Source organism: Myotis myotis, unplaced genomic scaffold (assembly GCF_014108235.1).
Source record: "Myotis myotis isolate mMyoMyo1 unplaced genomic scaffold, mMyoMyo1.p scaffold_m19_p_1, whole genome shotgun sequence".
NCBI classification, from domain to species: Eukaryota; Metazoa; Chordata; class Mammalia; order Chiroptera; family Vespertilionidae; genus Myotis; species Myotis myotis.
In genome coordinates this window covers 1047214-1118014 of record NW_023416313.1, presented here as the reverse complement: position 1 = coordinate 1118014, position 70801 = coordinate 1047214, and the positions used below count along the sequence as shown (strand labels likewise).

At 50.8% G+C, this 70801-nt stretch overlaps 3 protein-coding genes across 16 annotated transcripts in view; all 3 read right to left on the bottom strand.

Annotated features, from left to right (window-relative positions):
• FAM193A (family with sequence similarity 193 member A) overlaps positions 1-26683 on the bottom strand; it is a 116645-nt gene extending 89962 nt beyond the window's left edge. For 3 of the 5 annotated variants that reach the window (XM_036326997.1, XM_036327025.1, XM_036327003.1), the window contains exon 1: positions 26243-26683. In XM_036326997.1, coding sequence (XP_036182890.1) covers positions 26243-26470 — 228 coding nt within the window. In that variant the 5' untranslated portion in view covers positions 26471-26683. The remainder of the gene's footprint in view (positions 1-26242) is intronic. The other 2 variants (XM_036327011.1, XM_036327018.1) reach the window with 1 other exon arrangement.
• A 10788-nt stretch (positions 26684-37471) lies between these two features.
• On the bottom strand, positions 37472-67710 carry RNF4 (ring finger protein 4). Of its 10 annotated transcripts, none has more exons than XM_036326979.1 (8): positions 67514-67699; positions 55762-55915; positions 49136-49250; positions 46613-46692; positions 41060-41069; positions 40580-40739; positions 39972-40020; positions 37472-39401 (listed from the first exon to the last, which is right to left on the bottom strand). In XM_036326979.1, the coding sequence occupies exons 2-8, from the start codon at positions 55768-55770 to the stop codon at positions 39318-39320; spliced, it is 507 nt and encodes a 168-aa protein (XP_036182872.1). In that variant the 5' UTR covers positions 55771-55915; positions 67514-67699; the 3' UTR covers positions 37472-39317. The 10 variants fall into 10 exon arrangements, 8 of the variants coding, with proteins under 8 accessions (XP_036182872.1, XP_036182860.1, XP_036182867.1 ...); XM_036326967.1 differs by lacking the exon at positions 39972-40020 and adding an exon at positions 66315-66438 and having other exon boundaries at positions 67514-67693; XM_036326974.1 differs by having other exon boundaries at positions 37472-39435; positions 67514-67674.
• Positions 67711-70648: 2938 nt separating this feature from the next.
• CFAP99 (cilia and flagella associated protein 99) overlaps positions 70649-70801 on the bottom strand; it is a 17486-nt gene continuing 17333 nt past the window's right edge. Inside the window, exon 15 of the mRNA XM_036297404.1 lies at positions 70649-70801. This exon is cut by the window's right edge and continues 102 nt beyond it. Coding sequence (XP_036153297.1) covers positions 70787-70801 — 15 coding nt within the window. The 3' untranslated portion in view covers positions 70649-70786.

Sequence of the window (70801 nt, the reverse complement as noted above, 5' to 3'; positions counted from 1 at the left end):
CTGGTCAAGCCCCCCTAACTGGGGACCCTCACCCCATGGAGGTTTGGCCAGCCTGGGTGAGGGGCTGATGGCTGTTTTCAGGCTGGCCACACCCCCTTTAGGATGGGGGGTGGTCCTCACTGGGGTGCCTGGCCAGTCTGGGTGAGGGGCTGAGGGCCGTTTTCAGGCTGGCCAAGCCCACCCGGGGACGGAAGCTCTCAGCCTCTCCCTTTTTTTTTTATTCTGGGATTTATTTACCTTCTATAATTAAAATTTTGTAGCCTTGAGAGGAGCTCAGAGCCGGCCAGGGCAGGCGGGAGGGAAGCTTGGCTTCCTCTATTGCCAGGGGCAACCCACGCCTCCTGCTTGCTCCAGCTCCGTGGCTGCCGGCCGCCATCTTGGTTGGATTAATTTGCATATAGTCACTCTGATTGGCTGGTGGGCGTGGCTTAAGGCATAGCGAAGGTACAGTCAATTTGCATGTTTGTCTTTTATTGGTGTAGATCAGGGGTCCTCAAACTTTTTAAACAGGGGGCCAGTTCACTGTCCCTCAGACCGTTGGAGGGCCGGACTATTGTTTAAAAAAAACTATGAACAAATTCCTATACACACTGCACATATCTTATTTTGAAGTAAAAAAACAAAACGGGAACAAATACAATATTTGTATTTGCATGTGGCCACGGGCTGTAGTTTGAGGACCCCTGGTGTAGGTAATAAAAGAGAAACGTGTAAATTGTCTGTCCCTCTGCTATGCTCACCAGCCAATCAGGAGTGTGTATGCAAATTAACCCGACAAAGATGGCAGATTGTGCCGGAAGCCGGTCCATCCTTGCTGCTTGACACAGTCACTGCAGGAAAGAAACATCTGCACAGCATATGTTTCAGGGGACCTGGCGTATATAGCATACTGTTCTTAATATGTTTGCTCCCCTTAGCGCTGTGTGTTTTAACCAAGATCACCTCTCCGAGAAAGGTTGTTTCCCCAGGTAGGGATTTTTCCCTGAAGTCAGGGAGGGGATAAAACTCCTTAACTAAGTGCCAGGCGGGTAGTTAATCACTACAAACAATCATGCTTAAGCTACATAATCTTTACTCCCTGGAATGGAGATAAGAAACGCCCTAACCTTTGTAATAGAAATTGACAGGATTAAAATCAACTGGGATAAATACGGATGTAACAAGACAATAAACAGCAGAACTTCGCTGGAGATCCAGACCAGAACTTGGCTGGAGATCCTGGCTAGAGATCCTGGCTAGGCTGCTGATCAACTGAATACTGTCTCCGTGTCATTCCTTCTTCGCCGACTCCATCCACACCTTTGGGGACCCCTGGACCTGCTGGGGTTGGACCCCGGCATCTGGCGCCTGAACAGGGACCCTTAGGTAAGTCCCCCCGTACTTGGGACGGATAGGACTGCACCGTAGGGTGCTGCAGACCCCCCTCCCTCCCCCCCTAGAGGATAAGTAGGGTAAGCAGGTAGTTAGTACAGAACTTAGATTGACAGGATGGGTCATACTGAGTCTAAAGAAAAAAGACTCTGTATTAATCTTTTAACGCATATGCTTGCTAGCAGAGGAGTTAAGGTTACTCCCAGTCAGACAGAAAGTTTTATAGAAGACGTATGTCAATGGCTTCCTGAGGATGGAACTGTTAATTTAGAAACTTGGACTAAAGTAGGAAAGCAATTAAAGAACTATTACAGCTACCATGGATCTGAGAAGGTCCCGGCAGATATCTTTTCCCTCTGGAATTCAATTTGTGAAACCTTGGCACCAGAGGCAAAAACGGTTGAACTTTCTCAAAATTTAAATAGTCCCTCGGCTCCACCCAGAGAGGATAAATCATTATTGTCTTCAGCTCAATCTAAAAGCAATTTAGCTATGCCTACTGATCGGGAGGAGAATAAATATCATAAACATGACCATTGGTCCTTTCCAGTCAGTAGAGAGGAGAGAGGCCCTCCCATTCAAAACAGGCTCCCCAAATTAGAAAGGAAGCCCGTGGCACCTATGAGCTCCATGTCTAAATTTCAAAGGGCGATAAGAGAAGCTGAAGCTAATGGAGATCTTGAATTCTCACTCTGCTTCCCAGTTGCATATGAGAATGAGTCTGGTGGGGACGGAAACCCCACCTGGGAGCCTATACCTTACAAAGTACTTAAAGAATTAAAATTGGCCTGCTCTGAATATGGACCTCTAGCTCCTTACACACAAACCTTGGTAGAAACCCTAGCCAGTAAATGGATGACTCCTTATGATTGGTCACAGGTTTGTAAAGCCTGTCTCTCAGGAGGCGATTACTTATTATGGAAAACTGAATATGATGATCTTGCTAAGAAAGCTGTAGCCACTAGCAAAAAAACCAGAAAAGGAATAACCCTAGACATGATATTAGGAGAAGGTGATTTTAACACTGCTCAGGAGCAAATGAATATGCCCACAGAGGCACTTACCAAAGTAACCAGTTGTGCAGTAAATGCCTGGAAATCCCTACCTTATACAGCAGGAAAAACAACCACCCTTACAGAGGTTAAACAGAAGGTTGAGGAACCATATCAGGATTTCCTTTCTCGCCTCATACAGGCAGTCAAGAGAGTAATCAATAACAAAGAGGCAGCCGATATCCTAATCAAACAACTGGCTTTTGAAAATGCTAATAATACCTGTCAGGCTTTATTAAGGCCGATTCGCAGAACAGGAACTATAAATGATTTTATAAAACAGTGTGCTGATGTAAGTCCAGCATTTATACAGGGTGTAGCTATAGCTGCAGCTCTCAAAGGGGAGACATACCCTCAATATGTACAGGGTATAGGACAAGCCAGCAATAATACAGGTAATAAAAGAAATATGAACTGCTACTCTTGTGACTTATCTGGGCACTTTAGCAGAGAATGCCCAAATAAAAATAATAATACTCAGGCCAGATGGCAAGCTCCTCGACAGCCTGGAAATACATTAGGGAATAGTATTAATCCTCCAAAAACCGTTTGTCCCCGATGTCAGAAAGGATTCCATTGGGCAAAGGAATGTAGATCAAAATACCATAAAAATGGTCGGCCTTTAAACTTTACAAATAGCTCCCAAGGAGGTTATATCCCATCACCTCAATTGGGAAACTTGAGAAGGGGCCAGCCCCAGGCACCTGCAATAATAGGGGCATCAACCCTCAACCCCTTTGCAAATTTCAATCAGTCAGTGACCTCTTCAGGGCAACCCCAGGCAGTGCAGGATTGGACCTCCACTCAACCACCCATGCAGTACTAACCCCAGACTCGCCAGTAGCAGCCATTCCTACAGGAGTGTCTGGGCCGCTGCCTGAGGGAACTGTAGGTTTAATATTAGGACGGAGCTCCACCTCGTTACAGGGGATCTTAGTCATCCCAGGAGTTGTTGATGCAGACTACACAGGAGAAATACAGATTTTACTTTCCCCACCCACCACAACTATACAGATTCAGCCCAACCAGAGAATTGCCCAATTAATCCTGTTACCAATACATAAAATAGGGACAGCTGTTACCCAGGAAGCTAGAGGGGCCGGAGGCTTTGGATCTAGTGATGCAGCATTTTGGATACAAGAAATCCATGCTACTAGACCTACAAAAATTTTACAAATTCAGGGAAAACCAATTGAAGGTCTATTGGATACAGGAGCAGATGTTTCCTGCATAGCAGGGAAGGATTGGCCCTCTTCATGGCCCACGCACACCACCTCCACTTCCCTAGTAGGACTAGGCAAGGCATCTAATGTAAAAAAGAGTTCTCAGATTCTAACTTGGGCTGATGAAGATCAACATTCAGGAACATTCTGTCCCTATGTAATTACGACTATCCCCTTTACATTATGGGGAAGAGATATCTTGTCTCAAATGGGAGTTCTATTATATAGCCCCAGCGGTGTTTGATTTACTCCTGTTACAAAATATTACAAGAAAATGAGTTTAAATATTCCTCTCCTCATCATGTCCTACAACATACTCTATTTGTAATTAATATACTAAATGTAGATTCTGAGGGAAATTCCCCAATGTACAGGCATTGGAACCCTGATTTAACTAAACCTAAAGCCCTCGTCAAATGGAGAGACTTGCTTACAGGAGCCTGGAAGGGACCTGATGTACTTTTAACCCGGGGGAGAGGATATGCTTGTATATTTCCACAGGACGCAGACTCACCTGTGTGGATTCCAGACCGTCTAGTCCGACCTTATGTCTCACCGCCCGCCATCTCTGCCTCATCATAGCACACCTGACCAGTGCCCATCTGCAGCAGATGTGCAGCCCTGAGCTGGAACAATCTGTCCATTGGGAGGATCACATGTGCCTCCGTTTTGTCTTTCCACATGTCCCAGCTTTGCCCCACATCTCCTTTCCTTTTTCCTTTTTTTAAAATCTAACTACTTGTTTGCTGGTTCTTTGGCCTTTCTCCTTCTTTCCTGAACACAGCGTTTTCTAGAATCTCCCTACCCTACTGTTCCAGGAAGGGCACCTCCCTTTTATGCCGTGACTAGGGGTGTTTGGTATATGCCCCATACATGGAGTTGTCTTGTGCCAAGAGCCTAACATCCTGGGCTGAGAAAGCCCTGTTCCAGGACTCTCCTTTGTCCTGTATTGGCGCCTCTTACCCTTGTGCCAAGAGGGACCCTCTTCTTACAATCCAATTGCCCATAGCTGTTGCCTGAGCTCTCTGTTCATGCTGAGGTTGAAGCCTCATGGTGGCTGGTACCATGGATCTGTCTCTGGCCCAATGGCGTAAGCTGGGCCCTCTCTAGAGAAGAAACCTGAGTTCCCTATGATCAATGCCAGAGCCCCGCCAGCAGGCGAGGGAATCCAAAGGCAGTTGCTGGGCATGGAGGCCAGAGGGACATAGGCTATCAAGGAGACAAAACTGAACCTCACATCACCCTACTTGGCCCAGAGATGGCTGGTAGTCAACGACGGGTAAGACTCCACAGGGTGGGGCAACCTAAGACAGGCACAGTCGGGGGCCAGTAGGAGAAAACTTGGGGTGCAACAAAGGTGGGGCACAGACCCCCCTCCCCAATGGTGCAGGGGCTTGAACACTCGCCCCTTCTGAGGAAGGTCTCCTGTCCCCATGGCTGCTTCCTGCTTCCCATGCCCAGCTCAGATCGGGACCCAGGTAAAGACAGAGACTGGCTGACAGCAGCTGCCCTCTCACTGCAACAGGACTTGTTTCCCATTTCTACCTTGGACCATGGGGAAGGGGGAAGCTGAAGGAAAGGGCTGTGTCAGGATGCTGCATTCTTCCCTTTCTTCTCCCTCTTTTTTCTAAACACTTCCATGCCTTGTAGTTCTTTTGCTTTCTCTTCTTTTTCTACTACCCTCCATTTTCCATATCAGCTGGATCCAGAGGGCACAGCTTACTCCTCCTCAGACATCGACACCACCATCAACCACGGCCCTGATGGACCCTTTGATGCAGCCCTTCAACTTGCTGACGCTTCGGGAAGCCTGTCGCCAGTGACACCGCCCGCTAGCCAGACCAACAAAGACAATCAAACCAACAACTTGAGGACAGCTGAAATCCCTTGACTGAAGAGGCTGGCAACCTTCTACAGGAATGGGGCTCCTTCTGCGCTCCATCCACTATGTTTATAGCTATGCTCACTATCATTGCTTGCCACTCTTCTTCCGAGACTTAAATGGCCCAATCTGAGAGGTGGCCACTGATTTGCATGCGTGATCATTTAAAAAATAAAAAAGGGGGAATTTGCCGGAAGCCGGTCCATCCTTGCTGCTTGACACAGTCGCTGCAGGAAAGAAACATCTGCACAGCATATGTTTCAAGGGACCTGGCGTATATAGCATACTGTTCTTAATATGTTTGCTCCCCTTGGCGCTGTGTGTTTTAACCAAGATCACCTCTCCGAGAAAGGTTGTTTCCCCAGGTAGGGATTTTTCCCTGAAGTCAGGGAGGGGATGCCTCTCCTAGAAAGGTTGTTTCCCCAGGTAGGAATTTTTCCCTGAAGTCAGGGAGGGGATGAAACTCCTTAACTAAGTGCCAGGCGGGTAGTTAATCACTACAAACAATCATGCTTAAGCTACATAATCTTTACTCCCTGGAATGGAGATAAGAAACGCCCTAACCTTTGTAATAGAAATTGACAGGATTAAAATCAACTGGGATAAATACGGATGTAACAAGACAATAAACAGCAGAACTTCGCTGGAGATCCAGACCAGAACTTGGCTGGAGATCCTGGCTAGAGATCCTGGCTAGGCTGCTGATCAACTGAATACTGTCTCTGTGTCATTCCTTCTTCGCCGACTCCATCCACACCTTTGGGGACCCCTGGACCTGCTGGGGTTGGACCCCCAGCAAGATTGATTTGCATACACAGGCGCCAGGTGGAGAGCAGAGCGGGAGAGCTGGCGGAGAGTGGAGTGGCTTGGGGAACTTGGCCCCCCAACCACCAGACAGAGAGCAGAGAGGGAGAGCTGGTGGCTTGGAGGATTTGGCAGAGTGGGAGGCCATGAGATGAAGACAGAGCAGGAAGGGAAGCACCAGGAATTCTGGGAATCATAGTTCTGGTGGCAGCCCCAGCACCAGAAGCGGAAGCCCAGAGCGTGGGGAGAACCAGGAATGCTGGGAATAGTAGTTCTGGTGGCAAATGGATCTCCTAGACCAGCTGTGGGCAAACTACGGCCCGCGGGCCGGATCCGGCCCGTTTGAAATGAATAAAACTAAAAAAAAAAAAAAAGACCGTACCCTTTTATGTAATGATGTTTACTTTGAATTTATATTAGTTCACACAAACACTCCATCCATGCTTTTGTTCCGGCCCTCCGGTCCAGTTTAAGAACCCTTTGTGGCCCTCGAGTCAAAAAGTTTGCCCACCCCTGTCCTAGACCAGTGGTCGGCAAACTCATTAGTCAACAGAGCCAAATATCAACAGTACAACGACTGAAATTTCTTTTGAGAGCCAAGTTTTTTAAACTTAAACTATATAGGTAGGTACATTGTTATTAACTTAATTAGGGTACTCCTAAGGCTTAGGAAGAGCCACACTCAAGGGGCCAAAGAGCTGCATGTGGCTTGAGAGCCGCAGTTTGCCGACCACGGTCCTAGACACTTTGCTCTAGCGACTAGAGCAAAGTGAGCCTGGAGCAAGTTACTGTTGCGGTGGGGGATGGAGGGAAAGCAAAGGTGAAGACATAAGTAAAATCAGAGTGTCTAGAAAAATTAAAGGGAAGATATCCTAAAACTTCCAGGAAATCTCCACCAATAAAGCAAAGAAAAAAAAAGCCTCTAATATTCTGTGAGCAACACAGCAAACTAAGTTGGGGTCTCAGACAATTTGCTTACATGATTGCAAAGACAGACAGAAACTCCCGGATTGGAGAGGGTGCAGGTCGGGCTGAGGGACCCCCACACCCTTCAGTGCATGAATGTCGTGCACCGGGCCTCTAGTGTGAGAATAAAAAAGGCACCTTTTCTGACAAAGAACAATTTAGACACCGCCATGTTGGCTTGCAGCTCCCTGGGGGCCGCCATCTTGAAACAGCAAAGGCCAGACCCTCCCTTTCAATCAGCCAATTGCAAAAGATTGTACACCTGAGCTCCAATCAAGAGTGAGGAACAGGTCACATGGGCCAGGGATTATAAAGCCGAGCAGCCCGTCTGCTGGGTGTGCGCCCTTCCACGTAGACGTAAAGATGTTGGCCTTGCTGCCTGGCTCCTGAGTATGTTTCCTGTTCCTCCAGGACTGAATTGGGGGCTCGCCTTACTTCTTACACTTAGAGCTCCCACTTCCACCTGGGAAACACAGATGCACCCCACCTGTGGGAGCTGGACACCATCGCCCTCCTAGCAGATGGCACAAAAGCTCCCAGGCCAGGCCTGAGGGCTGAGCACTAGCCTGGCCACCCTGCCAAACCCTGCTCTAGGAAGGAGCGCCCCGCGTCCTGCGCCTGAGTAATGCACACACAGCCTTACATCTAGATGTCAGCATGGGACTTCAGCAACGAGGGAGAAAGTTTCAACTACTCCCCTCACACAAGCAGGCTGGAGGACCCGTTCTGCTGTGACTCATACCGAAAGAGTAACGGATGAGGTGACCAAGAGCATCTCTTCTTCCCCAGTTCATGGCACCATCAGGAACAGTGCAAAGGGGATGGAGGGAAAATGGCTTTTGGCTTATTTTGATGTCTGAGCATGTCATCAAAGCTTTTGAAGGAGGCTCACAGAGCTGCGCCTTCAGCTCAGAATGACTCGGAACTTGGAGCTGGAAAACCCGCGGCGGCTCCCATGAGGCCCTGCTCCCTCTCAAGTGGGAAAGCCAAGCACCGCACTCAGTCCTGCAGGGCTGGGAAGAATGAGGCGCCTTGTCCGAGGCGGCGCAGATTCACAGTCTCCACCCTAGCAGACAGCGACCAGGATTCCACAGGCTCTGCTGTCTGACCACCCAGAACCTGATCCGAAAGAACTGCTGGGCTAACCTAGTGCGGCCACAATTTCAGAAGACTGTCAACAGACAAAAGTGGAAGTCACGCTTTAAATTTCTGTTACTTCAGCCATCGCTGGAATATCTCTGATGACTGTGAATCAATCACCCAGCATCTGAGCTGGAGCGCGGCCCCACTTCCAGGCGATTCTGAACTGGATGCAGTCAGATTACACTCACCACCCCAACATGCCAGTGCTAGCGTTCTGAATCCCAGGACCACCCACAAAGGTGTGACTCTAACCAGATTCTACAGGATCTGTATATATAAAAGGATAAGTGACCATCGGACCGCCCGGTACATATGATGCGCACTGGCAATTTAAAAATAAACGTTGACTCACACATGCGCGATACATATAAAACTCTCAAACAATAAATAAATAAATAAAGCTCTCACTGGCACCAAATCACAGAATGTATCTGAAGACCAACTATTGGCACACATGCCTCTGAAGCTGAAAGAAAGCAGCATCGTCAACAGAAAATGTCTGAAGACCAACTATTGGCACAAAAGATTGCAACCTAACATAATCGAAGCTGAAGTATTAACAGGATCTGCAGAAGGAGAGACTGTTCTGATTCCAAGAACTGATTTGTCCCCGTCTGACACTGGCTTCCCATTTAGATTAATTCAGACAGTTTCCCGTGATGCCAGCATTTGCAATGACTATTAATAAATCACAAGGACAAACTCTAGACAGAGTAGGAATATTCCTACCTGAACCCATTTTCGGACATGGTCAGTTATATGCTGCTTTCTCTCAAGTTAGAAGAGCGTGTGACATTAAAGTTTAAGTTGTAAATACTTCATCACAAGGGAAAATAGTCAAGCACTCTGAAAGTGTTTTTACTCTTACTGTGGTGTATAGGGAGATATTTGAATAAGTTTAATCAATTTATCAGTCATTGTTTTTATCAATGTTGTTTTTATATGTTTTTATACCATGTCTTTGTTGTTGTTATATCATGTTGTTTATTAATCAATTTATCAATCATTGTTTTTATCAATGTTTTTATATCACGTTTTTTTATTTTTCTATCATGTTTTTGTTGTTTTTATGTCAAGTTGTTATTATTAATCACCTAGAGGCCCAATGCATGAAATTTGTGCATAGATAGGGTCGCTAAGCCTGGCTGGCAATCAGTGCCATTCTGTGGGGCAATCAGGGCCCCCCCATACCCCCCGCTGGCAACCGCCTTGGCCAGCCTGGGCCTGCAGACAGCTCCTGTGTTGAGCATCAGTGCACGTCATAGCAACTGGTTGTTCCACTGTTTGGTCGATTTGCATATTAGGCTTTTATTATATACGATTTGTATACTATTTTCATATACATTTTACTAATTTTCTTTCACGTCTGACACTTCTATTATAAAGGGCAAATAGTGATATTAAAATAATTTGTACTTTAATTTTATAATACTATATATACTATTTTGACATGTAATCTTTTGCAGTAATGTAATTACCACACAAATCTTTCTTCTAATTAATTGCTTTTCAATGTGCAAAAATCCATGCACCGAGCCACTAGTCTTCTATATATAAAAAAAGCTAAGTGTTCATGCCCCATGTTGGGCGCCAAAAAAGAGAAATAAAAGAAAAAGGCTAAGTGACTGTCTGACTGTCTGGTATGGTACGTATGATGCGCACTGACCACCAGGGGGCAGACACTCAACGCAGGAGCTGCCGAGCTGTAGTGACTTGGCAGCAGATGTTTTCTGGTGATGCACCCCGGAACCAGAGAGGAGAGAGCCTAATTCCTTGCAGGGCTGCATGATTCCACCTTCACCCGTGGGTTATGTTGTTGCTAGGGCACTGTCAGCTCCAATCTGGTTTACTGCTGAGCTGTGGTGACTTGGCAGTGGCGGTTCTCGGTGATACACCCTGGAACCAGAGAGGAAGGAGGCTGATTCTCAAGGGGCCGTGCAATTCCACATTCAGCCATGAGTTATGTTGTTGCTGGGGCACTGTGGGCCCCGAAAATAAAATATTTCTTCTAATTAATTTCCTTTCAATGTGCACGAATCCATGCACCGGGCCACTAGTATTCTACATAATCCTACCTAATCAAAAGGTAATATGCTAATTGACCCTCATGCTGTCGCAAAGATGGCGGCGCCAACAACTAATAAGGAGGGAATATGCTAATTGACTGCCATGCCCTCAAAGATGGCAGCGCCCACAGCCACAAGATGGCGATGCCCAGTCCCCTCCGCCCTGCTGCACACCTGCCTCCGGAGTCCCCCAGTCCCCTCAGCCCTCCAGCCCCCCAGGGTTGGCCCGAGATGCAGGCAAGCCTCAGATGGCATCTGCCCAGCCGCCCAGGGCTGCCTAAGACTCAGGTAACCAGGGCCAGCCGAGGTTTGTGCCCAGGGCTGCCTGAGGCTCAGATAACCAGGGCCGGCAGTGGCAGCAGCAGAGGTATGATGGGGGCGTCACCTCCCACCCTTGAGGGCTCCCGAACTGTGAGAGGGGGCAGGCCAGGCTGAATTTTCATGCACCGGGCTTCTAGTATTCTACATAACATTCAGGTCCCCTATTTTACTTTATTGAAATTTGCTAAAATTAAAAACTGAGTGTCATGGGCCTTGGCACCTGCTATCTCCTCAATCTAGAACATACTTACCCAGATGTCTGCTTTGCTTCCTCACTGCCTCTGGGCTCTGCCACCCAATAACACTGCAGCACCATGCTCACACAGCTGGCCTCATCGCTCACCACCCCTAACTTCCGGTCTCTTCCTTCTTTATTCACTGATGTATCATCAGTGCCAAGAACCATGCCAGTCACATAATAGGTTTTTGGGGGCACAGGGTGTGCAAAAAAAAATGCATATACATGGGAACAGCTGATAGCTGTTAAATGAAAATGAAATGTATTTTAATAAACTTCGCCTTTATGCCTTTATAATTATTTGAAGTGTGTGTATACATTTTTGGGGAACACCTTATACATGGCGAATGAACGAGCAATTTAGTGAAGCCAGATCTCAGCCCAGACTGAGTCTTCCTCTTGGCTCTCAAGAATAATTTAGGATGGCCCTGGCCAGTTTTGCTCAGTAGATAGAGCACCCGGCGTGGACTGAAGGATCCCAGGTTCAATTCCAGTCAAGAGCATGTACCTTGAGTGCAGGCTCGACCTCTGGCTTTGTTTGGGGTGCATGTGGTTGTTTGGGGTGCATGCAGGAAACAACCAATCAATGTGTGTTTCTCACTCACATTGATATTTCTCTCTGTCTCCCCCACTCCCTTCTACTCTCTAAAAATCAATGGAAAAATACCCTCGGATGAGGATTAACAAAGAGAATGATTTAGGATGTTCAACACCAGAATTGTCAGCATAAAAACTGGCAACAAGAACTAAGCTCACACCTGCATGATTATGTTGAAACTAGAGGCCCGATGCATGCACCGGTGGGGTCCCTCAGTCTGGCCTGCAGGGATCGGGCCAAAACCAGCTCTCTGACATCCCCCGAGAGGTCCCAGATTGTGAGAGGGCGGTTCTTGGGTGACACACTCTGGGATCAGGCTCCCTCCTCTCTGGTTCCAGGTGTATCACCCGAGAACCGGCACTGCCAAGTGACTGCAACTTGGCAGCTCCTGAGTTAAGCGTCTGCCCCCTGGTGGTCAGTGCGTGTCATAGCTACTGGCCAGTCGGTCAGCTGGTCACTTAAGCTTTTATATATACAGAGGACTAGTGGCCCAGTGCATGAAATTCGTACACATTAAAAGGGAATTAATTAGAGGAAATATTTTAATATTGCTATTTGCCCTTTCTCTATAATAGAAGTGTCAGAGATGAAAGAAAATTAGTAAAATGTATAGAAAATCTCCCTCATGTCAGAATCTGGGGCGTGCCGCGGGACCCAGAGTCAAGTCCCCACCCACCCACGCCTTGAAATCACACGAGACCCAGACCCAGCCGGCCCCACCCCTGTCAAGCCACGCAGGGCAGGGAGCACAGCCTCAGGTCCCCCGGCTGGGCGCCAGGTGGGGGACGCGGCCTCAGGTCCCCTCACCCCAGTGCTGGGGTGGGGAGGGGCAGGGCGCGTCCTCAGGTCCCCCGGCCCCGGCATGAGGGCACAACAACCATTTGCATATTAGCTCTTTATTATATAGGATATGACTGAATAACTACCTTTGGACCTCTTCTGTATTACTGCTAAATAAAATCCAATTTTTAGAAAATTTTATTCCATCACTGTCAGCAACAAAATCCATTAGTTTCTCAACCCCACACACAGGTTTCTGATCAGCTAGCTAGCTCTTCACAAGAGTCTGGATGAGTAAGCTCACGAGTGCTTCAATAGATAACTAGGACAGTATGAAACAACTGTGTTAGCTTCTGGAGTGGCCTAAAGTCTTAGTCCGGCTCAATCCTGAGATTCTGTGCCACAGGAACAGGAAGGAAGCAATGTGAACAGACCCTCTGTATTGCACCAGGGAGCCAAGCTGGCCGAGCTATTATCTTTCTTAAATGTATGTACAGTTCATGTTGATTTTAATATTTAATATTAGAAATGTTTGGGGTCTTTATTTAGAAGTTTGGTGTTTTGTAAGCAGGAATATTCTGAGATGACATCTGCACTCGCTCTTCTACGGCACCTTGTCTGCCAGGCTCTGGCTGCGAGAGGCTCTCATCCTCCCAGCTCTAAGCTTCCTCCGTCTTATTGGAAGAAAGCACTTGTCCCTTTTTCCAAAGCGAATCCTACACTCCAGGGGTTCCTAGCTGATAGATCTTACTGAGTCTGTTAACCCATGGAAACTCACTGCAAAATTTATGTGACCACGTTATCTCAAAGTCTTTTCAAAACCTCTCTTTTCTCTCTGGGTCTCAAATCTTTCCCCCTTCATCAAGTTATTTTCCTTAGCCTTTGAATTCTGAGTTTCCCATCTTCACTTCCCTCAGTCTTTTTCTTGACCGGGCTTAACCACCTAAGGTATCTTTCTATCTGACTTTTTCCTACCCTCTGTCACCACATGACTTAAAAGTCTGCCTAATCAGACTGGTTAATACTGGCTGCTTCTCCTGCCTTCCCCCTCAATCCTATTTTACTCCCTCACCCAGCTCATCTTCCCTCTAATCCACCCTCCCAGAGGTCAGTGAGTGATCATCTCCCTACCAAGTCCTGTGGTTATTTTCAGTCCTGATACCTTTGAGCCAATTGCATATATACACCTTTCTGGAACTCTCTTGCCTTTCTTTCTATGTGACTGTTCTGGGTCTTCTGATTCTGGCATTGCTCTTGGCTTGGTGAGCTCACTTCTTCCTACACTTAGACACTCACCTTGCTGCAGGTGATTCTATGTCAGTTCATCCTCTCAAGGTCAGACTTACACTTGATATGCTCACCTATGCTGGTGGAGGCTGCTGGCGACAGCTGGACACTGCAGTGGCCGTCAGTAAGTCCTAACATGCGGTTGCTGCCCTAGCGTGACAGTTGAGGCCTTGTTTCCCCTCACCTGTGGCAAGGTAACTCAGCTTGTCCATGTTTAGACTAAACTCTTCTTTTTATGTTACAAACCCGTGCTTAGGTATTGCTGATTTGTTTGCTAGCTAACTTATCAAAATACGTTTTTTCTAGAGATCTCAGGCCAGCTGCATGTGGCTGTGCCCTGAACAGGCTCCTGTTGTCAGGTCAGGTTTTGTGAGGGGACCCTGGAGCTCTTCTCCGACTTGTTGACTGTCACTTCTTTGGGCACACACTCTCAGAGACTGCCCATCACCCTGCCGGTCTCTAAGGGTGGTGTGCCGTCGCGGCATGTGTCCGTCCTTACATTTTCCAATAAGGCCCCACACTGTACAGACGTGTCGCCTAGGGATCCTGACAAGCACTGGCATTTGATCTGGACCCAGTTGTGAATCTGACATGACTCCTGAGCATTTGTTCACAAGCAGGGTGTTTAGCGCGGCGTGTGTGGCTCAGTGGTTGATCGTTGACCTATGAACCAGGAGGTCACGGTTCAATTCCCAGTCAGGGTACATTCCTGGGTTTCGGGCTTGATGCCCAGTAGAGGGCATGCAGGAGGCAGCCGATCAATGATTCTCTCTCATCATTGATGTTTCTATTTCTCTCTCCCTCTCCCTTCCTCTATGAAGTCAATAAAAATATATTTTTCAAAAAATATATTTAAAAAAGTAAGATGATTATTTTCCAGCCTGTTTATTCCAGTTCAGGGTCATGGCTGGCCAGAGTCTATCCTGGCAGCTCAGGGCACAAGGCGGAACCCCACCCTGGACAGGATATCCTTCCATCGAAAGGGCGCCCACACTCACACCGAGACAATGTGGACATGCCATCCACCTCATGGGCACAGGGTTGGGATGTGGGAGGACACGGAAGGACCCAGAGAAGATCCACATGGACATGGGAGAACATGCACACTCCACACAGACAGGCCAGGCCAGGAATCCATTACTTTTCCACAAACATTGTAACTGAACGACATTGAAGAAAACGTCGTTATTCAAAGACTGCTGTGCTGGCGCGGCGTCTGTAAACGGGCCAGCAGAGGCCAGCGCGGCTCCGTTTGTGGAGAGGCCTTCAACTGCAACGGCTGGCTGACAGAGCCACCTTCCTATCGTTCTCGTTTAAAACTGAGATTTAACTGACGTATCATTCTTTTAAAGGGAGGGAGAACATGGACAGTAGCTTCAATTTAAGCCAGTTTATGCCTTTAAAAACAGAAAACAACGTTATAAGCATGATCAAGAATTCCCTGATGGCCCGGCCAGAGGGGCTCAATTGGTCGAGTGTTGTCTTGTGCAACCAAAATGTTGCCAATTCGATTCCCAGTCAGGGCACATACCTGGGTTGTGGGTTCAATCTCTGGTTGGAGCACGTATGAAAGGCAACATATGGATGTTTCTCACATTGATGTCTCTCTGTCTCTCTCTCCTTCCCAGCTCCCTTGCCTCCACCCCTTCCTCTCTCTAAGCATGTCCTCAGGTGAGGATAAAAAAAACCACTCACTTACGGAATTTCTTTATCGGAGACAACCACACAGCTTTGGCGAGGGAGTGGTAACTTCTCCAAGCTGTCCTGACCATCAGCAAGGGGTGCATCTGCACTGACAGGTCACCCCGCAGTAGCCTCTAAAGAGGGGCTAAGCTCTCAGCAGGAACTTGCAGAGAATGTCTGTCTACTCTGTTGGGCTACTTGCACCGCAGATGGATAATTACCAAGTATTTCTAGAGAAAATAATTAGACGGCAGCAAACTATTAAGTAACTAGTAATTTTACTGAATTTTAGCATAAATATAAAATTACTATCACTTTAAACGTGAATATCAAATAGCTTTTGTAGGACTTCCTTGAGGAAAATAAAAATTAATCTTCCCATTTCAAAGATGAGTCAACTAAAAAGAGTAAAAATTTAAATTTTGGGCCACTAAATGCAATGCGGTGTCTTAGATTTGATCCTGGAATAGAAATAGGATATCAATGGAAAATTTAGTGAAAACCAAATTAAGTCTGTAGTTAATAATATTGCAGCAATCTTAATTTCTTAGTTTTGACAAATATACCAAAGTTACATAAGATAGCAACATTAGGGAAAGGTGGCTCAAGGGAATATGGGACCTGTCTATATTAACTTAGCAACTTTTCTGTAAGCCTAAAATTATTCAAAAATAAAGAGCTCTGACCGGTTTGGATCAGTGGATAGAGCGTCGGCCTGTGAACTGAGGGGTCCCAGGTTCGATTCTAGTCAGGGGCATGTACCTTGGTTGTGGGCACAGTCCCAATGGGAGGTGTGCAGGAGGCAGCTGATCAATGTTTCTCTCTCATCGATGTTTCTGGCTCTCTATCCCTCTCCCTTCCTCTCTGTGGAAAATCAATAAAATATATTTAAATAAATAAATAAAATAAATGAAGAATTATTTAAAATAAAATTTTATTTTTAATAAACTCCTAAGCCATAATAAAGTCCCCAAATTTCTCATTCATTTTCTAGATGTAACTAATATTGTATTCAAAATAGTCAAAAAAAAAAAATGTTCTGTGCATTCTACAAATATATGTAAAAAGTAATTTTCAGCCCTGACTGGTTTGGCTCAGTGGATAGAGCGTCAGCCTGCGGAGTGAAGGGTCCTGGGTTCGATTCCAGTCAAGGGCATGTACCTTGGTTGCGGGCACATCCCCAGTAGGGGGTGTGTAAGAGGCAGCTGATCGATGTTTCTCTCTCATCGATGTTTCTAACTCTTTATCCCTCTCCCTTCTTCTCTGTAAAAAATCAATAAAATATATATTTTTTTAAAAAAAGTAATTTTCACAGAAAACATGGTAATTCAATGTCACAAACATTTTGGAATTACTCTAAGATCATTGAGAAACTAAAATCGATTTCTACAGTAAAAAAATAAATGCAGCCCTGACCGGTTTGGCTCAGTGGATAGAGCGTTGTCCTGTGGACTGAAGGGTCCCAGGTTCGATTCCGGTCAAGGGCATGTACCTTGGTTGCAGGCACATCCCCAATGGGGGGTGTGCAGGAGGCAGCTGGTCGATGTTTCTCTCTCATCGATGTTTCTAACTCTCTATCCCTCTCCCTTCCTCTCTGTAAAAAAATCAATAAAATACATTAAAGAAAAATAAAAAAATAAAAAATAAATGTGTTGTAGGGTTGCCTGTGGTGTTCCTTAATTATAAGCTACAAGTTATTCAATTTCCACTCATGTTGGTTAAACTTTAGTTCTCTAAAGCAAAAACAGCTTGCGTCTCCACACTAGTGCACGCCAGCAAACCAGTTCAGAGCCTCTAGGTCAAAAAGTCCCATAAGGAGAGCTCTACAATGCAAAGAAGCACCCCGTACTAGTTCCAATTAGAAATTCGATTAGTAATTCAGCCAGGCTAGTAAGTATATTTCATAGATTCATCATGTAAAAATATAAATATAATGATTAATGAAAATTAACCAAGCAGATGTCTATTAAGAAACCCACTTCAAATAAAATTATGTAGATGGGTTAAAAGTAAAAGGATAGAAAAAGATGTGCCATGCATATACTAATTAAAAGAAAGCTGGAATGGTTGTTCCTATCAGATGAAGTAAATTTCAGAGCTAAGAAAATTACCAGAAATAACAGGGACATAAAAATGACAAAAGAAGTCAATTCACCAAGATGACATACAATCTTAAATAGATATGTACCAAACAACAGAACTTCCAAATACACGAAGCAAAATCTAAACCTGTAAGGAGAAAACAAGAAACCGACACCTTTAGTCAGAGACTTCACACTCCTTTCTCAGCACTGGACAGAACTGGCACACAAAAATCAGCAAGACAGAGAACTACAAACATCACCACCAAGCTGAGTCTGATATTCAGAAAGCATTCCACTCAATAAACATATTGTAAGCGCACAGTAATATTCGCCATGATAAATCATAATATTTCAAATGTTTTAAAGAAATAAAATCACACAAAGCATGTTCTCTGACCATATTGGAATTGGACTGGAACTCGATAACAGAATGATAACAGAAAATTAAATAACATACTTCTAAATAACCCATGAGTCAAAACGGAGATTCAAGGGAAATTAGCTAAATGAAACAAAGTACAACAAACCAAGATTTGTGTGATGCCACTAAAGTATGGCTTAGAGGGAAGTTTATAGCACTGAATATGTATATTAGGAAAGAAATATAGTATCAAATCAATAATCCAAGCTTCTCCCTTAAGAAATTAGAAAAAAAATCAAAATAAATCCAAAGCAAGCAATAATGCAAAGGTAAAAAAAAAAAAAATCAAATCCATGAAATCATAACCAAAAAAACAAGAGGAAAAAAATAATCAATAAAACAAAATGCTGGTTCTTTGAAAAGATTAAAAACATGAGGAAACTCTGGCAAGACTGGCAGTAAAAAAAATAAAAAATAAGACAAGCTACCAACATGATGAATAAAAGAAGGGACACCTCCCCCCAAGTTAAAAAGATAATTTAAGGACCACCATAGACAACTCTACACACACAAATTCAACAACTTAGATGAAATGGACAATTATTTGAAAACCACAAACTACTAAAAATAGAAACAATTCCTAATTTACTTTATGAAGCCAGCATCATACTGATATCCAAACTAAACAAGAACATAAGAAACTGCTGACATATATCTCATGAAAACAGGTGCAATAATGCTCAACAAAGTATCCGTCAACTGAATCCAGCTATTTAGAAAGAGCAATATACCATAACCAAGGGGGGTTTTTATTCTAGGAATGCAAAGATGGTTCAATATCCAAAAATCAATAATATAATCTACCATAGTAACAGTGTAAAGATGAAAGATAATATGATCATATCAATGAATTAAAAAAGCATTTGACAAAATCCAACATCCATTAACAAAACTGCCAGCAAACTAAAAATAGAAAAGAACTTCGTTACCCCAACAACGGGTAGCTACAAAAAGTCTACAGCAGGCATCATACTTCAGGATGAAAGACGGAATATTTCCCCTAAAATCAGGAACAAGGAAACTGTACTAAAGCCTAGTCAGTATAACAAACAAGAAAAAAATCACGCCGAAACCGGTTTGGCTCAGTGGATAGAGCGTTGGCCTGCGGACTGAAAGGTCCCAGGTTCGATTCCGGTCAAGGGCATGTACCTGGGTTGCGGGCATATCCCCAGCGGGGGATGTGCAGGAGGCAGCTGATCGATGTTTCTCTCTCATCAATGTTTCTAACTATCTCTCTCCCTTCCTCTCTGTAAAAAATCAATAAAATATATTTAAAAAAAAAAAAAAAGAAAGAAAAAGAAAAAAATCACTATTCACAGACAATATGATTGTCTACAAAGAAATCCAAATGAATCCACACCCCACCCCCAGGATTTATGATTTTAGCAAGATAAAGGGAGCCCTAACTGGTTTGGCTCAGTGGATAGAGCGTCAGCCTGCGGACTGAAAGGTCCCAGGTTCGATTCCGGTCAAGGGCATGTGCCTTGGTTGCGGGCACATCCCCAGTAGGGGGTGTGCAGGAGGCAGCTGATCAATGTTTCTCTCTCATCAATGTTTCTAACTCTCTATCCCTCTCCCTTCCTCTCTGTAAGAAATCAATAAAACATATTTTATTTATTTATTTATTTATTTTAAATATATTTTATTGACTTTTTACAGAGAGGAAGGGAGAGAGACAGAGAGTTAGAAACATCGATGAGAGAGAAACATCGATCAGCTGCCTCCTGCACATCTCCTACTGGGGATATGCCCGCAACCCAGGTACACGCCCTTGACCGGAATCGAACCTGGGACCTTTCAGTCCGCAGGCCGATGCTCTATCCACTGAGCCAAACCGGTTTCGGCAATAAAACATATTTTAAAAAAAGATAAAGTAATAGGAGGTGAACACACAAAATTATATTCCTATATACTAGCCATAAATAATGGAAACTTGAAAAAACACCATTTACAAAAGTTGAAAAAAAAAAGGAAATACTTATGTATAAACCTAACAAAACATGGACAGGATCTGTATGCTGAAAATTACAAAACACTGATGAAAGTAATCAAAGATGTCAAATATATCTCAATTAAAAAAGAAATCTAAGCCCTGGCCAGTATGCTCAGTGGTTGGAGCATTGGCCCTCACACTGAAGTGTCACAGGTTCAATTCCTTGTCAAGGGCATGTACCTGGGTTGCAGATTCAATCCCTGGCCCTGGCCAGGGTCCCTGCGGGAGGCAACCAATTGATGTGTCTTTGTGACATCAATGTTTCTCTCACTCTCCCTCCTCTACCTCCATCCTCCCTCCCATTCTCTCTAAAAATCAATGGGAAAAATATCCTCAGGTGAGGATTAACAATAAAATACACTGAAGATGACTAGGTACATACCACATTCATGGAGTGGAAGTCAACAAAGTAAATATATGTCAATTTTCCACCAAATTGATCTATACATTTAAGGCTATTCCAATTAAATCCCAGAATTATTAGTAGTAGATATAGGCAAGCTGATTCTAAAATGTATGGGAAAGCAAAACAATAAATAGCCAAAACAATGTTTTTAAGTTGGAGGAATCACCTTGTCCAAACTTAAGACTTCTAGTAATTAAGACAGTATGGTATGGGCAATGGGATAGTTCCACAGATCAATGGAACAGAATAGAGAGTTCAGAAATAACCCACACAAATACAGCGATCTGATTTTTTACAAAGGTGAAAAGTCAGTTTAATGGATAAAGGATATTCTTTCAACAAATGGGTTTGGAACAACATGACATCCATATATTTTTTTAAAAAGATCCCTACCTGAATCTGATACTTTACACAAAATTAATTCAAAATGAATCACAGATCTAGGGACATAGAAAGGGAATGGACTCACTATTCTTGGTGGGGAAAGGGGTGTGGGAGATGCGGGAAGAGACTGGACAAAAATTGTGCACCTAGGGATGAGGACAGTGGGGGGGTAAGGGCAGAGGGTGGGGTGGGAACTGGGTGGAGGGGAGCTATAGGGGGAAAAAAAGAGGAACAAATGTAATAATCTGAACAATAAAGATTTACTCAAAAAAAAAAATCACAGATCTAAATGTAAAACTATTAAATTTTTAGAAGAAGACATAACCTGAGGTTTTATAAAACAAGAGTTCTTAACATGATACCAAAAAGTATGATCCATAAAAGAAAAAACTGGTAAGTTGAACTTCAAAATTAATGTTTTTCTTTGCAAAAACAGTTAACAAGATAAAAGATAAGTTATGAACTGGAAGAACTGTTTCAATTCCCATATCTGACAAAGGATTTGTGTCCAGAATTATAAAGAACTCTCAAAATGAAAAAGAAAACCACCTGATTTAAAATAAGGAAAGCCTGGCCCGGCCGGACTGACTCAGGCGGCTGAGCGTCGTCCTGTGCGCCAGAAGGTGGTCTGTTCGATGACCGTCAGGGCACACACATGAGTGGCGGTTTTGACGCCCAGTGGCGTAAGGAAGGCAACTGATGTTTCTCTCTCCCCCGCCCCCCACTTTCTCTCTCGAAGCATGTCTTCCAGTAGGATTTCCTTTTTAAATAAACCAAGTCTTGAATAAACACTTTGTCCTAGAAGATACAAGAATGTCAAATAACCAAATAAACACATGAAAAGTGTTCACTATCAGTAGTAATAAATAGGGAAATACAAATTGAAACCACAATGCCTCTGCACACCTATTCATCCATTAAACTGGTTACATAAAAACTACTGCCGACGTCAAGTGCTACAAGGATGCCGAGAAGCCAGAACTCACGCGTGGCCGGTGGAAGTCACAATGGTAAGTCGCTCTGGAGAACCACTCCGAGGTTTCTTACGTTTCCACACAACAGAGCTCCCACTGCCGGGTAGACACCACCGAGAAATGAAAATTCACTTTCACACAAAGACTTGTGCACAGATGTTTATAAGACCTGGTTACTATCACCAAAATGTGGAGAGAACCCCAATGACCACCACAGGAGAATGGATACACTGTGGTATATTTACACGGCAGAATACTACTCAGCAGTAAAAAGGAACACACCACTGATGCATGCAACAAATGAACCACAAAGTGACTATGCTGTGTGAAATAAACCAGCCTCGAAAAATTACACACCCAAGACTCCATTTATATGACTGCTCTAAAAGGCAAAACCATAGTAACAAAGTACCAGCTGGCAAGAACTTAGGGGTGGGAAGAGTGTAAAGGTTCAGGGAGCATGAGGTGCCCACGCTGCTCTGTATCCTGTCTGTGGTAGTGGATACATAAATCCATGTACGTGTCTAAATCCAAAGAACTGTACACTTTCAAATACCAATGCTATTACATGTTCCTTTTTTAATTAGCAGACAATAAAACCATTTAAAAAATTGTCTGACAGCATAAAGTCAAACTAAGTGTATACCTAGCTACTCCACTCTGGACTGAAACAGGTACTCATGCCCACCACAGGCCACGTACAGGACTGTGCATATCAGCTTGATTCGTGTCCGCCTTAAAATAAGCAACCTAAACACCCATCCATGCTAGGACGGATAAGCTGTGAATACCCACACAGCGGACAACGGCACCATGAAGAACAACGGTGACTGCTCCATCAGTAACACGGACACGTTTCGGATGGAATGTGAAGCCACACAGCATCGGCACAGGGGACTTCTACATGAAATTTGAAAACAGGCGAAACGTGAGAATAATGGTGCAAAGTCTTTATTGAGGGGAGCAAGGGGGGATTCTAGGCACTAGGACTCGTCTATGTCCTGAGACAGTGGTTATATGGGTACAGATACAACACTGAGTCACAGACGTGCTCCACAGCTGTACAAATTACTGATCTCAGTTAAAGCACATGCGGTTCTCTTCTAGCTCTTTCTCTGACCTACTCCCAGATCACTAAGGCAAATATGAACTGGAGTTAGGACTGAACCTCGTTTTCTCATGGGAGCAATTTCTACAACACAGAAAAGGCCTCTAAGTGCACCCCAAGATCCATGACGGCACCATAGAATACACTGTTTGATGGCTTTAAACATTATTAACATTATCTCCATCTTGCCACCTTTTCAGCAGTGAAAAAGAACCCGTGTTATTACAAATGCCCCCTACACTACCACGTTTCTCTGACTTCAAAACTTTAATATTGCTATTTTAAAATGTACTTCGATCCCTACCCCAAATGGCTTCCTTTTATAAATCTCTAACAGCATTACAAAAATAGCCCTTAATTCCTATTTGAATCCTCCATGAGTGTAAAGTGTATGTAATTTGATATTCCAACAGCTAGTGGCATGAGACAATTACCATAATAGAAAAATTCTGACTTTTATAAATATGTATATCACTTAATTTTGCACACCCATTCAGAAAATAATTCTGATGGTCTAAATATTTTCATAAAATACCTATATGTTTAACTGTTAAAACACAGAAATAGCCAAATTAGTTTTATTTGAAAAAGAAAAAATTTTGGTAATACCAGTTTGTGAAAGCATCATTCCCTTTTTTGCTAAGTAATATTCACTGTAGAAAAACCTTAAAGCTTGAGTCTTTTTATTTTTTAATTTTTTAAAATTGATTTCAGAGAGGAAGGGAGAGGGAGAGACGAGATAGAAACATCAATGATGATCGGCTGCCTCCCGCACGCCCCCCCGCCCCCCCGCCCCCAGGGATCGAGCGGGCAACCCCGGCATGTGCCCTTGGCCGGAATCAAACCCAGGACCCTTTAGTTCACAGGTCTACGCTCTGTCCACCGAGCCAAACCAGCTAGGGTTAAAGCTTGAGCGAGCGTGTGCGCGCACACACACACACACACACACACACACACACAGGTATTTACAAAAATGGGTCCAGCCCAGCTGGTGTGGTTCAGTGGTTCAGCATCAAACCATTCACCAGGAGGTGACAGGTTTGATTCCCAGTCAGGGCACATGCCTGGGTTTCAGGCTTGATCCCCAGGAGGGGGCATGCAGGAGGCAACTGTTCCATGCCCCCCTCTCTCTCTCCCTCTCCCCAAAATCAATAAAAACACATTTAAAAAAAAATTGGTCCAGCCCTGGCCGGTTTTGATCAGTGGTTAGAGCATCGGCCTGCTGACAGAAGGGTTAGATTCCCAGTCAAGGGCATGTACTTGGGTTGCAGGCTCTCCCTGGCACCAGGCTGTATGTGGCGCATGCAGGAGGCAACCAATTGATGTTTCTCTCTCACACAGATATTCCTCTCTCTCCCCCTCCCTGGCACTCTCTCTAAAAATCAGCGGAAAAAATATCCTTGGATAAGGATAAAAAAAAAAAATGGGTCCATAAACTTTTATATTTTGTAAGCTGCTTTCTTCACTTAATACAGCATGAATACTATAAAAATCACATTTTAAAAGAGAAATGCAAAATAGTAACATATATTCATGATATCCTTCATCCACCAACTTTCCATTTGGGGGACACCTACCACACAGGCTGTTCGCACAGGCCTTGTCATGACCCATGACCATGGTTTTTTTTAACTAATTTGAGAGAAAGAGGGAGAGGGAAAGAGAGAAACATCAATGTGAGAGAGAAACATTGATCCCCTTAGTGGGGATCCAGCCAGCAACCTGGCATGTGCCCTGACTGGAATCAAACCTGGGACCTTCTGGTGCATGGACAGTACTCAGACAACTGAGCCACACGGGCCAAGACCCATGTTCTTGGCTTCTAGCCGTGCTGCTTCCCCATTCCGCAGGTGGGGAAGGCGTGATCAGTGTCACCCTGCAGCGAGTCCCCAGGCAAGTCCCGCACGGCCTCCTGAACAGTCAGGACCCTGCACTCAGCCAGCACCGGGCGCCATGGGCGCCGGGTAGCGCCTTCCCTGCGATCACCTGTTTACCTCCCTCGGGTGGTGACCCCAGGAGCTGGTGCCACATCACCTACAGAGGCAGCGAGGCTGACACCCGCCTGGGGACAGATCCCTCCCAGTGTGCGCTCCCAGCTTTGTCTCCCTGCTTATGTCATCGCCCCCCTTTCTCTGTAGAAGCCGCCATGTGCCCTCCTCGGGTCCAACACTCAGCGCTGCGCCCTGCACACAGGCGGGGGGCTGAGACCCCTGAGAAGAGCCAGCGCTGGCGCTCTCTCCTCCTAGGAACCTGCCTGTGACCTGCGTGGGATGAAGAGCAGGACCCGGGAGCCAGCGCCTGCCCGGGACGCAGATGACTGAGCTGAGCTCCATGCTGCCAAGCAAAGGGAACCATGAAACCCGGGCATCGGGATCTCCGCGGCACCGCCAACCTGCCTCTATTGAATCCATGAAATGGGTTCTAGCTCACGGCCAGCACCAGCCAGCGTGACCCCATCTTCGCGGAGGATGTCCACGGGCAGATGCTCCCCGCCCCCAGCAGCAGCCAGCACGGCGCGGAGCCTGCAGCCTGGAACCCAACACCGGCGCTCACCTGACCCCAAGAACGACAGCCGTCTGCTCTCCGGGTCCCAGGACAAGGGCAACCGCTGGAGAAGGCGAGTCCAGGGTCCGGCCCAGGGTCCTGGCCAAGCGCGACCATGTCACCTACAGACGCCCAGCAGCTGCGCTGCCCTCGCCGCAGGGACCCGCACTGTGGCCGGACTCGCCGCACGCATCCCTCCCCGTGCCTCCCGGGCCCCGGTCTGGGCCGCTCCCCTCACGGCCGTTCCGGCACAATATTCTGCATCTTCCGTCAACCGATTTCTGTCTCACCCTTTGGCGCACAGACACCCCGGAAGGAGCCCTTGAATCGCGAATGTCTTTGAAACGACAGCTCTAACAACTTCGGAGAAAACCCATTGTTTCTGGAAACGGCTGCGCCGACGGCGGGCCTCCGCCGGAGCCGGCCTCCTGCGGGGCTGGCCCCGGAGCCGCCGCGGCCGGAGAGTCACCTGTCACCGCTCCGCCCCGACCCGAGCGGGAGCCGCACCCACCGGAGCCCGGGAACTCCGCCGCGCAGGCTGCGGGCCGCGCCGCCCGGGAGGCTGTCAGGTGGCTCCCCAACGCCCCCCCGGAGCAGGAGGACGGCCGCCCCAGGGCCTCGCCGGACCGTGGCCGCGGCCGGCAGGAGGGCCTGGCCACGCGACCCCCAGCCCCGACCGGCGGCGGGTCCCGCGCGCCCCTGACGCTGAGGCTCGCGCGGCTGCACGCGAGCGATCTCCAGGGCGAGCCCCGCGCGCCGAGGCGGCACCACCCCCGGGGCCGTGACAGCCGCGCGCAGGTGGGCAGCGCGGCGGCGCCGCGCCCGGAAGATGCCGGGCCCGCGGGAGGGTGTCACGAGCCGCCGCCCGTTACCCGCGGGAGCGGCCCCGCGCCCTCCCCGCCCCCGCCGCTTACCTCGAAGTAGCCTCCGGGGGCGGCGCCGCCCGCGCCCGCGCTGAGGGGCCCGTTGGCCACCGCCGCGCCGCCCGGGGTCGCCAGGCCCGCGGCCTGGGTGCCGCGCAGCGCCGCCGCCGGGCTGGCCTTGCCGCCGCTCGCGCCGCCGTGGCCCCCGCCCGAGCCGCCGCCGCCGCCCCGCTTGTTCTTCCGGCGCTTGGCCCCTCGCTTAGTGTCGGCCGGGCTCATGGCGGGCGGCAGGCGGGGAGGGCGGGGAGGCTGTGGCGGCGGCGGAGCGCTGCGGCCGGCCGAGGGCGGGGGACGCTGCGCGGGGTCGAGTCCGGGCGGGCGGGCAGAGCCGGGCGGGCGGGAGCTGCCGGGTGGCCGCAGGGCGGGAGAAACGGCGAGTCCACCGGGCCCGGCGCCGCCGCTGACCAGAGTTAGAGTCCAATATGGCGGACACAAGGGGAAAGGGATCCCAGTTTACGTCGGGGGAGGGGGAAGGAGCGGCGGGGAGGGGGTGGGGTGTGGGCGCCCTCCCCCTCCCGCCTTACTCCGCCCTCTTGAGCGCCGCTGCCCCTCGGCCTTGCACGCCCCCTCCCGCCGTTAACGTCAGCCGGAGCGCAGGGGACGCCGGGAGTTGGAGTCCCCGCGTCCGCGCGGCCCCTGAGGGCGCCCGGAGGGAAAACTACTCCTCCCGGCAGGCCGTGTTCTGTCCAGAGCGCCGACGCCGCGAGGGACTGAAGTGAGGGAGCGGGATGCGACGCCAACGTCGCCGCCGCGATCCCTGCCTCCCGGCCCCGCCCGCGCCGCGCGGCCTCCTGGGAGTTGTAGTTGGGCGGAGGGGCTGGGCCGGCGCGAGGCCGGGTCCCCAACGGTGAGAGAACTACCGGGCTGGAAGAGAGGAGTTCCGCCTCTTGACAGGCACCGCGACTTCCCCGCGCTCTCCTGCCGGCCGACTTGGGGCCTCAGGCCGAAGGGCCCCCCGGGATGCTCGAGGCCAGCAGCCCCGGCTCTGTCCAGCCGGGAATGGCCCGGTGACCTTGGGCCAGCCGCTGGCCTGAATGCAGGTGACTCCGTGGGGACGATAGTAGCCCCCCCCGCGGGCCTGGTGGGATTCCGGAGGGCGCCTGAAAGCGCTCGGAGCTGCTGCCCCGAGAGCCCCCAACCGCCGTGCTCGACTGACGCCACAGAGGCCGAGGCGCGCAAAACCGCCTTTGGCTGCGAACCCCCGCACCCTTCCCGGCTGGCCCGCCCAGCACCCGTCCGCCGTTGTCCAGCGCGCTAGGTGTCTGGAGACCCTGCAGGGTCCCGGGAGGGCCCGCCGTCCCTCAGGCCTCGCATTCACCCAGCGCCCAGGCCACGAGCCCGGCCAGACCCTCTATCTGGACCCTCCTTCCAGGGGCGCCTGGCCCACCGTCACAAGCCCAGGTACATCTCTGCGCTTAGACCCAGACAAGAGGGGACCCTGCGCTCTAAAGGGTCCCACTTATCCAACAACCGAGACACAGAAGACGTTTCCCCTCCTTGGTTCCCTGAGCAGTCGCAGGCCCCAGGTGCAGCAGAGCTTGGCACTGGGTGTTGGGGGAGGGGCCCCATTTGCACCCTTTCCTGGGCCCTACAGCCTTTAGCTCTGAGCCTGCCAAGGCCTCGCCGTCCCCCTGGCCCCAGTTGCACCCACAGTCTTCCAGCCCTCCGGCCCATCCTTCCTGCCATAACCAGAATGAGCTAATGTGTATGATCAAATCAACCCTCTGCTTGAAACCCTGCAGACTCCACCTTGTCGGCTGAGCAAAGGCCCCTCCCCCTCCCCGGCGGTTGTGTCTGACCCTGCCTGGCACTCCAGCCCTCCTCTAGGTGGACAATGTCTTGGGCGTCCCCACCCCACACAGGTTGGGTCAGACACTCCCTTCTCCTTGGCATTGGATTGGGATTCTGGGTGTCCACCAGTATCCCCAGAAAAGAGAGGTCTCGGGGGACCAGGGGAGAGCATGGGAGTGACTGCCTCCCAAGCAAGGGCTGTGTACATACCAATCCAGGATTTGCTGGGTGAATGAATGACATAATAATGACCATTTGTCAAGCCACTATGCACCAGCCATTCTGCCTGCTGCTGTGCCATCTCATCCACTCTTGAGATAGCACCATTAGCCTACATTATGGATGAGAAATTGAAATTCATATATGTTAAGGGATTTGCCCAAAGTAAACAGATAGTCAGAGGCCTGGCCCAGATTCCAACTCAGGTATGGCTCAAGTGATACAATGAGTTCCTCTGGGGTCTGGGGGTCTCCTGCCTCCTCCTTCCCTCAGTCCCTCAGACCCCCTCTCCCTGTTGCCGCTGCTGATCACCTGCCATGTTCTGTGCTGCCCCCCGGTGGTCAGTGCACGTCATAGCGAGTGGTCGAACTCCCAAGGGGACAATTTGCATATTAGCCTTTATTATATAGGAGGATACTGCTGGGATCCATGGAGGGTTTTAAGCAGAAAGTGTCATGATAGGATGTGTGTATGTGTGTGTGTGTGTGTGTGTGTGTGTGTGTATATTTTTTTAATCCTCACCTGAGGATATTTTTCCACTGATTTTTTAGAGAGAGTGGAAGAGAGAAGGTAAGACAACCCCCTGATCAGCCCTGCTCTGTGCGTGACGGGGTGGCGCCCCAACCTCCCCATCAACCATGCCTTGAGTGTGACAGGGGGCGGCGCCCCAACCCCCCAATTGGCCCTACCCTGAGTGTGACTGAGGGTGGCATCACAACCTCCTGATCGGCCCTGCTCTGTGCATGACAGGGGGGAGCTCCCCAACCCCCTAATCAGCCCTGCTGTGTGTGACAGGGGGGAGCTCCCCAACCCCCTGATCGGCCCTGCTCTGTGTGTGACAGGGTACGGAGCCCCAACCCCTGATGGGCCCATCTCTGTGCATGACAGGGGCAGCGCCCCAACCCCCTGATCGGCCGGCTCTGTATGTGACAGGGGTGGCACCACACAGGGGTGGCACCACAACCCACTGACCCGCCCTGCTCTGTGCATGACAGAGGGTGGCGCCGCAACCTCCCCATCAACCCTGCCTTGAGTGTGACAGGGGACGGTGCCCCAACCCCCCAATCGGCCCTACCCTGAGCGTGACAGAGGGTGGCATAGCAACCTCCCGATCCACCCTGCTCTGTGCATGACAGGGGCGGCGCCCCAACTCCCCAATCGGCCCTGCTCTGAGCCCGACCAGGGGCTGCAGGGCAGGCACCTAGGGATTGGGCTTGCCCTCTGCCACCCGGAAGTGGGCCTAAGCCAGCAGGTCGTTATCTCCCAAGGGGTCCCAGACTGTGAGAGGGCACAGGCCGGGCTGAGGGACCCCCCCACCCCCCCGAGTGCACAAATTTTTGTGCACCGGGCCTCTAGTCCTATATAATAAAAGGCTAATATGCAAATTGACCAAACAGCAGAACCTCCAGTCTCTATGATGTGCACTGACCACCAGGGGGCAGATGCTCAACACAGGAGCTGTCCCCTGGTGGTCAGTGCACCAGAAGTTGGGCTCACAAGAAGGTGCAAGCTGGGCTGAGGGAGCCCCCCGTAGCCTCCTCCCCCCCAACCCCCCCGCACCGGGCCTCTAGTTTAACCATATCAGCTATACGGATGATTTATGAAAAAATAGGTTAAGGGAATTGGAGAGCAACTAAAGACAAAGTTGGGGGGTCCAGTTTTTAGCGTGCTTTCAGTTCTCAGGGTACTGGACTGAGTAGTAGGGCAGAGGGCACTCCAGGGGACACTTTTGAGGCTGGAGACAAAGAAGTAGAGATTTGGGGCTAGGATCCCAGTGAGATGGGATGAGTAAGGCCCTGAGCCTGAAAGTTTCTCCTTCGAGTCATTGCCACATTCTCAAACTGTAGGCAGGAAACTAGGAGACACTTTCTAGAAAGACCCCAGAGAGCAGAGCCATTTCAGCTGGCTGAGAAGACAAGGGTCACAGACCAGGACTGGCCAGGGGGAGCCCTTCATGGTATCACGAAAGTGGAAGTGAAGCACTGTGAGACAGCACCTCACCGACACAACCCCACCTTGCCCAGCTTCCCGCGGCGGGCCACGGCGAGAGCCGCGCTCTGTGCACCTGGCGGAGGAGGAGGCCACCTGGAGCCTCTCCCCTCGTTTATGCTGAAGTCCAGCTCTCAACTGAAACTTCCGAGGCGTGGCAAGGCAGAGCCATTGGACTGAAAATAAAAACAAAAGGTGACAAAAACAAACCCATAGGCGAGTCATATATTGGAGTTAGAAGGCAAGGACTGTATACTAGTAATAGCTGCAATGAACATGTTCAAGAAAATAGAGAAAAAAAGAGATGAAAGGATGGGGCATTTCACTTGAGAATTGAGCTGTTTAAGAAAATTAATTGGGGGGGGGGGTAAGAGATCAACCAAAGGACTTGTATGCATGCATATAAGCATAACCAATGGACATAAGACACTGGGGGGTAGGGGAGGGCGGGGGAATGTCAAGGAGGGGGGAAGGAGACATATGTAATACTCTTTGTAATACTTTAAGCAATAAAACAAAATTTTTAAAAAAAAGAAAATTAATTAGGCCCTAGCCGGTTTGGCTCAGTGGATAGAAAGTCAGCCTGCGGACTAAAGGATCCCAGGTTCAATTCTGGCCAAGGGCACATGCCTGGGTTGCAGGCTCAATCCCCCTCAGTAGAGGGCGTGCAGGAGGCAGCCAATCGATGATTCTCTCTCATCATCGAGTCTCTCATCAGTCATTCAGTCTCTCTTCCTCTCTGAAATCAATAAAAATATATATATATAAAAAATAAAGATGGTGTATGAAACTACATTAAAAAAAAGATAATTAGAATTCAGAAATAAAATAACGAAAATTAACAATTCAATAGAGTTTAACAGATTGAACACAGCATGAGAGGATTGATTAATTGGAAGATAATCCAATATAAAACATCCTAGCCTGGCTGGTGTGGCTCAGTGGTTGGGCATCAACCTATGAACCAGGTCATGGTTCAATTCCCAGACAGTGCACATGCCTGGGTTGCAGGTTCAATTCCTAGTAGGGGGCGTGCAGGAGACAGCCCATCAATGATTCTCCTCATTGATGTTTCTATCTTCTCTCCCTCTCCCTTCCTCTCTCTGAAATCAACAAAATCTATTTTTAAAAAATCTTAATGTTTTCGCCGAAACCGGTTTGGCTCAGTGGATAGAGCGTCGGCCTGTGGACTGAGGGGTCCCAGGTTCGATTCCGGTCAAGGGCATGTACCTGGGTTGCGGGCATATCCCCAGTGGGAGATGTGCAGGAGGCAGCTGATCGATGTTTCTCTCTCATCGATGTTTCTAACTCTCTATCTCTCTCCCTTCCTCTCTGTAAAAAATCAATAAAATATATTAAAAAAAAAAATCTTAATGTTTTATTTAATATATTCAAAACACCATGACTTAAACATGTAATCAATATAAATTATATTAAAATTAACCTTATGCTTTTTTTCATGTCAAGTCGTCAGCATCCTGTGTATATTATACCTCCAGATTCTCTTCATTTGGATTCACCATGTTTCTTTTTTTAATTTATATTTTTATTGATTTTTAGAGAGAGAAGGGAGAGGGAGAAACATTGATGTGAGAGTATCAATCTGCTGCCATCTGTATTCCCCCTACTGGGTACTGAGCCCACAATCCAGACATGTGCCCTGACAGGGAATTGAACCTGCCACCTCCTGGTGCATGGGTTGACGCTCAGCTACTGTGCCACACTCCCGGAGCATGGATTCATCATGTTTCAAGTGTTGGAGCCCCAAGTGACTCATGGCAACCATATTAGGCAACAACTGGTAAGTTTTTGCTGCCCTGGCCAGTGTGGCTCAGTTGGTTGGAGCATCATCCCATGCACCAAAGGTAACGGGTTCCATTCCCAGTCAGGGTACATACCCAAGTTGCATGTTTGATCCCTGGTTGGGGCGTGTATGGAATGCAATCAATTGATGTTTCTCTCTCTCTCTCATATCAATGAAAACATATCCTTGGGTGAGGATTAAACAAACAATGAAGATAAAATGGCATTTTCGGATTAACAAAAATAGTGAGCATTAACTGCCAATAAGAATTCACTAAAAGAAATTCTTCTTTGGGCAGAAGAAACATTATTCCAGATGGGAATGAAGAAAGGAATAAAGACCAAACACATACTTGTCCTATCATGTCTGTCTAGTTTAAGTTAGCATCATGTTATCAAGGCTCATCCATGTTTTATCAGAATGTCTTTTTTGCTTATTTCCTTTTTGATGATAGCCTTCCTAATGTGTGTGAAGTGGTATCTCTTTGTGGTTCCGGTTTATATTTCACTCATAATTGACGATGCTGAGTTACTTTCATGTGCCTATTGGCCATTTGTATATCTTCTTGGGAGAATTATCTATTTCAGTCTTTTGCCACTTTTTAAATTTTGTCTGATTTGTTTTGTTGGTCTTGAACTTTCAAAGCACTATATATATTGTGGTTATTAGTCCCTTATCAGATAGCTGGCTTGCAAATATTTTCCCCTATTCTATGGGTTGGTTCTCTTTTCACTGTCTTGATAGTGCTTTGATGCCTAAGTTTTTCATTTTAATGAAGTAGAACTTATTTTTCCTTTTGTTGCCTTGTTTTTGGTGTCATATTTAAGAAACCATTGGGAACAGTGTGTGGAATCGCGGAGGGAAGGCAAGGGGAGGGTGGGTGGGTGGGAGGTGATCAACCAAGACCTTGTATGCATATATGTAACCCATGGACAGACAATAGGGTGGTGAAGGCCTGGGGCGGGGAGGCTGGCTGGAGGGGGTCACTGGGGGGAAAAGGAGTACATATGCAATACTTCCAATAATAAAGATTTAAAAAAAAAAACATTGGTATATCCAAGGTCAGGAATATTTGCCTGTTTTCTCCTAAGAAATCTAGTTTTGACTCTTAAATCTAGGTTTTTGATCCATTTTGCCTATGGCTTAAAGACCCAACTTCACTTTTTAAAATATATCTTTATTGAATTGAAAGGGAGAGGGAGAGAAACATCAATGATGAGAATCATTGATCAGCTGCCTTCTGCACACCCCCCACTGGGGATCAATCCCACAATGCTGGCATGTGCCCTGACTGGGAATCCAACCGTGACTTCCTGGTTCATAGGTCAACGCTCAACCACTGAGCTATGCTGGCCGGGCCCAACTTCATTCTCATACATGTGCATATCCAGTTTTCCAAGCACCATTTGTTGGAGAGAACTTTCTTTCCCCATTGGGTGGTCTTAAAGCCCTTGTGGAAATCATGTGACCATGGAGGTGAGGGTTTATTCCTGGGCTCTCACTCCCATTCCATTGGGGTGGAGGCCTGTCTGTTCATCCTCAGGCTACCACCACAGTTTTTATTCTTTGTTGATTTCAGAGAGGGAGAGGGAGAGGGAGGGAGAGGGAGAGGTAGAAACATCAACCATGAGAAAGAACCACTGATCGGCTGCCTCTTGCACACTGGGGATTGAGCCTGCAACCCAGGCATGTGCCCCAACCGGGAATTGAACTGTGACCTCCTGGTTCAACCACTGAGCCACATCAGCCGGGCTTTCTCATATTATTGATAGTGTATAAAAATACACTTGATTTGTAAGTTTGTATCCTGCAACTGTGCTGAACTCCTTTGCAGGCTCTAACAGCTGTATGTGTGTACTGTGGGTTCTTCAGAGTTTTACATATAAAACCATGTCTTCTACAAACAGATGCTTTTCTTTTTTCCTTCACAATCTGGATGCCTCTTACTTCTGCCTCATTGCTCTGGTTAGAGCAGCCGTGGGCAAACTAAGGACTGCGGGCCAGATCCGGCAGTTTGAAATGAATAAAACTAAAAAAAAAAAAAAGACCGTACCCTTTTATGTAATGATGTTTACTTTGAATTTATATTAGTTCACATAAACACTCCATCCATGCTTTTGTTCCGGTCCTCCCGCCCTGGGTTAGAGACTGCAGTGCTATTATGAATAGAAATGATAAAGGTGAGCCTCTGGGTCTTGTTCCTGACCTTCGGGGAAAAAGCTTGCATTCTTTCACCTTCGAGCACATTAGCTACAGGCTTTACATAAATGGCCTTTATTATGTTGAGGTACTTTCCTTTGATCCTTGGTCTGTTTTTATCATGAAAATTTGATTTTATCAAATGCTCTTTTTGCATCAGCTGTGATGGTCATGTTTCCCCTCCACACACTACTCAGGCAGCGTGCTGGGTGGGCTTTCAGAGGCTGGGCCCTTCCTGCATCTCTGGGAGAAAGCCCTTGTGGTCCCGGTGTGTAACCCTCTTACTGCTGCTGAATTCGGGGCTAGCAGTGTGCTGAGGGTTTCTGCCTCAGTGTTCACAAGACATGACTCTGCACTTTTCTCTCCCTGGAGTTGTGTGTGGCTTCAGTATCAAGATAACACTGACCTCACAGAATGAGTTAGGAAGTGTTCTCCTGTCATCTCGACATTTTTGGAAGAATGTGGGAAAGAGTAGTGTTCCTTCTTTTCTACGTTTGGTAAGGTTTCCCAGTGAAGCCACCTGGTCGTTGGCTCTCATTGCTTGGGGTTTTTAGTCGTTTAAATATCACTTATTGCAGGTCTGCTCATTTTCTATTTGCCCTGGAGTCAGCTTTTGTAGTTTGCTTCTAGGAATTTGTCCATTTCACCTAGATTACCCAATTTGTTGGCATACAGGTATTCATAGTAGTCTTTTTAAACCTTCCTTATTTCTGCAAAGTTTAATTATGTGCTCTTTCACTGGTTTTAATAATTTGAGTCTTCTATTCTTCGTCAATTTAGCAACTTCTGTTGTCCTTGATTTTCCATAGTTTCTTATCCTCAGTATCATTTATCCCTGCTTTAATCTGTGTTACTTCCTTCTGCTGGCTCTGGGTTTGGTTTACTCTCTTTTTCTGGTTCCTTGGGCACACAATTGGAAAGCTGACTTAATCTGCTTTGATGTAGACATTTACAACTGTAACACCCCCGGCACTGGTCTCACTGCATCCCATACACTTCGGTACATTGCATTCTCGTTTCATTCTTCTCAAGGTATTTTCTACTTTCCTTTGTGATTTCTTCTCTGATCCACTGGTTGTTTGACTTTTCCCAGATGCTTACACCCTAAGACTCAGTCATTTCACACTGAAATATATGCCCACTAGCTAGCTATGTGAGCAAACTGCACCAGAAGAGACAGACACAACGTCCGCTTTTGGCTATTAGCCAAAACACATAATGACCGAGAGCATAAACAGAGGCGTATTCATTAATGAATACTACACAGGAAGGAAGACGAACAACTGCACATGAAGAAATCAAGGGCACCCACCTCCAGAAAACACAAGTGATCCACCTGCTTCACGTTCAGAGGCAGAATGACATTCTACAGTCAGGCTGTGTGTTCTTCCAATTAAACTGTAAGGAGTAATTTCTGTAAAACTCACATTAGCAGTGACTCGGGGGAGAAGGTCGAGGGTACTGGCCAGGGAGAGGGGCTCCAGGTGCTGGCAGTGGTGTTTCTGGCTGCAGTTGGTTGTCTGCTGGGCATTTGCTTCATGGTACTTCATTAAGATGCACTTTTGAGATAATCCAATGAGTTGTGTGTGTGTTATACTTCGCAGTATAGACGGTAAATATATATATTGGCCCTGAGTTGGTAACATTAAACACCTCCTAAAAGCAAAGACCAACACTTTCCAGAGGAATCCACCCTCAACCCAGGCCTCAAGGACTCTCCAGTCTACCAGGTTACAGGCGTACAGAGGGAGGAAAGCTCACAGAGCGTAAGGAAGTCCTCAGTGATGAGGAAACTTCAGAACTGGACCAGACTCGGATGCTGGACTTGACAGAACACGAAACTGAGACGTTTCTAACAACCATCCTATCTAATAAAGAGGGAATATGCTAATTGACTTCCCTGCCCTCAAAGATGGCGATGCCCACAGCCAATAAGGAGGGAATATGCTAACTGACCGTCATGCCTCAAAGATAGCGGCGCCCAGTCCCCTTAGCCCTGCCAGGGCGGCAGGCACACTGCAAGGCCAGGCCTGCCCCCAGGTGGGCCCAGCCACTCTGCGTGCCTGCCTCTTGAGTCTCCCCAGTTCCCTCAGCCCCGCAGCGGCCCAGGGCCGCCCAAGGCTCAGGTAACTAGTGCCACCGAGGCTTACACTGCCGGCAGTGGCAGCAGCAGAGGTGTGATGAGGCACCACCTTCCCCTGATCACCGGGTTGCCTCCTGCCCCTGAGGGCTCCCAGACTGTGAGAGGGGGCAGGCCAGGCTGAGGGACTCCCTCCTCCAGTGTGTGAATTTTCATGCATCGGGCTTCTAGTTACAAATAAAAGAAGCCCTGGTCAGTTGCTCAGTGGTTTCAGTGCCAGCCCCAGGACAGAAGGGTTGCAGGTTTGATTGCTGGTCAAGGGCATGTACTTCGGTTGCAGGTTTGCATCCCAGCCCCCCAGTTGGGGTGCGTGTAGGAGGCAACCAGTCAATCTCTCCCCGCCACGCCCCCCCCCCCCCACCTCTTCCCTTTCACGCTTTCTCAAAAATCAATGGAAAAAATATCCTTGGGTGAGGATTAAAAATAAAAGGCATAAATTAACATTAGTGATAAAAAGATGCTGTAGAGATTAACTATATTTTATGAAACCTTTTATGCCAAAAACTTGTAAAGAGACGAGATGTATGAATCCTCTGAAACCTGTAACTTAACAGAACTGATTTTAAAAACTGTGAACAGTTCTTGCCCTGGCCGGTTTGGCTCAGTGGATAGAGCGTCGGCCTGTGGACTGAGGGGTCCCAGGTTCGATTCCAGTCAAGGGCATGTACCTTGGTTGCGGGCACATCCCCAGTGGGGGGTGTGCATGAGGCAGCTGGTCGATGTTTCTCTCTCCTCAATGTTTCTAACTTTCTATCCCTCTCCCTTCCTCTCTGTAAAGAAATAAATGGCATATATTAAAAAAAAAACACAAAAAAACCTGTGAACAGTTCTCAAGTATTTTTTAAAAAATCAAATCGGCACATCACACCCACATGGAGGGCAAGTTGCGTGTCTGCATGCCCACTGGCCAAACTGCAGCGAGCCTGACCCCACTTCTGGGCTAAAGCGTCGGCTCGACTAGGGTCCAGGGTTGGACTGTGCAGCCAGACAAGCAACTTCCTCGCACACACAGGTGCAAATCACACACCTTGGGCAAAAGGAGAATTGGTCCCAAAGAGCAAAGGAATGCACAAGAAGCTACCTGGTTCAAATTCCTGGTTTTATTTCCATCTGTAACACCAGCAGAGGTCCGAAACAGACTGACATTATGGGTAAAGTTTAAAACGTAACAAAGAAAGATTTGGATTATGTACACTGAGAAGGAGGGGTTTTCATATCGACCTTTTCCTATTTTGTAGTTTCTGACAGTAGAAACTTAACACCCCCACAATTTAATGTAGAAGCACAGCTTTCATGATCAATCGTTTGTCCTAAAATGTAAAGCAGGGCTTGGGCTGCGTGGTCATCCCGGCTCCTGGAGGCTGTAATGTCAGGTCACAGGAGACGCTCCCATGCAGCCCGGAAGAAACGCGATGGCAACCACGTCCAGTCGGAGGGCAGACACGGCACAGCCCCCGTGGGAACCATGTCCTGCCTCCTCACCTCCAAGTAGAACATTATTCCTTTCATTCAAACTGACTAATTGGAAGTGAGCCAAACAGCTACAAAGGCAGAATGAAGAATAAAACTTTCACAGAAGAGGGACACTCCTTCAGCCCCGTTAAAGTGAACTGTGCCAAGTCCCTGCTCCTTCCAGGGAACTGAAGGCCAGTTATTGCTGCAAAGCTAGGGCCTTGCCCCCGGCTGATGCTCCACATGCAGAGGCTGCTGTCTGGCTTGAGGCCTGTGGGGAGGTTGGGCAGGCTGGCACTCCCGTCACCCCTCAGCCCTGTGCATTAGGAGCAGTGCTGCCACCTGGAAACCAGAGGCTCCTACGCCTGCAGAGTGGGCAGGGGGTGTTATCTGCCCCTTGGTGAGGAGAGGCTACCAAACTTTGCCAACCAGAACTGCAGAGGGCCACAGTCCAGATGGCCAGAGGACCAGCTTCTGAAATGGTGGGTTGGTGGGGTGGTGAGAAGGCCAAGGCAGGACCCAGCTCGTCAGGTGGGCCACGCTCTGAGACACGGGGTGGCTGCGGCTTGGGCAACAGCTGGACATGGGCTGATAAGGCCACAAATACTGCACCGCCTTCCGGTGTCCATACTTGAGGAGACCGTGGGCAGCGGGGACTGAGGACCAGCGGGCATATGGTGACGAGGACGGATTTTATCAGAAAGGAGTGGACACCGAGTACAGGCCTGCCCTGTGTACTGTGCCTGGCCCGCGCCAGGAGGGGAATTCTGGGGCCTGGTCAGTTCCTGAGAACGGGGTGACAGAACAGGGCGGGGCCTAAGGGACACTCACGGTGCTGCGTCTCCTGGGCTGCGAGGAGGCGGCGGTGGATGGGCTTTATTGCACGTTTCATCCTCAGAGGCCTGGGCATGGCCCTGCAGAAATCCCTGCCTGTCACTGCTAAGGTCGGGAAGGAGCCCAGTGGTTGGTCCTCCGGGGCTGTCGGCTCGGTCACTGTGCGGGCAGAGGCCGGGTGAGGTAGCATGCCCGCAGGAGCTGGGTGGACTGGCTCACGCCCTGACCAGGGCTGGCTCCCCAACAACACTGTGGGGGAAGCTGCGCACACCTCCTGCGCGGGGGAGCTTCTTGGCAAACGTGCAGTCCCGGAGAGGCTGGAACCTGCTTCTCAACTCGAAGGCGCTCAGCTCCTCGCCTGCCCTGGAACCAGGCTGCCAGGGGAGCAGGCCGCACCCGGCCGGCAGGGCTGTGGCTCTGGCTGAGGCATCAAGCTGGAGGTAACGAGAGGACCTCAGAGGGCTGGAAAGAAGGAGCAGTCTACATATCAGGCCTTGGTTTAAAAGTCTTTTGAGCTCAGGAAATTGGAGGCAGAGAACCCACGAAGGCCGCATGAGCCCGCGGGGATGTCACTGTCCGTCCTTCTCCGAGGCAGCTCGCAGCGCATCAGATGTAAATGGGGTGATAGCGTTTGTGGCTCATCTTCTTCCTGCAGGTCGGGCAAGTGTTCGCGTTCTTGAGGGAATCTCGGAGGCACTGGCTGCAGAAGACGTGGCCACACTCTGTAGAGACAATGACACGCCCATTCTGCACAATCTAGAAAACAAAAAGGAACACCTTCACGTGTGTCTGTCCCAGAGCAGCAGCTCCCAGGGAGTCCCACTGCCACCACCTGGGCAGTGATGGGCGAGGGAAGAGCAGGCACAGGGGGGCAGGGCAATGGGCTGCAGAACTTTGGACACCTGGCAGCCAGGCTCCCGGCAGCAGCCCAAGGGGGACCCGGGCACCAGAACCCACAGGCCTGGAAAGGTCAGGGTTGCTGTGTGGGCACAGGTGGGGCCGTGCGCAGGCTCAGGGGCCACAGTGAACACGGGGCCTTCTGCCTGGGCCAGGACAGGGAAAACACAGACTGCCTCAGCTGCACAGGCGGCGCAGGAACACAGGGGCCAGAGTGGAAGGCTGTAGGCCCACACATTGGCACATTCTCCCTGCACTCACATGTATGACGAGCCATGTGCCAGTCCAGGTAGGACTGAAGGAAGACTTCAAATCCCACCTAATGGGAGGGTCCTCGCTCATCTCTCTCACTGAAGTATGGAAGCTGAGCAGGAGGTCACAGCTGGTGTGCTTACCTCTGAGTATCCATCCATGCAGATCGGACAACTGACCGTGCCAGAGGGCCTAGAACACAGTGCCTCATGTCAGTGCCAAGCAAACGCCAACATCGGATTCTTCGCGCCAGGGGACATCCTGTGTGCAGACTTTCCCTCCAAGAGCCTCCTCTGACCCTGCCTTAGTGAGGGCCCGGGACTCACAGGAGGACTGGCCACCCCAAGGGGTTAATGGGGCCACAAGAAAAGGGGAGAGGAGAAGGTGCAGACAACCTGAGTCACCGTGTCCACCCCACACCCCCTCTGCCCCTTCACCCCCTGCCTGGGGTAGGGCCTGCACCTAGCACCCCGGCCTGCTGGTGCCCGGCAAGCCCTGGTCATGGTGGAACAGCTGGGCCCTGGTCTCAATAGTGTTATCTCCAGGCAGCCGCCAGGCAGGTGTTCAACAGCTCTGCTGGGCCACCGGCTCAGAGCACTGGCTGAAGGCCCAGTGTTTCCAACAATCCTCCCCCGACAGCACACTGGGAAACGGAGGGGGTGAGGATCCCACTCCAGGTCCCAGAGGCTTCCTGGTGTGAGAGCCTGGCCCCAAGATGGCAGCAGCAGTGAGCGGGTGGGCATGCAGGTACCTGAGCCCCGGCGATGTCTCTTCCCTGGAGTTTCTGGGAGTGTGCGTGGTCACATACACGTCCCTGTCCCTGCTCAGCTCCTCGTCATCGCTGCTCACCACACAGCTGTCAGCGTGGTCCTGGCGCTGCCTCCTAGTGTTCCTCCTGGGCCGCCTCCTTTCTAAGACAGGGGCCCCGCACTCAGGATAGGGGCCTCCCGCCCACCGCCCACCGCCCACCACCCACCACCTGCCTTCTGGCCAGGGAAAGGCCAGTCTCAGACCCCAGAGACTCTGCTGCCACACCCAGGAGGTCCTGCCCAGCCCGAGGAGGCCACCCCCTGTCTTGCCAGGAGAAGCCCATCCCTGCTATGATGGCAAGTGCCGAGCTGTGGGCCTGGCCCAGGCGAGCAGCCAATCCGAACGCAGCATCCTTGCAGGTGCCCTCCCACTGGCCGTGTCAGCTGTCCATCCAACCCAACGAAAAAAGGAAACCACTCACCATCAACGATCTTTTAAAAAGGAGAGAAAAGAGAAAGACACAATCAGTTTGACATAAAACATTGTGTTGTCTGAATGCACAAATGATCACTTCGAAGCATTTATTTGAAATGCAAAATCCCCAGGGGACCAGCACCCTGCCCTGGGGTCTGCCCCCCTGCAGCTGCCGCAGGAAATCTGGGGGAGCTGCTGGCCACGTGACCCAGGAAGTGACTTTACCCTGAGCGGTGTTGTGAGGACTAAGGGAGACAAGGCTACGGCCGCTGGGCACCAGGGACATGGAGCCCAGGACTAGCTCCACACGCTCGCCAACGACAACTCTGACTCCACGTGGCCACTGCCAAGGACGGGGACATTACGGATAAGGGTGTGCGGTGCCTAACACACTGTGAAAAGAAGGAACTCCCAGACAAAAGCAAGCAGGCGAGGGGACTGATGCACGTGCACACACCAAAGACCCACTGGACCCAGGGAACGTGACCGAGACCTGGACGAGCCCCTGCCTGAAGGCTCAGCCTGACATCCAGACCGTTCTGCACCGACGGTTTCCAGCCAGCTCACAACCCTCAGGGCCAGCCACGAGTCTGCGGGACAGCAGCAGACCCACTCCCCCAGCGCCATGGGCTGGGCGACTTCCTTCGGGACAGCCCTGCGGCCTCTCCTCACGGACCTGGCTGGCAGCTCCCACGCAGGGTTCCAGGCTGAGATGCTGGAGTTATTTCTGGAGACCTGCTCCTCCAGCCGTTTCACGTGAAGCGCCTGCTCCCACAAATAAACCCTTCTCTGCTTTGAGACAACAGGAGTGGACTCGGGGTTCTAGCCTGACCCCTGACCGGCACAGCCATCCATCCCAGGAAGCAGCAGCATGAAGCCCACATGTGGGGCTTTGGAAACCCTCCCCCAGGAGGCTTCAGAGTGACGACCAAACTGGGAGATAGCCCTCACTACGGGGCCACATTTCCTGGGACACAGGGTGGCTGGCAGAGGTACTGTCCCCATGAGTCTAGAAGAGGCCACAGGAGGACCACCATCGGGGTGAGTGCACGGGGAGGGACAGGATGCCCCGGCTCCCGGCAGTGTGCGGGGAATTGGTCCCCACAGACCTGGCACACAGCAGGGCCTCCACACTTAACGACCAGAGAGCCTCCCTCTCCGGGTGACAGACTGTCCCCGTTTTCAACAGGAAAACAGCTCAGAGAGGGGGCAGAAAAGGATGGTACCCCAGCCTGGCCTCGCGGCGCCACGCCCTCCCTGCGCCCCTGCTACCTCCTACCTTCTTCCACCCAGCGGCTGCACCACATCCTTCCGGAACCCTGGAGGCGGGACTGCCCACTCTGGGTGCCCTCCTCCGGGAGCACATGCTTGCAGGGCAGGGGACAGGCCGGGGAAGGGCACGGGCTTCAGACATGTGAGCTGGAGGAGCAAAGCTACGGGACAGGGACAGCAAAGCTCTGGAGCCTGTCCTATGGCCGAGAGGCCTTTACGGAACAAACACCACTTGCCCTGGCCAGGTAGCTCAGTTGGTTAGAGTGTCAAGGTTGAGGGTTCGATCCCCAGTCAGGGTACAAGAATCAGTCAATGAATTGATAAATAACTGGAACAAACAGACGTTTCTCTCTCTAAAATCAATCAATAAAAAACCAAACAGCCCTCACTGGTTTGGCTCAGTGGTTAGGGCATTGGCTTGCGAACTGAAGGGTACCAGGTTTGATCCCCAGTAGGGGCTGTACAGGAGGCAGCAGATGAATGATTCTCTCTCATCGATGTTTCTCTCTCTCCCTTCCTCTCTAAAATTAATAAAAAAAACCCACACAAAACACACAAAAAAAACCCCACACAAAGTAGCTGTCATAATTTAAAAAGCAACAAAAAAGACAAATACCAAACTTAAACAACAGCCATTCAGTCTCCCGGCCTCAACAGCAGGCAGAAGTAAGGGAGCTGGTCCAGACCAGCAGCCTGGCTTCTCTCCGTGCCACAGACTAGCCACAGGCCAGAGCGTTCAGGATGGAGACACCTGGCGCTTTCCCCCCGGGCACACTGACCCAGGCATCCCAAGCTTCTGAAGCATAGGTGAGCCTCAGAACACCTGTGAGGGCCGACACCGTCACAGGCTCCTGGTGAGTGGAAGACAAGACCTTCTCTTAGGAGACAAATGCCTAGCATCCCAGGGGCCTCCTAGGGCTGAAGCAATATCCTGGGTGAACAACAGGGCAGGGCAGCATGGCAGGACCACTGGGGTCCTCTGAACCAGCTGACCCCGGAAATACTAAGGATGCTGCTCCCCAACCCAGAGCTCAGAGTTACCTGCTTTAGACGACCTGGTCCCACTGGAGAACACGGCCATACCCAACCATCACCCAAGGCCACCAAAGGTGCTCTTTCCACCCAGCAATTGCACCCTCCCGCCCCCCGCAGTGACAGACACGGTGCGATGACAGATGCTGTTCCTGTGGCAGCGCCAGGAGAACTGCAGAGCAGCCAGGCAACGTGTCCCTGTGTGCGACGGTGTCCCTGATGCCTGGCTGCTTCTTTCTTCACCAGGACTCAGGTTCACTCGCTTTCACTGTGTCCCTCGCAGCCCTCTACTCCTAGACAGATGGACAGGGCTCTGTCCCAGCCCGCAGGAGCCATGGGGAAGCAGATCCTCTCAATAGTCTCATAAACGAAAAGCCAGGTGGGGTACAGACAGCGCGACTCATCTGCGCCCAGGAAAAGACCACATGAAGATTCCGGGAAACCAAGCGGGCTTTCAATGAACCAGTCTCTTTCTAGCCTGGACCACGGTGGCCAGAGCAGACCTGGCCCAGTGCATGCTGGGGGAGCCAGGAGGAAAGCAGAGGAGGGAAGCACACGGGAGGGGTGTCAATAAGCAAAGGCTAGTGTTCACCCATCTTCCCACTGAAAACAACAAACAAGATAGGACACATCTTAAAATAAAGAGCTATCAAGAAAAAGGTATTAGGTCCAAAGTAAAGGGAATATGATAATCTAGATGAGAAAACAACAACAACAAAAACAGCCCAGCAATCTCCCGAGACCCTGCAGCGTCCTTGGGAAAGCCTCCCAGCAAAGCCAGGACCCGCAGGAGCTGTGGCCAGTCAGTGCAGTGCCCACGCGGGCGGCGGCAGAGTCTCAGTCAATGGCCAAGGGCCGACAGGCAGGACGTCTCTGCGGACCAGTCATGTAAAGAATGAGTAATAAAAACAAAAGAGAGGGAAGTTAAAAAATACAAATTTTTTGTATTTAATTTGGAAGTTAAAAAATACAAATTTGAAAAATACACTAAACTGAATGTAAGATACCAATAACAAAAGCTGTAGGATACAGCTAAAGAAAATATTATCTTAAATGCATTTACCGGAAAAGAAACAATCAAAATTATTAGCTTAGAAAAACAGCAAAATAAACTAAAAAAAAAAAATCAATGAATAAAAACAAACTTACAAGAGAAAGGGTCCATAAAGCTAAAAGTTGGTTCTCTGAAAGATCTAATTAAGCTCTGGTGATACTAATCTAAAAAGACAGAAAACACAGCTAGTATCAGAAATGAAAAAGAGACATCTCTACAGATCCCACAGAAATAAGACATTACGAATGCAAATAAAAGTGAAAATTTTAGGTAAAATTGACAAATTCCTAAAAAATAATTACCCAAACTCATAACTTAGGGTTAGGTATTATCACTGTAGAGTTCTATCAAACATTCAGCAAAGAAATAATTCCACTGGGCAAAGTCTTCTGGAGAACAGACAAAAAAGGGGGGGGGCTAACTCACTTTATAGAGTTACCAATATTGTGATACCGGAACTCTATAAGCAATGTGTATAAAAGAAAAATTACAAGCCAATCTTAAAAATAGTTGCAAAAATAACAGTATAAAACATTAGCAAACTGAATCTATCAATATTCAAAATGATAATTTCATGACCACAATGTTGAACCGGTTTAAGACTAGAAACCAATGTTAATTCTCCACTTCAATGTATGAAAGGGAGAAAAAATATCATTAGACGGAGTTGTTAAAATTAAAATGCAGCACTGAATCCCCAGATGAAACCTGCAGCCTACAGGAAACCGATGAATACCTCCGATCTGATAATGGGTATAAACAAACAAACAAATACCCAACAAGAGGTCTTATTAATGGTGAGACTTTGAAAGGATTCTTTCAGATTTGGAATGAGAAAAGAATGTCACCATTTTCACTTAGATAAAAAATAAAACAGAACTTTAAAACACCATTTTTTGCCGAGGCCAGTGTGGCTCAGTTGATTGTAGCATCGTTTTGTATACGGAAAGGTTGCTGGTTGGATTCCCAGTCAGGAAATGTAGGGAAGGCAATCAATTGATGTTCTCTCTCCCTCCCTCTCCCCCCTCAAATCAGTAAGCATAACATTGGATGAGGATTAAAAACAAACAGAAAAACTCCACACCATTTTCTTTTCTTTTTTAAAAATATGTTTGTACTGATTTCAGAGAGAGAGGGAGAAAGAAACATCAATGATGAGAGGGAATCACTGATCGGCTCCCTCCCACACGCCCCCTACTGAGGATAGAGCCCGCAATCCGGGTATGTGCCCTTGACTGGAATCGAACCCGGGACCCTTCAGTCTGCAGGCCGACGCTCTATCCACTGAGCCAAACCAGCTAGGGCGGCGTGCCAGCATTTTGAAAAACCCTAACTTAACTCTGGTGCCGTGTAACGTAGTAATTTTTTGATATTTGCAACCATAGTAAAACAAAGATGTATATTTTTGATATTTATTTTATACATTTAAATGCCATTTAACAAAGAAAAATCAACCAAAAAAATGAGTTCACGTGTCACCTCTGACATGCGTGTCATAGGTTCACCATCACTGGTGTAGATGGTAGGCTCCCTGTAACCAAAGGTGCTAAAGAGGTGTCCTGGAGAGACAAGCCGCCCAGGACGCTGACCAGACCCCCATGCGTCTCACCATCCCAGGTCTCTTCCCTCAAGGGCCACAGAGTCCAGACCTGATGCCACAGGAAGGGGACACCAGCAGCCTCCCAGGCTAACCCGTCCCTGGAGTCACACACAACCAAGGCACCAGGTGGCAATTCCAGGTACCCAAATCCTCCAAGCCAGCTTCTCTGAGAACCAAGAAAGGATTCCTGCTCACCAGCCGGGAGGTATACACTGGTATTTGTGGGCACCACCCCAGGTGCCAGGCACTCAAGGCCAGCATCTCTTAGTCCTCACAACACCCTACTGCTCCAGACGACAGGTCCCACTCTACGAACAAAGTGAACGAGGCTCAGTCACTCACTTGGGGTCACATAGCTGGTACAGTGTAGAGTCAGGGACTAAGGAGAGAGGGCCTCTCGGAGCTTGCCCCCAAGGGCTTTTGTGCCACTGAGGGAAGGTCAGGGGCACACAGGTTTTCCCTCCACACGCAACAAAGCCACAAGCAACTTCCCTGAAACATCTATGTTGGGACATCACTGAGTTTCTTCCGCATAAACCTAACCGGTGGCCAAGGCCTGTAGACCTCGTGCTGCCAGGGCCCGACAACAGCGCAAGGCTTACCACTACAGAGTCGTTGTGCGTCAGGTCGACGACCACGGGCTCCAAAGACTCACAGGTGAGGTCCACTATTTCATCTCCAGCTTCAAAACAAAGCATTTTAACAAACATTAGGAGGAAAGGAAAAAGCATACACTCTCGCTTCGTTAATGACAACAGAGCTCGGGCTTTTAGCAACCCCCGAAGTACAGCAGGCAGAGCGTTAGGACCAGCCCTCTGCAGGGCTGACAGCCAAGGAACGCCCTTCTAGCACTTGGCTGAGTGACAGCAGAGGGCTTCTACCAGCACCCCACCGGGGATGGGATGTCTGTGCTCACGCACCTCGTCCCGTGGCCTCACACCGCCGCCCAGCCTGACCTCTGTGCCCTCACCTGCTCCCTCACAGGGGAGAGGCAGTGACTGACAGGTAGGGACCAGGCATGGGCGGCTCAGGGCCTTTCTCTTTGGGATGCATGAGTCTGAAACCTCTGCTCTCCACAGCAGGGAAGCAGGTGGCTGCCACCTGCCCAGACCTCAAGTCATACTTAGCTCAGCACTTCAGTGGCTATTATTTTTAATCCTCACCTGAAGATAATTTTTCAATTGCTTTTTAGAGAATGGAAGGGAATGGGGGGAGAGAGAGAGAGGGAGGGGGGCTAGAGAGAGAGAGAGAGGGAGGGAGTGAGTGAGAGAGGGGGAGGGAGGGAGAGAGTGAGAGAGAGGAACATTAATGTGGGAGAGACACATCAGTCAGTTGCACCCTGCACTCGCCCCAACCAGGGCTAGGAATGGAATCTGCAACCCAGGTATGTGCCCTCAACCAGGAAATCAAGCTGCTCCCCTTCAGTGCTGGAGCTGACACTCTAACCACTGAGCAAACCGGCCAGGACCATCAGTAATGTTTTAATGGGCCCTGGAACCCCAACAGCCAAATGGGTCAGGTCTGGCCTGCAGCTTGCCTTTGAGCCCTGGGGCCCACTGAAGTGTCCACATGAACATGGGACAACATGGGAAAGAGCGGGTGTCCAGCATCTCCTGGCATGTATGTCCGCATGAAGGGCAGAGCACAATCCAGTCCTATACGCTGAAAGACATACCCGTTTTCCTCTGTTATTAACTTTACAAAGTATGAGGGTAGAATTTTTAAAAACAGCATTTGTTTAAATTTGGGGGCAGTGACTTGTAACATATTTAGCATGTTCAAAATGTTTTATTTTCTTGTGTTAAAAGTTTCAGAGGAATAAAAATCACACTGTATCAGAGATGTCCAATGTAATTTGTACAAAATGACCTTGTTCTTTTTGAAATCATCCACGTACTAACACACCATAATTCACAGAGCCATTCATTCTCTTGCCGGTGGACCCCATTTTGGACTCTTACAAATAAGGCGACCCTCCCATGGCAGCTAGTGCTCAGCCCTGCACAGGGGCGCGACCACCTGCTCCCAGCCGCCTGGGAGACCCAAGGAGCAGCCCCTGCACCAGCCTCCCCTAACGGAGGGCAGGTGCAGATTCCAGGTAGCCAGATTTGGGGCAGTGGGCGGGGTGGACCAGGGCCTCAGGCTCCAGGCTCTTTGAGATTCACGGTTCTGAGTGACCTACTGCTCTGGAGGGCCCACAAAATGTATCTCAGACCAACTGCTTCTCTTTAGAGTCAGTTCTCAGGCATCTATGATAATAAAAGCGTAATATGCTCATTAGACTAGACGTCCTTCCGGATGAAGCTGGGGCTGTGAGGGCCGAGGCAGAGGCGGCCGCCATGGCGGGCTCTAGTCACAGTTACAACAACAGCCTTAGTGTTGCAGAGTGCAGGGTCATGGTTTGCCACCTGCACTTCCCTGGGCAGGCAGCCTGGCCACACGCCTGCCTTCGTGGACAATTTTGTCTTAATGAAAAGGAGGAGGAAAGCCGAGTTCTTCACAAGGCCACGCACACTGGAGACAGGTTTTTAAATAGTGAAGGTGGGCCCTAACCGGTTTGGCTCAGTGGATTGAGCATCGGCCTGGGCCTGTGGACTGAAGGATCCCAGGTTCGATTCCGGTAAAAGGACTGGGGGTGTGCAGGAGGCAGCTGATCAATGTTTCTCTCTATCCCTCTCCCTTCCTCTCTGTAAAAAAAAAAAAAAAAATCAAATCAATAAATCAATAAATAAATAAATAGTGAAGGTGGGCCACTCCCTGAAGGTTGACTGGCAGCCCAGCCAAGCTAAGTGGCCGTTGGAGACCCGTGGAGGTCCTAGGGCACCCAAGGGCAACTCCACTCCCTTCAGCAGCAAGTTGTAAGGCAGGTGAGTCTGAGACTGTGTGGTCCTAGAGCGACACTGCGCTAAGCCCACCTGTACAGCTTGGTCACCTGATTGACTCATTTCAGCCACATGACAACCTTGTGGAGCAGGTGTGCCATTCCCATTTCAGAGGAGGAAAGGGAGGCCCCATGGCTGGTAGGTGGCAGTGCTGGCACCGACTGGCTGCGGCGGGGCTGGCCACCCACACCCACGCGTGCTGCACCATGCCAACGCCCCGTGGGTAGTGTCCCGGGAGCTTACCGCTTTCTACGAGCTCTATGGGTTCTGTTTCCAAGGCCATCACCGGGGTGGGGGCTGCTTCCCGAGCTCGCTTCTGGGCTTGTCTGGAATTTGCTGCCCCTCCTCGACGCTTCCTCTGGGGAGGGACAGGGAGAGACAGTCACATGAGCTCCTGACTGACGGGATTTCAGCAAGACAAACAAGACAAATCAAAAAAGTCAACAAAAAGGAAGGAAGAGTAGAAGGCAGGGAGGGAGCCGACCTGAGGTTGGGGTACTTTCAAAACACGAGATTCTCGACACTGAACGTTTAGATAGAAATCACTCAGAACAGAGAATGAATACAAATTCTTTAAGTAGAGCTCACTCCATCAAACCATCATCTGTCAAAATCACATGACAGCCCTGGCTGGTTTGGCTCAGTGGAAAGAGCGCCAGCCTGTGGACTGAAGGGTCCCGGGTTCGATCCCCAGTAGGGAACGTGCAGGAGACAGCCGATCCATCATCCTCTCTCATCACTGGTGTTTCTATATCTCTCTCCCTCTCCCCCTCCCTTTCTCTCTGAAATCAATAAAAATACATTTAAAAAATAAAATTAAAAACATAAAATAAAAAGCACATGACACACAACTCAACCGAATCCTCTGGTCCAGGTGGGATTGGGCCGGGAGCCCTTTTTTTGTTTTCTTCTTCATTAATTTCAGAGAGGGAGAGGGAGAGAAACATCAATTGGTTGCCTCCCAAACAGGCCCCTGCCGGGGACTGAACCTACAACCTGGGTAATGTGCCCTGACCAGGAATCAAATCCATCACTGCTTAGTATACAGCAAGCACGTTAAATTCAAAGGCTAACATGGGCCAAATAAACAAGGTTTGAGTTTATGTGGGCCACAAAAAAAAGCTTTAATTTTCATAGAAACGTAGGTTTATTTTGATAGACATGCTGAATTCAAAGGGCTGAAATAAATGAGTCATTGTTAACATAAATAGACTATTTTAATAAAAATTAATGTTTTTTCTTGAACATTATATTACCAGACACGGAATAACTGCACAAATTAATAAGCGTCACGCAAATAAACCTATTTTTCTTTTTCTCCGAAAGTGAAGCATTTCCTGCGGCACACACCAAACAAGTCCGTCCAAGACTAATGACATGGCAATCGCTGCTAAAATATTCGCTGCTAGTATTAGTGGAGAGAAATGGTGTGCCTGCGTGTAAAGCACGTAAGGGAAATGAATGCAACACTATTATAGTAATCAGTCATTAGCGAACATTGTAATTCGTTATTAATAACTAGAGACCCGTTGCACGAAAATTTGTGCAAGAGTAGGCCTTGCACCCAGGACCCCTGGCAGCTTCCCCTAGGTTGGGCCCTTGCTTTGTCAGGAAGGATGCCTGGAATGACGTCAGGTCTATCCAGTCTAATAAGCATATTACCCTTTTATTAGTGTGTATATGTATGTGTGTGTGTGTGTGTGTGTGTGTGTGTGTGTATACACATATATTTCAGAGTGAAAGGGAGAAGAGGGAGAGAGAAACATCAATGATAGAGAATCATGGATCGGCAGCCTCCTGCATGCCCCCCACTGGGGATCGAGCCTGCAACCCGGGCATAGCAGTCACTTTTAGAACGTTGTATTGCTTCTAGAAGAAACCCCGTGCCATCTTCCCCATCTAGCTGCCTGCCCCACCCAGCCATCTGCACACTGCTGTTTCAGACATTTCATGGGAACGGGACCATACACAATGGGCGTTTTGTGACCGGCTGCCTCACTTGGGTGTATACCTCGGAGTGGTGGCTTGCAGGGTCCTATGTGACTGATATTAGTCATTTGAGGAGCGGCCGCACCATTTCCATTCCGACAGCAGTGTGTGAGGGCTCGGATTTGTCCACATCCTCGCCAACACTTGCTATCATCTAACTTTTGGTTCTAGCCTACAAGGTGACCTCGGGGTCCTGCTGAAGCATTTCTCTCTCTCTCTCTCTCTCTCTCTCTCTCTCTCTCTCTCTCTCTCTCTCTCTCAGTGGTTCTCAACCTTCCCAATGCCACGACCCTTTCATACAGTTCATGTTGTGGTGACCCCCAACCATAAAATTATTTTCGTTGCTACTTCATAACTAACTTTGCTGCTGTTATGAATCGTAATGTAAATATCTGATATGCAGGATGTATTTTCATTGTTACAAATTGAACATAATTAAAGCATAGTGATTAATCACAAAAACAATATGTAATTATATATGTGTTTTCCGATGGTGTTAGGTGACCCCTGTGAAAGGGTCGTTCGACCCCCAAAGGGGTCGCGACCCACAGGTTGAGAACCGCTGCTCTAGAGCAACAATCTATGCTTTTCATTTCAGTTTTAAAAATGGACATTGCGCCAAAACCGGTTTGGCTCAGTGGATAGAGCGTCGGCCTGCGAACTGAAAGGTCCCAGGTTCGATTCCAGTCAAGGGCATGTACCTGGGTTGCGGCACATCCCCAGTAGGAGATGTGCAGAAGGCAGCTGATCGATGTTTCTCTCTCATTGATGTTTCTAACTCTCTATCCCTCTCCCTTCCTCTCTGTAAAAAATCAATAAAATATATATATTTTTTAAAAAAAGGACATTGTTTAAAATGTCTGCTGAAACATCCTTATTGGTAAGTTCTCGCTACTCAGGATCCACTGTGACACAGCTTGCAGGGGCTAAGTCTGTCCCAGGCCAACCTCACCCTCCCACCCCCCTGCCTGCTCCTGTCTGGTACTGGGGAGGCCCTGAGGAGGATGTTGGGGGAACCAGCCAACCCTCTGCGGGGTTGGCCACAGGCTGCATTGGGCTTTGGGAGCCAAGGGAGGAAGAGTGAGGTTCAGGAGCAGCTTTGGGGCTGTGCCTGTCACGGTGACTGCGCTGCTCCCTGCAGGCCAAGGTGAGCGGTGCATGAGAGCCACCTTCTCTGAATGAAGCCCTTGGAGCTGAGGAGCTCCACTGCGCCCACCGTCCTGGCTTCTGAGCCTCAGAAGGCAAAGATCCGATCAGCAAAAATGAAAACTTTAAAGAGGTGACGTGGGCTCCACCTCAGAGTGACTCAGACATGGTTCACGGTCCCACGTGGGAATGCAGACAGCAGTGGGTGTGGGCAGCATGGCCCTCTGGCAGGGCCTGAGTGCAGGGAGGAGCCTGACCTTCGTTGGGAGAGAAAGTCCACTGGGCTGAAGGCTCCCTCTTCAAACACTGATCGCTGGTCACGGTCTGACCCCCAACTCCCATCCATGGGGCAAAGGGCGCCAGGTGAGGCCTCTTCCTGTCCATCCCCACGGACCAGTTGGCTCTCCTGAGTCTGTGGGGGCAGATTGTGGGGCTCCTCGCTGGGCAGCACAGCCACAGCTACAGCCATGAGGCCAGGCTCTGGGCTCGGAGCTAGGGTCCCCAGTGCCGCAGCCCCAATCTGCAGCTCCCCTGGACCACAGCGGACCACAGCCCCCCTGATCCACAGGCCCCTGATCTGAAGCTCTCTGATCCACAGCCCCCTGTTCAGTGACTCTGGGCTCATTGTGAATGTGTCATTATTCCAGGCCTGAAGGTGTGCTGGCTGCTAGGGGGCTGGCGGTGCTGGGAGCCTGCAACTGCTCAGATCTCTGCTGTGCGTCTGGGCTAATTAGCATATTTCTCTATTTTACACACACACACACACACACACACACTAGAGGCCCGGTGCACAAAAATTTGTGCACTCGTGGGGACAGGGGGTCCCTCAGCCTGGCCTCTGCCCTCTCGCAGTCTGGGACCCCTCAATGGATGACCACCTGCTGGCTTAGGCCCGCTCCCAGGGGGACTGGGCCTAAGATGGCAATCAGACATCCCTCTGGCAGCCCGGCAGCCCTCGGGGGATGTCCGCTTGCCAGTGGGGAGCAGGCCTAAACTGCAGTCGGACATCCTTAGTGCTGCTGAGGAGGCAGGAGAGGCTCCCACCACCACCACCACCACCACCACCACCACCACCGCCTGGTTGGCAGTTAATTTGCATATCTCGCTGATTAGCCAATGGGAAGGGTAGCGAAGTTACGGTTAATTACCATGTTTCTCTATAATTAGGTAGGATATATATATACACACACACACACACACACACACACACATATGTATGATTACGTATAAGTGGGTATTGTAAAAATTCAGTTATAAAATTATTAAAACGTTTCTTACATACCATTATATTGGCTGGGCTGCAAAAATATTTGCTGTGGGCCGCATGCAGCCTGTGGGCCTGGAGTTTGACATGCTTGGTCTACAGGAGGATGCTCACACTTCACACCTCACAAGACTGGGTCACCACCCAGGGCCAGGAAGCCCTTCTTTAACCAAGTGACAGACCCACCTTGTTTGCATTTCTATTGGCCTCATTGAGCCCTTTTTGTTTTTAGCCCCAAGACCTTCCGTTTCCCCAGGTTCTATCCACTGTGGAAAGCAGGTCTTCCTTTCAGAAATCTGGCCTCTAACCATCAGAAGTGGTTTTCCCCTCCACCCTCAACTCAAAGAAAGGGAGTTTTCTAAGCCTGTCCCCAGGGTTGCCTGAGAGCCACGACTCCAGACTCTGCCTGGCCTTCCTTCCACGCCCCCGGCACTTCCACCTGGCCAGCCTGAAAGGCAAGTGGACCAGCACCCCCTGCAGCCTTCCTCAAATGCGACAGAGCCTCCCGCACAAGCCTGTCGCCTTGCCATCCCCATATGGTCCGCCCTGTTCACACCTCACAGCTGCACCTGTTATGCTTCCCAGTGACTGATTTGGCAGCTCCTTCCCTACTGAGCCTGACCTCCTTCGCCAGCAGCAGCCTGGCAGAGCTGCCACAAGACTTGGTGACATGACGAAAGGCCATTACCACCCCAGCTGCTCCATGCTGCCCTGGCATTGTCTCGGGCCTGGGGAAGGACTGTTCACTGCTGGGGAGACCCGCACAGGGCCCCAGAGCACCCCAGCCCAGCCTTAGTAGGCAAGAGAGAAGCCCGATTCTGCGTCTAGACAACTCCTCTGTCACATGGCCACTTGAGGAGCTGGGTTTAGCGACTTCCTATGGATGGAGGGGCAGGGACCACCCGGGGCCAGAGGAAGCGGCAGCAGCTCAGGTCTCCAGTGAGGAGTGGCCTGTCCGAGGGCCACCCAGCTGGTGAGGCTGCTGCCCACTCATGGCTTCCCCAGCAGCCTCCAGGTGACCGAGGACTCCTGCACCTTTACCCCATTCTCCTGCAGGTGGCCTTGCATCTGCCTGTCTCGGAAAAGGACCAGATCTTTCTGAGTAGACACGCTGCACAGACCCTCACGCCCACTGCAGCCCATGTGGTTTCTGATCACCACTAAGTGAGTGAAGAGGCAGCCACAGCCCTGGCCTAAGTCCAGGTGCTGGACCTGACCACCCCATCATGGGCACTGTAGCAATGTGCCCCCAATACCACCCTCCTCCCCCACAGACCTCCACAGCAATCCCCTTTCCTGGCTGCCCCCTCAGCCCCTCCATGCCTTTAACCTGGCCTTGTCCCCAGCCTGGACTACCCGTCCCTCCCTGCCTTCACCCAACCGATTCTTACAGCTTTCAGAGACCTACTCAAATGTCCCCTCCATCGCAGGGACATGCCTCCTGTGCCCAGCTTGACTGTCCGGGACCCTCCTGCAAGTACACTCCCCCGGGGCAGGGAGGACGTGCTGTTCGGTCAGGGCCCAGAAGAGAAACTGTAGAACGTATGCTAGGACTTTGCACCCTCGCCCTTCTCTGCCCTCCTGCCCCTCATCACAGCTCCCTCCTTCCTGCGGGCAGAACCCAAAGGGTCCACAGTTCTCAGGTAAACATGACCGCCTAGCTCTCTCCCATCCGGACGATACTTAACTGCACACACGCTCCTACACACTACACTGCTGCCTGTCCAGACCCCCGAGCAGAGAGTGGGCTCAGAGGGGAGGTACCAGCTCAGGACTGTGCTTCCCTGCGTGGTCAGGAGGATGGGGGTGGGGGTGGGGGCAGTGAATGGAAACGGAAACCTTTCTATTATCGTTCACCCAGGAGCCACTGGAGCAACCTCACCCTGCCCCACCCCCACCCCCACCCCCAGCACCTCTGACCCTGCAAGGAAAGCAAGGCTGTTTCACATCTGGTCCACCTGATGGGAGTTCAGTATCTCACTGAACAGCTGTCTTGAGTTAGATCATTGGATCAACCCTGTTGGTAGGGAGTGAAGGTGGGGAGGACGACCTTCGGGCAGCCTTCCCTGGAGTCAAGGGGCTCCTGGTGATGCCAAGGCAGAGCTGCTGCTGCACCCGAGAACAGCTCACAGCACAGTTATGACGACGCACCCACTTTGGCCGCCGAGTAAGAGAGCTCTAAGGATTCTTACCACCACGCTCACATTGGACCCAGAACGACACAGGGAAGGAACTGAAGGGAAGGTGGAAACTGAGCTGTGAAAGGTTACCTAAGCCAGAGCCTAACATTCTAGGATGGACAGCTGCCCTGCAGGCACGGACTTCCCAACCCTCAGCCTCCCTTCAGAAGGCCACGCAGACCCTGGCCGACTAGACAGCATGTCGCTCTCACTCCCGAAGGTCCTGACCTGGGCTCCTCAGAAGCACCTCGCTGTGCCATCGGAACAAGTTCCGAGGTGGGAGAACTCACCGTGCTCATGGTGCTTCCCGGCTGCACCCGCAGAGAAGGAAGTGACTGAGCCAAGGCCTGCAGGGACGTCCAGCGTTCTCAGCCACTCATGCCTGCTGCTCACTCATCCTCTGGCTGCCACGGCATTCGGGGCCACACAGATGTCCTCCAAGTCCTGAAGAGCAAACACATCAAGCTGATCGACACTGCCACCTGCGTGGTCACCTCCACGGTGCCACTGGTCACAGGTCCTTTCTGCCGGCGGGGCCTTTGCTGAACACTCTGCAACGTGCCCTTCAGCCCACATCCCGCTCAGGAAACGAGCTCTCCTGTGGATGCAGGACCACTGACTCCAGAGCCTGTCACCCTGCCCTCGTCCTGGTGCTGAGAGCCCTGTGATAGCTACTGGGAAAAGAGGAGAATCCACTGCCTCACGTGGCCTCACCGACCCTTTTGCAATGGGAAGGACAGAGTTCCCAGGCTGCAGCCGAGCCCAGGGCCCCTGGCTCTTCCCGTGACGTCACTGCCTGCGTCCTCTGGAGGAGACGAGAGCCACCCCCTGACTCACCCTGTGGCCAAGGGAGAGTGAAGGACCAAGAGTGTGAATGGGGAGCCCAGGAGGAGGTTCCGGGAAGGGCAGAGAAAGGAGATGCAGAGGCTGCCGGAGAAGGAGGGGCCCTGGGTTTCACTGGGAGGTGGCAGCTAACCACAGCCCAGTCAGTGTCAGGGAGGCAGTGGCTAAAGGAGCAGCAGGGAAGCAAAACCCTGGAGCCTGGAGTGAAAGCAAGGAGGCGGCTCTGGTCACCCGTCCCCGGTGACTATGGGCTGGAGCCGGCACAGGCTCACCTGAGGCCGTGTCACACCAGGCTCTGGTCAGCAGGTCTGGGATGAGCTCGCAACGTGCATTTCAGACAGGTTCCTAACAGTGCTGCCGGCGCTGCTCCAGCGGCCACCTCCCAACTGACCTCCCGGCGCAGTGCCCTCCCCTACGCTAAAGCACACACCGATCACAACGACCTTTGCCTGGTCCGTCAAGTCCTCATTCCTAAGCATGGCCTGTGGAGAAAGGCCGGCCTTGCAGCCAGGCGCCTCCACGCCCTCCCTGTGGCCATGGGTGAGGCACTGACCTCTGTGCCCGGTTTCCTCACCCACAAGGCAGGACAGCACCACTCCACGCTGTGTGGGGACCACAGGCCCAGTGCAGAGCGTGGGCAGTGGGGTGCACACTTTAAAGGCTGTGGGCTGACCCCGCCGCCGCCTTCCCCAGCAACCCCACTGCACAGCTCCCCTTTCCTCAAGCCCTTAGGGGTGCTGTGTAGCCAATGGGCTGCAGCCCCACCTCGCTCACTGGCCAGGAGGGCGCCTGCCCTCATGCAGCAACCAACTCAGCCACCAGCTCCAGTGCTCTTGCTGTGGCACGCGCTCCGCGAGACGCAGGACAAGGAGGCCGCGGTCTGTCCCTGCGCAGCTGGCCTTTCTCTCGCACCCGGTGGCTGCACCCTGCATGCCTGCACCTAGCACCTCTTTACCTGTCTGCCCCCGTGGGGTTTGGAGGGACAGCTCTTCACTGTGTCACTCTCTGTAGACTTACTGGCAGGCCTCAGGTGGGGGCACACCCTGGGCCACGTGTGCTCCCCCCGAGAATGGCACAAGTTCTTCCCAAAGCAGCACCTCACCTGGTGAGCCCCCACCTTAGCCTGGTCTGCACAGACAGGGGAGGCGCCCCAACAGCTCCAAAAGACTCACAAGACCTGCCCCAATTCCCCAAGTCCAACACATTTATGTTCCTGAGCAAGAAGTGTCTTGCATCTGCAGGTACACCCACAACGGAGCTTTCTTTGGGGAAAAGCCATCTACACCAGTGGTGTCTCAGAATTGAGAAGATGGCTTTAATTTGAGATTGCCATGTGGTTGTTACAGGTGTCTTGTGCTGTGCCCGAGGTGCCCCCACTGCGTGGCCTGCACACCCCCCTTGCCCTCCGAAACCAGCCTCCTGCATCCCAGCAACCCCAGCGAGACTGCTTTCCAGGAGTTTCCTCACTCTCTATCCTCTCGCCGTCCCAGGTCCCAGGCCCAAGGCCCCAAGGTCAGGCATTCTATCCCAAACCTGTTCTTTTGGGGATAGCAAGGGCCAGTGGCCGGAGGACAGAGGAAGCTGGGAAGATGGCCTTCGGGAAACCTACCCAGGGGCTGGGTCGCACCGGGTGTAGGGGAAGCAGGGTCTCCCCAGCAGACCAGGTGGGAACGAGGAAGGTGTGGGTGGGTGGGCAGAGGCTAACTCCCCACACCGTGCCGCGCCATCCTGACTCTAGGTGGCTCCCTGCGCACTCACTCTCCTGAGGGAGCTGGTGTGCAGACACAAGGGGCCCTCATCGTGTTGACTTAGAGGCTATGGTCGTGGGAAAGGTAGCCTTCACCACCTACAAAGGCTCCTGGGTCACGCAGGTGAGAGGCCATCGGAATCATGAAACTACCGTTTGCCAGGCACCGCACTCTGCACACAGGTCTCATGTCATCCCTTATCACCGAGGAGGCGGCTCCCAGAGGCCCCCATTTCACACACAAGGAAGCTAAGGATGATCAGGGCAAGGAACTTACCCAAGGCCCACAGACAGGACACGAGAACCTGATTTAAAACAGGGCGTCCTGACACCAGAACCCACTCTAAATAGAGCCCATGACAGAATCAGCTGTATCCACGAACCTGACCCAGGGGAGGGCGACAAGACACAGGTGCTGAGGGCAGGCAGTTCCCAAGGCCGCGGAAAGGCTCAGGGGAGAACCGGGTGCAGGTAGAGATCACAGCATGTGTGAAATCCGGGGAGTCAGGTAGAGAAAAGAGAATATAAAGAGAATAAGAAGTCAGAAACGAAGCCTGGACCCTGGAGATCCCAGCAGGAGGAAGCAGGAGAAAGGGCTGGTACAAGGGCTAGAATGAGGCCAGAGCGGCCCCAGGGAGCGGATCACTGAGCCTTATGCAGGTACAGGCCCAAGCCAGGCTGCCTGGAGGAAGTGACTCAAAAAGATCAGGCCCCAAATGAAGGGGTTACTCCAGAAACAAAGCGGGTCGAGGGGCACACAGAGCACAGAAGATGCCCCAGACAAGGACTGCCCTGTGCGGTGGGTCAGAGAACCCAGGACGGAAGGTAACACGGGCTCACCTCCTAAGCCACACGTCAAGGGGGGCAATCAAGGGCTTTAGACAGAGGCCACATTCAGAGATCCTGTCACCTGTGCTCCGAGGGCCGATGGAGACTGAACAAGTCAGACCCCAGACCAGTAAGGAGACTTAGAGCAACCCAGGCAGGACAAGACTGTGGGCAGTGAGTGAAGGAACAGAGGTGACTAACTGGATGGCGGCAGGGCGGGTTGTTTGAGGCTGATGTTTTCTGTGTTCTTACCATTTTAAAAAATGTGTTTTTCTTTATTTCAGAGAGAAAGGGAGAGGGAGAGAGAAACATCGATGATGAAAGAGAATCGACTGGCTGCCTCCTGCACACCCCACCCTGGGGATCGAGTCTGCAATCCGGGCAAGTGCCCTGACTGGGAATCGAGCCATGACCTCCGGTTCATAGGTCCAACGTTCAACCACTGAGTCGTGCCAGCTAGGTTGTTCTTACCGATTTAATGGTCCACTCAACCATCCGGTTATTGTGAGGTGACACTGCGCAATGTGACACTGGCACTCAGGGATGTGCATGACGGACACGGGGACATGATTATTACATCATGGTAGCGGCAGACTGGGGCAGGCAAGAAGCAGGAAGCGCTGCGACTGGAACCGAATTGTTATTGCATCTTACACCACTGTTTTCCGGTGCCCCCCACCCACGAAGGCATGTGAGCCCTCACACCATGCCAGGGTGGCCCCCGAAAACCCGGGCTAACTCCCCGCACTGTGCCACAGGTGCCAAGCAATCCTGACTCTGGGTGGCTCCCTGGGCACTCACTATCCTGAGGGCGCCGGTGTGCAGACACAAGGGGCCCTCATCGTGTTGACTTAGAAGGTGGCTGAGCAGTCCCCGTGCATTTGGATGAGGTGGCTGGGCAACCTCCTTATGCGGTGTGGTGCAGTGATAGCAGGGAAAATGCGTAGGCACTATCTAGATCAGTGGTCGCCAACCGGTGGTCCGTGGACCACTGGTGGTCCGTGAGGTCTGAGAGGTTGGTGACCGCTAGACTAGATCACATCTCCCCTTTTAAACCATAAACACAGAATCATTCCCATGTTATATTATGCACTTCCAAAAATGGAATTTCAAAAGTAGGATTACAGATGTGTGTTACAAAGCAACAATATTTTGCCTTGGCTGTATGGCTCAGCTGGTTTGAGTGTTGTCCCTACACCCAAAGGTCATGGGTTTGATCCCTGGTTGGGGCATGTAGGGGAGGCAACCGACCATGTTTCTCTCTCTCCCTTCCTTTCTACAAATCAATTTAAAAAATATTTTCTTGCATGAGGATTGAAAAAAAAAAAGGAAGAATCTTTTAAAGACTGTTCTGTGTATACCCAAGTATCCTTGGCAATGGACCAGTGCATTACAAGTTGCAATAACTTTCATCGCAAAGCTTCTGAAATGGAACTTTATGACATGCTCACATCACAACCAGGCCTTGGTACTAAGAAAAACAGGAGCCTCTGGAGTGTTACACAAAGACGCGTAGCAAACAGCCAGCACCGTGCAGCCGGCAGTCTGCGCCATGGAGCCTTGCATACATACATACTTGACCTCCGTGCCTCAGCTTCGCCACCTTTCACGTGGGAAACGCCCCTTCCCCTGCAGCTGTCCTATGGGACAGAAGTGCCCAGTATGGCTCTGAGCACCCGGAGGCTCCATCAGCTGATTCATTCAATGACTATGCACAGGGTCAGCCTGCTCCAGAAAGAGGAGTGAACGCGGCAGACAAGAAGCAATATTCTAAGGGGAAAGACCATCAGTATTAGGTAAAGACTGCGTATTGTGCCAGAAGGGCCAGAAGTCATGGCTCTTCTGACAAGTGTAAGAGCAAAGCGAGCTTTCCACCCCAGGAGGAACTGGGACAAGTGTTGCTAGCTCTTCTCCCAGGCACTTATTCCTAAAGGAGGCCCAGCAGCCTCACCCTCTGCCCTCCCCTCGGGGACCAGACAAATGGATGTGGCAAAACCAGGAAGCAGCAGACAGTGCTTGGACAGACAGTAAGCGGGTCCTTCGTCAGTTTGCCTGATGACCCGAGGAAGTCCCAGAGGCAGGGGCCTCACCCCGCACAGTGCCTGCACACAGGGAATCCTCCTTCCCCCGCGCAGGACCATCAAGGACTGCCTTCTCTTTCACTAGAGGACAGACCAGCTTCCCCGGGACAGAGATGCTCGACTTCTGTGATGCAGGCCTCGAGAAAAAGAATGAGCTTTAGCTTCTGAAAAACCTATGAAAAAGGTTAGTACCAACGAAAAGATTCTTCAGCCTTAAACAGAAATTCCTGATACATGCTGAAGACATTACACTCAGTGAAGCAACACACAAAAGGACAAATACTGCATAATTCCTCTTATGTGAGGTACTGAGAGCCACCAATCCAAAGACAGAAAGTAGAATGGGCCAGGCCGGTGTGGCTCAGTGTTTGAGTGTGACCTATGAACCAGGAGATCACGGTTCCATTCCTGGTCAGGGCACATGCCTGGGGAGGTGGGGGGGCGTGCAGGAGGCAGCCAAACAATGATCCTTTCTCACCATTAATGCTGCTATCTCTCTCTCTCCCTCTTCCTTCCTCTCTGAAATCAATAATAATAAAAAAATACGCACACACACATTTTTTTAAAGAAAGAATGGTGAGAGAAACCAAGATGGCGGCATAGGTAAACATCGGAATTGCTGCCTCACACAACCACTTCAAAAATACAAAAGACAAAACGGACATCATCCAGAACCACAGGAAGGCTGGCTGAGTGGAAATTCTACAACTAGAAGGAAAGAGAAAAGCACACTGAGACTCGGAGGAGCTGCGGAAGTAAAGTGCAGAGGAACGGAGGCGCATGTGGAAAGGGCTGGCAACTGAGGACGCGGCTGTCTTTTTGGAAGGCAGCTATGCTCACCACTATACCACCAATGCTCGGCTGTCTTTTTGAATCAGGAGGGAGTCTCAAGCTCCCGACTGCTCTGAACTCCAGTTCTGGGCGAGTCTCTGGGGACCCAGACTCATACGGGGAGAAACTGGACTGTCTGGCAGAACTTGGAACTCGAGGGCAGCTTTCCCTCAGAGGTGCTTGCAGCGATTACTGGGACACTGAGACACTGGGCCCCTTAGGGATCAGCCACAGCTGCTTGCTCCGCCCTTTGATTCCCTGAGACCCGGCCCCACCCAGGCTGCGGCAGAGGCTTTTGCATATGAATGCCCTGGTCCTTTGCAACCTGAAAATTACCTAACAAATTGCAGCTGGGCCAGACAGACCCAGAACTTCCAAGAGAAGGCCCAAGGCCCCACAGCAGCTTGCATTGCTTCACAGCTGGGCCTCATCTGGGCACCTCCAAACCCCAAACAATGAAGGGGAATCTGCAGATCTCTCCATAGCTCCTGCTGGGTAGCCTCAGGCAGAGGCTAAATTAGCACCTCCTTAGAGATCCGAGAGCCAGTGTACCCAGTGGTGAGAGTGGGACCATCCAGATTACAACTCCTCAGATCCATAAGGGACACACTCAGGGGGCACACTCAGTGAGCACCAAAGCCCCAATGAAGCAAGTCTTGCCCCAGGAGGGGTGTCTCCAGCACAGAAGTTCTCCCACTGCAGACACAGCTGATTCTCACAGCCAATTGGCCTGGAGGTCAATTCCTCCCAGTGATCCTATAACAATCAAGGCTTAACTACAACAAGACTGTGCACAAAGCCCACAAGGGGGTACACCAAGAGTGTCCACCTCAGGTAATTGTGGAGGCGGAGCCACTGGGCCCTATAGGACACCTAGCACAGAAAGCCACTCTATCAACACAGGGAAGCATAAAAAATGCGGAGACAAAGAAACAGGTCACAAATGACAGAAATGGAGGAAAGCAAACTACTGGATATAGAGTTAAAAACCACACTTCTAAACCACACTTCTAAATTCTTTTCAAGAATTTTCTAGAAACTGCTGATAAATTTAGTGAGACCCTCAAGAAATCTAGTGAGACCCTTGAGGTTATGAAAAAGGACCAACTTGCCGAAACCGGTTTGGCTCAGTGGATAGAGCGTCGGCCTGTGGACTGAAAGGTCCCGAGTTCGATTCCGGTCAAGGGCAAGTGCCTGGGTTGCGGGCACATCCCCACTGGGAGATGTGCAGGAGGCAGCTAATTGATGTTTTTCTCTCATCGATGTTTCTAAATCTCTATCTCTCTCCCTTCCTCTCTGTAAAAAAAATCAATAAAATATATTTAAAAAAAAAGAAAAAGAAAAGGACCAACTGGAAATTAAGCATACACTGACTGAAATAAAGAATATTATACAGAGTTCCAACAGCAGACTAGAGGACCCCAAGAATCAAGTCAAAGATTTGAAATACGACGAAGCAAAAAACACCTAACTGGAAAAACAAAAAGAAAAAAAGAATCCAAAAATATGAAGATAGTGTAAGGAGCCGCTGGGACAACTTCAAACGTACCAACATCCAAATTATGGGGGTGCCAGAAGAGAGAGAGCAAGATATTGAAAACCTATTTGAATAATGACAGAAAACTTCCCCTACCTGGTGAAAGAAAGACTTACAAGTCCAGGAAGCACAGAGAACCCCAAACAAAAGGAAGCCAAAGAGGACCACACCAAGACACATCATAATTAAAATGCCAAGAGCAAAAGACAAAGAGAGAATCTTAAAAGCAGCAAGAGAAAGAAAGTCAGTTACCTACAAGGACGTACCCATACGACTGTCAGCTGATTTCTCAACAGAAACTTTGCAGGCCAGAAGGGAGTGATGAATGCCAAGAAACTACAACCAAGATTACTTTATCCAGCAAAGCTATCATTCAGAATTGAAGGTCAGATAAAGAGCTTCACAGGTAAGAAAAAGCCAAAGGAGTTCATCACCACCAAACCAGTATTATATGAAATGCTGAAAGGTATCCTTTAAGAGGAAGAAGAAAAAGGTAAAGATACAAATTATGAACAACAAATACATATCTATCAACAAGTGAATCTAAAAATCAAGTGAATAAATAATCTGATGAACAGAATAAACTGGTGATTATAACAGAATCAGGGGCATAGAAAGGGAGTGGACTGACTATTCTCGAGGGGTGTGGGGGTGCGGGAAGAGACTGGACAAAAATTGTGCACCTATGGATGAGGACAGTGGGGGGGGGGGGGCGAGGGTAAGGGCAGAGGGTGGGTTGGGAACTGGGTGGAAGGGAGCTATGGGGGGAAAAAAGAGGAACACCTATAATAATCTGAACAATAAAGATTTAATTTAAAAGAAAGAAGGAAGGAAAGAAAGGGGGGAGGGAGGGAGGGAAGGAAGGGAGGTGGGTGGGTAGGTAGGTGACAGCCAGGGGCTGGGGTTATGTTTGGTGAATACGGAGCTGGGTCTGGGAAGGATAAAACAAGTCCTAGAGATGAATGGTGGTGAGGGTTTCACAACAACGTGAATGTACTTAATGCCACTGAACACCTAAAAGTGCTTCAAATGGTCTGCTTCATGTTGTGTATTTTTTTACCAAAACAAAACTAAAAATAACTTCACCTAATATTCCTTTTCTAGGCATTTTAAATAGGTTTAGTCAAGGATTCAGAAATGCTCTGCAGTGGGCACAGCCCTGGAAACATCTGGAAGGTGTTGCCTGGAGTGGGATCGTCGGCCTCCCGTGTCCGAGAGCCCAGGACTCACACACAGACACTGCCCCAGCAACCGGGCTCCTCCTCTTCTCAGAGCAGCCGCCCGTACAAGTGTCTCTACAGCTTCCCAGGCAGGACTACGGAGAACCCCCTCCCATGCCAGGCTGACCCTCTGGTCAACGAACCCTGCAGCCCCGCCTGATGCGGTTGTAGCAGTGACTGGTTTGGAGGATCTTCAACAAGTGGAAGCCATGGTAAAAGCTGGCAGGTGAGAAGCAGACCACCTGGTCCCACAACTACTTCTCCGTAGAAGGGTTTCTCTGGGTCACCACAGAAGCCAAGCGGGGTGGCTTCTCCACCTCTCTGACCCCAACTTTTCGTGTTCTTTCAGCCATGGTGGCCTGGGATCTAGGGGACTGGTGACACAAATAAGGCAATTCCTGGGGGCCATGTGCAAGGGTGATATCATGGAACCTAAGAGGCCAGTGGGGCAAATCACCCTCAGGTACTGAGCCACTACGTCCCCCTCTTTCTCGGGTCAAGACCACTTTCACCATAAAACTCAAGAAGGGAGGCAGGCGTACCGGGCCTGTATGGATGGCATCCGAGTCCCGGTCTGTGAGATGAGAAAGCCAGCCGGGAAGCTTGCTGCTTTCTACTGAATCCTGGACCTGGATGGGTGGTGTGTGTGGAAGGAATCTAGGCCCAGGCCCTGGAGGTGGGTGGGGAGGGGGAAGGCTGGTCACAGGCTCACAAATTAGATTCAGCTGAGCAGCGCAGGGGGAACCCCTCATTCGGATCCGGTGGCGGGGCTGGTCTCTCCCTTCTCTCCCCAGGCAGGTGCAGTGGGCTGGTTAACCAACAGATGCAAGCTCTGTAGGGCTGGCCAAGCCCAGGCCAGAGGCACTAATCTTGGCGGTGGGATCCCACATCTGGGCCAGTAAGCAACAGCAGATGAAGGCATAGATGCGAGTCACATCTCAATCATGTTCTATAGGAGACACCTTATCCTCCAGATTCCTAACTTGGGAACCGTGCAAGATGCAGACAATGGAACAGTGCAGGACACACCAAGCCGTTTTCATCCAGCACACGAGCCAATCACCGGTGCACGAGATGGACTTGCTAACAGAAGAGCCAGTGAGGAACTGCCCTGGCCCAGCTACTCTTCTCTCTCGCTGGTCCTGAGGCCGCTAGTCTCGCCCACCTCTGTGCCATGCTTAGCAAGGTGACTTTTCTGAAACAACCCTGTTACTTCCTGCAGACAACTCAGTTTAGTGGCTTCCCATTTGACCCGAAGGTAAATTCTGAATTCCTCCACAGGTGAGCACACAAAGATCTCCTGTGACCCCCTCTACCCCCGCCCCAGTCCCAGCTCTCCAACAGTCTAGTCCAGCGGTTCTCAACCTGTGGGTCGCGACCCTTTGGCGGTCGAATGACCTTTTCACAGGGTCGCCTAAGACCATCCTGCATATCAGGTATTTACATTACGGTTCATAACAGTAGCAACATTACAGTTACGAAGTAGCAACAAAAATAATTTTATGGTTGGGTCACAACACGAGGAACTGTATTTAAAGGGCCAGAAGGTTGAGAACCGCTGGGTCTGTATTGCAATCTCAGGCAGTTCCTCTCCTCCCCTCCACCCTCGCTGCTCGCCCCCAGGGCCGGGCCAGGCTTCTCCTGTTCACTGCTACACCCTGAGCAGAAAGCGCGTCGCACGGCAGACCCCAACCACGCGCTGACTTATAACATTAAGGAATGCGATCCCTCAAGGAGCGAAAATAAATCTTCCGACCAGAGCTGGGAGCTCAAGTCCAGGCCACACAAAAAGACGACGATGCATCTTCCCTCTGAAGTGTTCCCGCCTCACATGAAACCCACAGATGAACGGGAGCCCATGCGTCCCCGCATCCATTTAACTAAAAGACAAGAAAAAGAAAAATGAGAACATGCCCCTCACTGTCCGCCTTTCGCCACCAGCCGGCCCCACACCCCTGCTTCCGGGCCGCGAAGGCCTGGTCCTGCCGGCAGGGACGCGAGGCGCTGGTTCGCTCCGCCGGCAGCCGGGGGCCGCGTGACCTTGGGCGGCGGGAGCCGAGTGCAGGCCGAGACCCAAGGCGGGCTCCGGGGACGGAACCAAGGTGGGCCCGGGGGTGTCGACGGGCGCGGACGCGGATCAGACAAAAGCCACCCCCCTCCCCCCCCCAGCAAGTCGGCTGCCGCGGGCTCCGGGCGGCTCGGGGGCCGGGGCGCTCTCCCCCCTCCCTCCACGGGTCGCAGGGGTCCCTCACCGAGCACGACGTTCCGGGCCCCGCGCCGCGGCGTGGGACCCCGACTCCGCTCCGACACCTGTCTGCCGGCACCCAGGGGGCGGGCCTCCGCCCGAGCGGTCACGGGCTCCACCCCCGACCGGAAGACGAGGACTCCCTGAGCTCAGGCCCCAGCGGGGCGCCCCCAACCTTGCAGCCCGGAGGAGGCCCCGCCACGAGGTCCAGGCGGGCTCGCAGGCCCACTGCTGTGGGGACCGGCGCGAACACACAAAGGCGGCGGCGTCAGCAGGAACAAAAACCTGGCCCCGTCCCCCCCGAGGCCCACCGCCCTGCGCCCGGGGCCGCCGCCCTGCCCGACTCTCCGGGTGACCTTGGGAGCGTCCCTCCACCCCCCACCCCAGCCTCAGTTTCCCCGATTATGCTACTAACCGAGCGCAGCAGGCCGCCGCCCGCCCGAGCAGCCGAGACCCAGGGCGAGGCCTCCCCACTTCTGTTGACCCCGCCGGGCCGGGCTCCTGCAACCACGCGGACGGCGGCGCGGGCGGGCGGGCGAGGAGGCTCGCGGTCCCGGGGAAGGCCCGGCGTCGGGGCCTGAGGGACGTCGGACGCGCCACGGCGCCTCCTGGGCCGCAGCTCCAAGGTTTCTGCAGGCCGCGCGGCCGCCTGAGCCCCGTACCCGCCCGGCCCTGGCCTGCCGCTCCCTCCCCGCGAGGCCTGGCTGTACCTGGGCTGCTCTGGGCTGGTAGGCGCCCCGCCGACGCACTCGAGCTAGGAAGCACCTTCGGAAGAGGCTGCGGAGAGGCACTCCAGCCAGACGCCACCACCTCAATAGAGACCCACTTCCGCTCCGGAGGCCTTGGCTCCGCCCCCTGGCGTTTCTATTAGCTGCCGCCAGCTCTGCTCCCGCGTTTTACGGGTCGAGGGGGTATATTTTCAATGCTATTGGAAGAGATAACCGTCTATTACCGCTTTGAAACGCGGCTTCCGGCCCCGCTCAGTCTCGCGAGCTCAAGCTCCCATCTCCTCGCGCGAGATACGCGGCCGGTGCCCCTCGCTCGCCCGCAAGGCCTCCCGGGAGTTGTGGTCTGCGGGGGTAGAACGGCGGACGGGCGGCGGGGAGCGGGACTGTGGGGCATGCGGCCCTTACGCTCTCTGGTACCCGACCTAATCCGCCCCTCTCCCGGCCTCCGCTTCCTCCCCTATTGGAGAGGCCTTTGTGAACTATGTTCCCGGGGGAAAGTGGGCCTGGGTCCGCAGCCCCTCCAGGGTGCCCTGGGCCGGAGTCTCCCTGTGGCGCTAGACCCTGAGCAGCACAGCCCGGCCTACCTGCCGGAACCCGGAGGAGGCGCTCGACCCAGACTAGGGCAGCGCCAGGAAGAGGCGGCCCTTCTTCCTCTGCAGGCTGGGGCTGCTTAGTGTGGAGACAGCGCCTGGACCAGGCATGCCCTGCCTCCACCCGCCTTTGGATTGCCAGTTCTGGGAGCTAATGATTCCCCTTTGAATCTCCTGGATCTCCCGAGGGCCTCCCTGGACAGGTCATCATCAATGTATTTCCTTGCTATCAAATGAAATGGGTTTGAGACACACACAGAATACAAGAAATGCCATGCTTATTTCTCTAAATGAAATTTAATCTCCCAGCTCTAATTTAAGAAATGTATATTTTATTGATTTCAGAAGGGAAGGGAGAGAGAAACATCAATAATGAGCCCTAGCCGGTTTGGTTCAGTGGTTAGAGCTTCGACCTGCGGACTGAAGGGTCCCAGGTTCGATCCCTGTCAAGGGCAAGTACCTTGGTTGCAGGCTCCTCCCCAGTGGGGCCACATGCTGACCAGACCGGCTCAGGGGAGGCCTGCATGGCAGACTTGCAAACTCAGAGACCTAGAGTCACCACAAAGGATGGTCTGAAATTAAACTTTAACTAAAAGCAGTGATGGTGGGCAGTTACGTCCTGGGCCAGTATCTTCACAGACGAGGTCAACCTTTACCTTAACTGAGCCTGTCTGTCTTTTTGCATCTATGATAACACACCCTTGAAATGTCTGGGTAACTTGTAACTTCCCTTTTTCTGGAGCCCCTGGGGCACAACCAAATGTGCTGGGCGCCAGGACAGAGACCACCAATTCCTTCATTATCATGTTAATTGTTCCTGCGCCCACCTAAGTATGTGTCCATCATTTTACTTTTTATCCAATCCCAGGGGTTTCCTCGCTTTGCTTTATCCCTCCTCCTTAATCTGTCACCAATGAATTCCATGTAACCCACCTATGTCCCTCCTTTGATTGCAAATGTATTAATACAGATGTAACCCCGCCATTCTCCGGAGCATTATCTCAATTCGTTGAGGTTCTGCTTCCCGGCATATGTTGTAAACTCACAAAAGTTCTTTACAGGTTTCAATGGTTTTTACATTAACACCAGCCAGGGCCCTGGTCAGGGCATGTGCAGGAGGCAACCAATCGATGTGTTTTTCTCACATCGATATTTCTGTCTTTCTTTCACTCTCTAAAAATCAATGGAAAAATATCCTCAGGTGAGGATTTTTAAAAAAAGAAACATCAGTGATGAGAGAGCATCATTGAGCGGCTGCCTCCTGCATGCCTCCTGCTGGGACTCCAGCCCACAACCTGGGCATGTGCCCTGACCTGGAATCCAACCGTGACCACCGTGACCATCTGGTTCATAGCTGGACACTCAACCACTGAGCCACACTGGCAGGGCTCCCAGCTCTAATTGGACAGGGAGGTGGGAAATTCCTCTCTTTACCAGTCTGGGTTGTGGGCAAGTCCTGGGGTTCTAACGCAGTTCAGAATACTGTGGGAGAACTCTGTTCTTTTTGCTCTTGTCACTTGGAGTTACCTACCTTCCTGACGAATGTCCTGGGGTCCAGCCTCCCCCTCTGAGGTGTCATCTCTGCAGACCCAAGCAGGGTGGGGGGTTGGGGTCTCTCTCCTGAACCTCTGCCCACCTGGCAGTCTCCGGGCCCCGCGCCGTGGGCTTGCCCCCTGTCTCCTTCCTGGGAGTGGCAGCTTAGCCAGCCTGTTCCCAAGGCCACCCCCTCTCCAGCCTGGGGCTGGGACCCAGGACCCAGGAGAACGAATCCATCCCTGTCCCCGGCAGGCAGGAGCCCAGCGGCTCAACCTTGGGTGATGCTGAGGGGATGGGCAGTGCTTAGCTTTGGGCCCTGGTTCTGGGCCATGTCACCTCACCTCTCGGCACCAGGGTTCACCCACTGAATAGGGATGGGGGACAAGTCCCACCCCACCCGACCTCCCATTGCTGTTAGGTTTACATGAGAAGGGCCAGTTCCCAGCGGCTCAAGAACCCTGGCCACTTCTCTGACCAAACACAATCACACACCCAGTCTTCGGGTCCGGATTAAGCCACTGGACTCTGGACACTGTGCAGGTGGCAGGTTTCTACGTCAGAGGGGGTTCTGGTGCCAGAGGCCGGGAAGCAGGGCATGATGGGGGCAGGGAAGGGAAGGTGGCCTCGTTTAGCACATCAAATACGGGCGGGCAGGTTGCCGAAACCCGGTTTGGCTCAGTGGATAGAGCGTCAGCCTGCGGACTGAGAGGTCCCGGGTTCGATTCCGGTCAAGGGCATGTGCCTGGGTTTCGGGCACTTCCCTGGTGGGGGATGTGCAAGAGGCAGCTGATCAATGTTTCTAACTCTCTCTATCGCTCTCCCTTCCTCTCTGTGAAAAATCAATAAAATATATTTGAAAAAAAAAAAAAATACGGGCGGGTTGACTGGATTCCAAACAAAGAGCCGATACTCCATTGGCATCAGGGTGTCTCCATCCCGCGTCCGGCGTTCGGGCTGGCAGCGCCACTCGGGGCAGGTGGAGCCTGGGCGGGGCGGAGGGGGCGGCAGAGCCAGAGGAGGCGCACAGGCGGGTCGCACGCTTTATTACGCGGGGATCTCGGGTGCAGGGACGCTCTGGCCCCGCTCAGGCGACGCGGGGTCTCGGGGTGCAGGGGCGCGCTCCCCCGGCTCAGGCGGCCTCCAG

Bases quoted from the DNA above. Each gene is read 5' to 3' on its own strand.
- RNF4 (XM_036326967.1), bottom strand. The intron at 46,693-49,135 runs GTAAGCTCCCGG...TTTGTTTTGAAG, and splicing joins CATAGAGCTCGTAGAAAGCG to CTGGAGATGAAATAGTGGAC. The intron at 39,402-40,579 runs GTACCTGCATGC...TTGTCTCTACAG, and splicing joins GAGACATCGCCGGGGCTCAG to AGTGTGGCCACGTCTTCTGC.